Source organism: Salvia miltiorrhiza, chromosome 1 (assembly GCF_028751815.1).
Source record: "Salvia miltiorrhiza cultivar Shanhuang (shh) chromosome 1, IMPLAD_Smil_shh, whole genome shotgun sequence".
Taxonomy (NCBI): Eukaryota; Viridiplantae; Streptophyta; class Magnoliopsida; order Lamiales; family Lamiaceae; genus Salvia; species Salvia miltiorrhiza.
This window is the reverse complement of record NC_080387.1, coordinates 73,059,217-73,130,448: the sequence shown is the minus strand read 5'-3', so window position 1 is coordinate 73,130,448 and position 71,232 is coordinate 73,059,217. Positions and strand designations below refer to the sequence as shown.

At 33.9% G+C, this 71,232-nt stretch overlaps 8 protein-coding genes across 10 annotated transcripts; 6 read left to right on the top strand and 2 right to left on the bottom strand.

The window, feature by feature from the left end:
- Window positions 1–12,817: 12,817 nt before the first annotated feature.
- On the bottom strand, window positions 12,818–17,446 carry LOC131012870 (pentatricopeptide repeat-containing protein At2g16880). Its single transcript, XM_057940862.1, has 3 exons — window positions 17,431–17,446; window positions 13,778–16,270; window positions 12,818–13,402 (listed from the first exon to the last, which is right to left on the bottom strand). The coding sequence occupies exons 1-2, from the start codon at window positions 17,444–17,446 to the stop codon at window positions 13,833–13,835; spliced, it is 2,454 nt and encodes an 817-aa protein (XP_057796845.1). The 3' UTR covers window positions 12,818–13,402; window positions 13,778–13,832.
- Window positions 17,211–20,654, top strand: LOC131005925 (uncharacterized). The gene is made up of 5 exons (XM_057933046.1): window positions 17,211–17,545; window positions 18,139–18,211; window positions 18,421–18,574; window positions 19,164–19,211; window positions 19,316–20,654. Exons 1-5 carry the CDS (start codon window positions 17,463–17,465, stop codon window positions 20,194–20,196), a joined length of 1,239 nt encoding a protein of 412 aa, XP_057789029.1. The 5' UTR covers window positions 17,211–17,462; the 3' UTR covers window positions 20,197–20,654.
- A 628-nt stretch (window positions 20,655–21,282) lies between these two features.
- Window positions 21,283–25,318, top strand: LOC131005918 (plant UBX domain-containing protein 10). Its single transcript, XM_057933039.1, has 4 exons — window positions 21,283–22,344; window positions 23,843–24,013; window positions 24,106–24,309; window positions 24,755–25,318. Exons 1-4 carry the CDS (start codon window positions 21,556–21,558, stop codon window positions 24,980–24,982), a joined length of 1,392 nt encoding a protein of 463 aa, XP_057789022.1. The 5' UTR covers window positions 21,283–21,555; the 3' UTR covers window positions 24,983–25,318.
- Window positions 25,319–33,455: 8,137 nt separating this feature from the next.
- LOC131012860 (protein LEAD-SENSITIVE 1-like) lies at window positions 33,456–33,893 on the top strand. The gene has a single exon (XM_057940853.1). The coding sequence runs from the start codon at window positions 33,456–33,458 to the stop codon at window positions 33,891–33,893; it is 438 nt and encodes a 145-aa protein (XP_057796836.1).
- A 9,452-nt stretch (window positions 33,894–43,345) lies between these two features.
- On the top strand, window positions 43,346–44,213 carry LOC131005996 (protein LEAD-SENSITIVE 1-like). Its single transcript, XM_057933148.1, has 2 exons — window positions 43,346–43,469; window positions 43,552–44,213. The coding sequence occupies exons 1-2, from the start codon at window positions 43,376–43,378 to the stop codon at window positions 44,025–44,027; spliced, it is 570 nt and encodes a 189-aa protein (XP_057789131.1). The 5' UTR covers window positions 43,346–43,375; the 3' UTR covers window positions 44,028–44,213.
- Window positions 44,214–51,857: 7,644 nt separating this feature from the next.
- Window positions 51,858–55,589, top strand: LOC131005882 (uncharacterized). Of its 2 annotated transcripts, XM_057932993.1 has the most exons (9): window positions 51,860–51,973; window positions 52,215–52,726; window positions 53,392–53,502; window positions 53,581–53,679; window positions 53,753–53,863; window positions 54,070–54,358; window positions 54,482–54,621; window positions 54,707–54,907; window positions 55,036–55,175. In XM_057932993.1, exons 1-9 carry the CDS (start codon window positions 51,865–51,867, stop codon window positions 55,039–55,041), a joined length of 1,578 nt encoding a protein of 525 aa, XP_057788976.1. In that variant the 5' UTR covers window positions 51,860–51,864; the 3' UTR covers window positions 55,042–55,175. The 2 variants fall into 2 exon arrangements, with proteins under 2 accessions (XP_057788975.1, XP_057788976.1); XM_057932992.1 differs by having other exon boundaries at window positions 51,858–51,973; window positions 54,707–55,589.
- Window positions 55,590–56,722: 1,133 nt separating this feature from the next.
- Window positions 56,723–58,163, top strand: LOC131005970 (uncharacterized). The gene is made up of 3 exons (XM_057933105.1): window positions 56,723–57,222; window positions 57,411–57,550; window positions 57,623–58,163. The coding sequence occupies exons 1-3, from the start codon at window positions 57,039–57,041 to the stop codon at window positions 58,124–58,126; spliced, it is 828 nt and encodes a 275-aa protein (XP_057789088.1). The 5' UTR covers window positions 56,723–57,038; the 3' UTR covers window positions 58,127–58,163.
- Window positions 58,164–68,643: 10,480 nt separating this feature from the next.
- Window positions 68,644–69,988, bottom strand: LOC131005965 (uncharacterized). Of its 2 annotated transcripts, none has more exons than XM_057933096.1 (3): window positions 69,708–69,988; window positions 69,177–69,584; window positions 68,644–69,008 (listed from the first exon to the last, which is right to left on the bottom strand). In XM_057933096.1, exons 1-3 carry the CDS (start codon window positions 69,811–69,813, stop codon window positions 68,650–68,652), a joined length of 873 nt encoding a protein of 290 aa, XP_057789079.1. In that variant the 5' UTR covers window positions 69,814–69,988; the 3' UTR covers window positions 68,644–68,649. The 2 variants fall into 2 exon arrangements, with proteins under 2 accessions (XP_057789079.1, XP_057789080.1); XM_057933097.1 differs by having other exon boundaries at window positions 69,871–69,972.
- Between the last annotated feature and the right edge of the window lie 1,244 nt (window positions 69,989–71,232).

Sequence of the window (71,232 nt, the reverse complement as noted above, 5' to 3'; positions counted from 1 at the left end):
GATTTTTGCTTGAGGACAAGCAAAAGGCTAAGTGTGGGGGGGGTGATTTATGCCTTATTGTTATGATTTTCGGGGATTTATAGTTATATATTGGAATCATATTTTATTGATTTTATTAGTAGTTTGTGATGGTGATGTAATGTTTTGCAGGGAGGTTTTAAAAAGGAAAAAATGTTAAACTCAGACGAATCTGGAGCAAAAAGGTGTCGAGCCCTGCTCACACCCGTCGTTGGGATGCCCAAGACTCTCGCCCGAGTGCGCATGGCCCGCGCGCCCATCGCCGGGCGCCTGATCCCCACATCGCCGAGGCAGCCCCCTGGCCTCCCCGGCAACGGCGCCAAAATTTGACTCAACTCAAACACTAGTGAATTGACTCGCAATCGTACGAGGTCAATTGCAGTGAGCAAGCTAACCCAAGTCGTCTCTCAAGGAAGATTCAACAGGGCACCTAATCGTGTCACACACAAAAAGCAATAAATCCTAAACACTCTAATCGGTTTCACGCTGGCACACTCTTAAACTAAAACAGAAATTAAATAAGCTCTGTAAATTTACCTAGGCATGAAATAAATAAAGCATGTAAATTTATCTAATGCAGAATTTATAGAAGGCATGTAAATTATCTAGGCACAGATTAAACGGCGTAAGATTATCTAAGGTTTTAAACTAAGAGCATTAATTCAAACATAAACCATTTCAGTAAACATTAATTATCTAGACAATGAATTAAATGATTAAGCACAATAAATTTATCTAGAGCGTGAATGAAAATAATGAATACTGTGAAATCAATAAGCGAGAAATTATCTAGGCAAGAATAAAAACACTTAAAGTAAAGCCGATCCTGAAAATAAATCTCTAGCTACGAATTATCTAGGCGTAAGGATAAATTCTCAACGCAAAATAACCCTAACTAAGAAAACAAGAAACCCTAACTATGAACTGCGTCTAGGAATGGAACTGCCGCTTTTTGGAGAGCGGAAGAATGATTGAGGATAACCCTAGAATTGAGAAGTCTGCCTTTTATACTCCGGAATGTGAAATACGCTTTTTTCTCTCCACTACTGGATTGGGACACGTGGCATATTCTGATTGGAGCAAAAGAACTCGAGCGTTTGGAGAGAGGGCCTCGGCCGTTGGGATTTGAGGCTCGGGCGAGGATGGCTCGGCCGAAGGATTGAAGTGCGCGGGCGATGGGAGAAAGGCCTCGGCGAGGGGGAAGCTTGCTCGGCCGAGGGAGGAGGCGAGGAGAACTGCAGCTCGGTGCTGGAAGTGCTGGATCGGCGAGGGGGTGCTGCTGAAGCTCGGCGATGGGAGTGCTGAGCTCGGCGAGCAGTTGGGCGAGGAGCGGCTGCAGCTCGGCGAAGGGAATGCTGCAGCTCGGCGAAGGAGGCTGCAGTACGCGGGCGAGGAGCGGGCGAGGACTGCAGCTCGGCGCTGGCTGGGCGAGCTCGGCGATGGAATGGAGAGCAGGCTCGGCGATGGAGTGAAGACCTTCGGCGCTGGCAGGGCTGGATCGGCGAGGGGAGCTGCTGAAGCTCGGCGCGGAGTGAAGACCTCGGCGATGGGAGAGCAGTCTCGGCGAGGGGGCTGGGCGAGGAGGATGTTGGATCGGCGAGGAGTTGCTGAACTCGACGAGCAGTTGGGCGAGGCCAGGGGGCTGCCTCGGCGATGTGGGGATCAGGCGCCCGGCGATGGGCGCGCGGGCCATGCGCACTCGGGCGAGAGTCTTGGGCATCCCAACGACGGGTGTGAGCACGCCTCGACACCTTTTTGCTCCAGATTCGTCTGAGTTTAACATTTTTTCCTTTTTAAAACCTCCCTGCAAAACATTACATCACCATCACAAACTACTAATAAAATCAATAAAATATGATTCCAATATATAACTATAAATCCCCGAAAATCATAACAATAAGGCATAAATCACTCCCTTCTTCCCATTTATAACGACACAGTTTTTCTGAGCACGGAGACTAGGGAAAAAAATATTTATAATGTAAATCAAATGTGGACCACTAGTAAGAATGATGTGTAACGTAAATTTATGGTATAAAGTAGGCGAAGACCGGTTGTTAAAGACGAAAAATAAGTTGGGCACGAGAAATTAAAGAGAGTTAAGTCTGATTATTTTTTATTTTTAGAAAACATCGTTATAAATGAGGTAAATTAAAAATAAAATTGTATCTTTCTAAACGAAGATACTCCGTTCGTCCACGAAAAAGAGTCTGAATTAATTTGTATATTTAATTTATTGGAAAAGTGATGGGAAGATGATGGGGAATGTGAGTTTGGTGATTGAAAAACTCCTGAAAATTGGATGGGGATAGAGTATAGGTGGTGAAAAAATAGGGCTCGATTTCCGATGTAAATAAATTTGTATGGTTACGCAAATGACCTTTCTGTCCTGATTCCCTCAGGTTTTGACCTATCAGGACCACTTTGACCTCTGATAAAGTCCCCACTTTGACAGTGTCATTTTCGGCATCTTACCATTTACTTTTTCTCTTTTCTTTTCCCATTTCTTTCCATTACATTAATCATTAATGAAAACAAAAAATTTATCCATTTTAAAATGAAAAGGATTTAATTAAATTTAAAAATGTTACCAAAAAACAAAATAGCTACAATGTTGATAAGATTGTAAAATCAGCTGTTGACCGCGTTCCAATTTAATAAGCCACAAGGATTGGTGACATGGATTTTAAATAAAAGTTAATGATATATTTAATGAGTGGAGAATATGTCGCACAAGAAGTGAAGGTAGTTAGATTAATCACTTATTTACTTTGATGGATTGAAACTTTGAGATATCTCAAGACCGTTGATTATTTCTATCATTTAAATTAGATTAGCTTGATTCTTATCCTATCGAAATGGTGAAAGTGGAGCAATTGGAGAAATATTACTCTTGTAGATAAAAATACTCAATTGGAAATTTTATCAATCATGCATCCTTAGGGTAATAGTTAGTGGAGTTGATTCCAAAAATATGTTAGGGAGATGGTTCGGGGACAGACCAAAATAGAAAGAAATGAAGACGTTTGAGGGACGGATGATATAGTTTATAATAAAACAGGAGAAGGAAAATAACTTTTTGTGATTATAAAAGAAATGAAAATAATATTTTTAAATAAAAAATAATAATTATGAGTGAGCTACAATAGTCTATGGTGTAAATAATGAGTAGTGAGAGGATATTTATTATATTTTGATTTTTTTAAGAAAGTGACGTGTTTAAATGAACATTCAAATAAAAAAATGTGATCTACTAAATTGAGAGGGGAAGATTACTTCTTTTCTATTTTGGATCGAAAATTTTATATAAATTGAGTCTTTTCGTATTTAATTTATCAACGCTCTAGCATGTTTTGCTAGCTGACAAGAATGGGACAGTTAAAACATTCATGATCTTTTTTTTAAAAATTCTTGACTATGATCATGTTCAATTTTTTATTTTTTATTTTAGTTCCTATAACTACGGATTACCCTTATAATTAACCTTCATTTCACTAAAATGAGCATTCTCTTGATTATCTCATGTTTTCTAAGATGGAAAATATAGTTTATCATATCACTACATTAAGAAAAATATTATCACATCAATGATTAATAATAACATTATTATGAAATGGAATGAAAAAGGAGAAAAAAGACTGTTTGATTTTTTTTTTATTTTATCCGAGAAAAATTATCCTTCGTGCAAAATATATAAAAATAATGTAAAAAGAGTGAAAATATTTTTTTTCCCACCATTTTCCTTCTTAGGAACGGATCCTAACTAATCTAGTTTTTTTTTTTTTTTTGGTACCTAAAGTTCTAAACTAGTGGGTGACGAGATAAAAAATCAAGTTGGATCACTAAGAATCTTTTTCAAAAAAAAAAAAAAATAGAAATGACTAAACGACCGAAGGGGTATTTTTATTTATTTATTTATCAACCATCATAAATTCAAATTCCACCAATATCATATATATCGAATTTATGACACCATAACACATTTTCTCTTATGCATGATTTGCAAGCTAGTATGCACAAGTCGAAAACATTCACACCCAACTCTACCTAAGCAAATTATATGAACATTCGTATCTAGATACATACATAAATACTCCCTCCCTTCACCAGAAAAATTTCTAGGAGGAACTGACACGAATTTTAAGAAAAAAACTTGTTAAATATATTGAGAGTGGAGAAAATATTGTTGAATGTATTGAAAGTAGTGAAAATATGTTTTAGTTAGTATTGAGAGTGATGAAAGTTACAAGTTAAGTTAAATAAAATATTTATAAGTGGTGGGGTATAGTTCAACAATAGACAGAGGAAGTATTTATTATTTTATTCCTATTCCTTTTTTTTTTTTCTTTGTTTGTGCGCGAATATAAACTTACAATCAACATCTATAATATCAAATAAATAAGGTGAAAAACCATTTAAGTCTACTTCTCACCAAGAAAATAAGTGTTAACTAGTCTAATTTTATACTAAGTGATTTGAGATTTATTTCAGTTTTGAGCAAACCTTAACTGCATGTATTCTTACTTCCTTACCAATTTTCACCAACATATCAAAAATATATTTTAATTTCTATAGCTGACACCATGTCAACATTTTAGATACACAACAAGAAGTTCCTAATATTTCCTACATCTCTTCCTCATGTATTTTTATTTATTTTTATTTTTATTTAAATCTGGATTTACGAATGGTACAGAAAAAATTGAATTAAAAACCACAAATGTCTTTATTATTCGGGCCCAACAATAGCTGAAGTAAACAAATGGTACTATTAAATTTTGATTCATCAAAAAGGAAGATGAATGTGACAACATTAAAACTTTATTTTCTTGACACTCCTCCCTATATTTCTTCTACCAAATTTTTATAACTTAGGGTGTGTTTACTTTGATGGAAAAAGAGAGAAAGAGTTTGTTTTCACTCATTTTTCACTATTTTCACATATTATTATTTACTATGATAGAATTTTTTTTTCCGAGCAGCAGGGTGGAATATTTTCTCGGACAGCTCATTTTCACTTATTTTCGGGTGTGAAAATATTTTCCAACATATTCTCATATTTTCATCTTTTGTAAACATAGGATAAGAAAAAAATAATATTTCTCATCTGTTTTTTTTATCATCATTTTCCAATACCTCTAAAGTAAATGCACCCTTGGTGGTAAGTAAATCGAGACCCACATATATAGCTGAAAGTTAGTTTATTTGACATTGGAGCAAACCTCAATAGTCAATATTTATTAATTTATACATAAAAACACTCGTAGCTAATAATATTTGCAGGTTTATTAGAACCTTAGAGAAAACAATTATGATGTTTTCTACATGACATTATTTTGAATAGAGTAGTTATAATGAAAAAATCTATAGTTTTTTTTTTTTTAAATCCAATTATTAATGCTACATCCACCTATCTTCCCGAACTTGCAATGACAGTCTCAACGGGCGTCGGCCCTTCCCCCTCCTAGCTGTTGCAAGCTCATCGGAGATAGGTGGAAGTGACAATGGTTGTGTATGAGAAGAATCTCGCAAATTTTTTAACTTCAATTAATATTATTTTAATTTGATAATCAAAATGACTTCATTTTAAATTATCATCCGCGCGGATGTAATCATATTTATCGATTTCGTTGAGTCAACAAAAATATTTTGTATGTTAAATTATGATTAAAATATTGAAATTATGGGTATTGCATGGGAAAGTATGGATATATAGGATATGAAATTTTAGAGTTTAAGAAGATAGTTTAAATTCGCTTCAAAAAAAAAAAAAAAAAGATAGTTTAAATTTGGAGGCCACATTGATCCATTCACTGAGTTAGCACAAGATTAATATTTCTGTTACTCCAAATCTAGCAAGGCTATATGATTAAATAAAATGAAAGATCGAGTATTATTATTATTATACAAAATGTTAATTTGGAGTATTTTGAATTATTTTCTATATTCTACTTGATAATGTGTATTGTAAAATTTAATAATCACAACACTCTTCCAGTTAAACACGCATAATCTCGGGAAATGATCAACAGAGTGTGAGATTGGCTTATAAAAAAATATATTTAAAAATTGATAAAAATATGTACTCAACTTTCCTTGAAGATATTTTATATTTTACCACACACTAAGTACTTCCTCCGTCACGAATCTTGACACATTTTTAAATAAGGTAATAATTATTACCTGATCTCTCATACTTTATCACATTTATTACATTCTCTCTTTTCATTTATCACTTTTATACTTTATTAACTACATACTTAAAACACTAATCTACAATTTCTTAATTCTCGTGCCGAAATCAAACGTGTCAAGATTCGAGGGACGGAGGGAGTATAATTTTTAAACGGCATAATGGTACTTAGGTCTTATATTAAAATCAATATTGTAACGTGACCATTTGGGCCATATTCGAGGAACTCAATGTGTGTGTATGAGAGAGAGAGAGAGAGAAGCAAGTCTTGTATGATATCATAACTATGAATATTAATGATTGAGAATAAATTTTGTGTGACAAACATAGATGCTATTTATAAGGGCAAATGGTCTTAATAAAAACCAATTGTGCATGTGAAACATGCAAAATGGCGTTCACACCGGACCAACCACGTAATTCTCCAACTTGATGATTAATTGCGTTCGCATCTTTAAATTTAATGTGTCTAAATCCGTTGAATATTAAAACGACGTCAATTTGCAAAATATAGCAAAATGAGTGAGATAGCAACAATTTACACGGCCATTTCAGCACTAAATTTGATCGGAAATGAGTGAGATGGCAACATTTTAATACATATTATAATGTTAATGTGTAAAATAAGAATTAATTTTTTGAAAGTGCAGTAACTTATATGCAGTTAACCCTTAAAAGTATTATTTGAAAGGAAAATATCATTTAAAATTGAAAATTTGGAAAAAAAAAAAAAACTCATTCGAATATTAGAAATACTCATTTAGTCCCACTAAAAGTGACCTGTATTCCATATTGGACCGTCCCACTATAAATGGCAGATTTACTATAAATGAAAAAATTTAACTTTTTAAAAAACGTAGGTCCCACTATTTTTAACCAATTTACACATTTTCCATAATTCTCGTACCAAAATATTTTGAACCACCAGTAATGAGACGGATAAAGTACTATCTATCGTTACAAAAGTCCACACAAGCCAAGATAAACATCAATGAGTATTTACAAAGAGATCAAGAAGTATGAAAGGAAATTCATACAATCCTTTGCTACTTAAAGATTCTATTTTGTGCCTTCAATTCTCTTCTGATATTTTAAATTCATAATTATAATTTCGTCCGTTCATTCTTCAAATTCTATATTCGAATAGCATTGATGTTTTAATGTAATATTATTTTTATACGACCGACATATATAAATAAAATAAACGTGAAAGGAAAGTAAAAAATATTTTGAGGCACCATAATGCATGAAATGAAACTTGTTCATGCATGCACTAGCAACTAGTAGAAGCATTAAAGTTTGTTGGGGACAAAATAAATATTTCCCTAATTTACTTAGCAAAACCGATGCCAAATACATTGAATATTGCTTTTAATTGCATAAATCATACGTATGTGTTCATGTATGCCCACACTAAAATTTAGCAGCTATTTTCTGAAGGGACCATTATTTTGGCAACACATTACTTTTTGTCAATTTGTCTTGTAATTTTTTTTTTCATTTTGTCTCGAAATTCTACTTATTCAAACATTTGATCTTATCCCATCTATTCATATATTTTACTTAAATTTCACTATCTCAATAATTTTAACTAAGAAAATTGACAAATTATTAAAGCCAGTGTTATCAATCATGTCTACTCTAGTTATCAATCCACCGAGGGGGGCCAAAAATTATAGCACTGGTCCAAAATTAATTGGATTGATTTTTAAGATAGAATCCATACAAAATCTGATTGATTTTAAGATAGAATCCATATCAAAAACTAAAGTTCAGATTTATCATGTTTTTGAAAATCCACTCCTTTTGGACCTACCAACTCAATTAAAAAATCTATTTTATTTATTTCTATTATGCAATATATTTTAATAGAAAAAGTTGGTCTAATCAATACAATATTTACATTAAAAAAAAAAGTTTGACTTCTAAAAGATTAAGTGACAAATAATGGGGATAAATAGGAAATCGTTGTTAATTCTCTTTAAAATGAAAACAAATTAAAATTTAAAATCCTATCTACTCTCTTCGTCTTTGGATAATTAAGTGTCCCTATTTGGATACGAATTTTGTCCCTAAAGAAGTGTGCAATTTCCGAATGGAATAATGGTAAAATGACGCCAAACTTCTCATTTTGTTCTTATCAGTTATCAATTTATCATCAATGCAAATTCTTTACATTTTCATTTATTTTTGGTTAGAAATAATAAGGGTTTGTTTATTTTTAAGAATTGACCTGAACAAATAAAATAGGATTGACTAATTCAATGTTTATGAATCTTTTTGAAATATCCTTAGGCCTCTTAATAACATACTCTCACCGTCCACGATGTCATTTCTAATTTTACCATTTTGGTGTGTCCACGATATCATTTCCTCTTTCATGTATTGTAGGAATCCACAAACTTTCACTCACAATAATAGTGAGATCCAAACCCCACTCACAACAATATCACTATCATCAATTATTATCCACTACTTTTTAAAACACGTGTCGTCTACAAAAGTGAAAACGATAGCAGGGATAGAGGGAGTATAGTTTTCCAGCTAAATTGCTTGACCAATATCTCATTAAAAAACAATAGAATTGAAATAACTATATTAGTAAATATAAAAATACTCAATAATATATCTTATCAATAATGAAAAGTAATCACTCAATTAGAGCTTGTTTGCTATGCCTGATAAGGGTGTGATAATTATATATAACACCTAGTATGCTGTTCGTTTTAAAAATCAAAATTCTTTTACTATAAATTAATAACCCGTCATTTAATATTCATATCTTTTTAATTTTGTGTCACACGTGAGAAGTGTGATAGTTTTATTTCAAAAAGTGCAACGACACAAAATGAGTTGGTTCCATTATCTACTACCCATTTCAAATTTATAATTTTTCATTAAACTAAAGCCTAATCTACTTCGATGAGACACACTTCTTCCAAAAATATACACACACATTTTTTTATTTTTTTTTCATTTTTCGAAAGTGCAACGAAACCAAATGAGTTGTTCCATTAAGGCAGCGATTGGTCAACGGTCACATCGGAAAGTCAAGTGTGCAAGAAACATGATGATAATCAATCACGCTCACCGTGATGGGATAAGGTAAACCAAACGGGCCCAAACGGGCCGTACTATATTAGCTCACATGGGCGCCCTAATCCCAAATGGGCCCATTTTCACATGCTCACGGGCCCCCGCTTCAACGCTTCCCTTCTTTTTATTTTATTTTTTATTTATTTTGAATCACCTAATCAGACGAAATGTCACTTTCTTATATACAACCCACGCTCGAACTAATAAATTCCACACTTTTTTTTCGATTTATTTTTTACTAGGAATCTGGGTTTTAATTTTTAAGGAATGAATTATTGCTAATTATATTTTTTCAATTATTTGGAGGGGAGAAATTTGGTGTTCTGCATTATTATAGGGTTTTAATTTTAGGATAACTTGATGGGCCCGGGTTTCATTAAAGCCCGCATTTGAATAATTAAAGGTGGGGCCCAATTATATCTCGGAGTTTAATGAGACAAAGCATTTATAATCTCATCTAATTTAGTAAAATTTTGTGATTGCTACTCTTTTTTCTTTGTGTTTAAGGACTTTTAGGAAAACCTTTTTTGAAGGAAATTATTGTTTCATTTATACGCTTAAACGGTGGAAGTTGGGTAATCTATAATTAGATTTAATTTTGAATAATTATAATTTGAATTTATATTAATTAGCAAAAAGTCGTTGGTTGTGACTGTGACAATCTTTGTATTTATATTACGCGAACTAATTTAGTATATTTTGTGATTACTACTTATATTCGGAAAAAATTATTTTCCTATTAACCTTGTGTTGAAGGGAGTTTTTAGTAGAATTTGATGGATCTTCTATGTGAAAAAAAAAAATATACAAAAATTATGCAATTATGTAATCATATTTTTTTCCAACTTTGAAAAGAAAAAAAAAATAGTTGTATCCAGCCTTTCTCATTAATTGGGTTCGGTTTATGAACTTGTATGATAAGATTTAAATTTGAATAACTATAATTTGAATTCAAATATATAGTACTCCCTCTGTTCCAATCTAATAGGCTCGTTTTTTTTTTTTTTGGACATCCAATTAGAATAAGCTCATTTTATATTTTGAGTAAAAAAAATGTACTAATTAATTGATGTAGATCATGCTAGCTTATTAGAATGAGATGGAGGAAGTATATTGAAAGTGGTTGTTTGCTTAGCTTTTTTTATACTTATTTTAAAATTAATTGTTTATTGTTGTAAACGTACTATAAATGCCAGTAATTTAGAATATGATTAACCTAATTTAATAATCGCAATTGTTATGTAAGTTGGTATTGGCCTAAGCGATAAGGATCATTTAGAATATAATCAAGTTTGAAGCCTCCCATCAACCAAATCTAATCAGATTAATAGTGTTTCTAAATAAGAAGATATTTAATACTACCACTAATAACAACAACAGCGTGATATATCATTTATGTGTTTAATTACCTATTTCAACTTGATAACTAAGAGGATCCGCAATTACTTGATAGGGGGGATCACATTGAGTAAATAGTGCTGCATTGGGTTACTTGATAGTCTACTTGATATTTTTAGTTTTTAAAGAGGAGAGAGATTTTTAAAGAGAAAAGAATTAAAAAAAAAATTAAATTACTCGTGCATACTCGAATGATCGAGTAGGCCTCGAGTAAGACCCCCCTGCAACGCCTTACTCGAGTGCAACGCTCTACTCGAGTAGGCGCTCGAGTAGATGCGTTGCAGATGCTCTAACGACATTGATGGGATGGGAAAAATTAAGGGTTAATAGTGTTTTATGTCCCGAACTTTCAGCGTTTTTCATAAAATGTCACGAACTTTCATTTTCTTCTAAAAAGTCCCGAATGTTCAACTTTTTCTATAAAATGTTCCGTTATACAAAATTTGGTGACGAAAAGATGACCAAAAACTCCAAACTTTCAACATTTTCCACCAACGGTGGTTCCTTATATGGGTTTTCAACAATAGAGGTTATCATATTTCCGTAACCAAATTTTGTATAGCGGGACGTTTTATAGAAAAAGTTGAAAGTTCGGGACCTTTTAGGAGAAAATGAAAGTTCGAAACATTTTATGAAAAACGCCGAAAGTTCTGGACATAAAACACTATTAACCCAAAAATTAATTATTTTCAATACTGCCTTATGCTCGAGGAATTATATGGGGAGATACATTGGATTTGGCAGAACTAAATACTTAATTACGTATTCGTGAAAATCTTTGATTTTGTTTTTTGTGCTTAATTAAGATATATGAGAATATATTAAGGTATAATAATTCGCAAGGAATATTATGTTAGTTGTGTGCTTGACTAATCTTTGGACTCATTTGCCTAATTTCTCCCTCTCAAGTTCACATAAATTATAGATAACGAACAATACATTTTGGGGAATATCTCAAATTGATATTTACATAAATAGATATAGTTTCCTGCTACCATATGATATAACTCGGTACCTTGGTTTAAAAAAGCGCGAAGCGCACCGAAGCGCAAACTGCCCCGGGCCCTAAAGCGCGGGCTTTTGGTGAAAGCGCGGGCTTTTCGTAGGCGAAACGCGCTAAAACCTAAAAAATTCTAATATATTTACCTACAATATATTTTATAGCAAAAAACACAAATACTTAAAACCACAAATACTTAAACACACAAATACTTAATTTAAAAGTTAAAACACACAAATACTTAAGTTTAAAGTAAGCAAGTCTAAAAGTTCGATCAAATCTCAAGCAACTAATCAAAAATCATCATCATTAAGTGCATCATCCCCATCTCCTGCATCATCTTTGTCTTCACCAATGTCCTCTTCCATCTCCTCCCCACCCTCATCCTCATCCTCATCCTCATCTAAGAAAAAATGGAAACTTTACCTTTGGACGACGACCGGCGGCGGCGGCGGACAGCTGGCAACGACGGCGGCCGGCTGGAGGCGCCGGACGGTGGGCAGAACAGGTTAGGGTCGCGAGAGGGATGGCAGAAGAGGGGAGGCATGCATTTGTTGTAATGAAATAAAACCTAGTTTTTTTAAAATTTAAAAACCTAACCGTAACATACTAAAAGCCCGCGCTTCAGCGCTTCTCGCCTAGGCGCGCTTTTGTGCGCTTCTCCGCGCTTCCTGTAGGTAAGTGCGCTTCGCTCAGAGAAAAGCCCAGACGTGCGCTTTTTTGCGCTTAAACGCGCTTTTTAAAACCAAGCTCGGTACATAAATATCCAATTGAATTAATTTCACCTCGAAATTGAATTAATTTTTAATTAATCGTATCAATTTTATCTATCACAATCATCAAACCAAACAGACCTTTAACTTTACTAATAATTGAATAAATATAACCTTTTTGATTCTAATAAAAAGTATTGGCATTTTCTTTGAATTGTTAATTTTAAAAATCGGGACGATGATGGACTCAAACAGTGAAACTTGACAATTTTTTTTCTTCATCCTAAAAATGCCCTACATCTCAAGTAATAACAGATTAATTAATCAATTTTGTTACCAAATCAAATGCTCAAAGGAAATAGTATTAGTTTTACAGATGCTCAAAAGAAAACCAAAAGAGACAAGAAACGATAAATAATAGATAATCAAACAAGTATTTTTGGACAAAGAAAATCTACACAACTTCTAATAGATAATCAAACAAGTATTTTTGGACAAAGAAAATCTACATGTTACTTCTTACAAAATGTATTGTGTGGCCTACTCAACTCAACTAATTGGGTATATCCCTCTTCTTCTTCTTCTTTTTCCGGCAGCGGCATGGCGGCCGAGGCACTAAATATCCTTTTTCCGGCGACAGCAAGGCAGCCGAGGCACAAATATCCGGCATGCTCCCAACAAAATTGTGGTAATTTCCCGGTCAGAGAGCTCCGGAACTTCCCCTAACCCTAACCCCCTAAATCTGCTATCGGTGCATTGGATCCAGACGAGCATTTGCTGCTCTATTCATCGTGTGTGCCGTAGATTCCATCCCATCGGCCGGCTCGTCAACTTCTTTTTTCTCAGTGGAAACTCGAGACAAACGCCGTTCTCCTGTGACGTGGAATTCTCAAATTTTCCACGTCATTATTATTCAGGCACAAATTCCACACAAGCTTCAGTTGGCCCATTGGAATTTGTCAGTGCCAGAAAAATCAGCTCATCCTAGATTTAAAAACAAAATTGATTATTTAGATATCAATCCGTCATCATAAATGCATATATTTGGAATTGAAGATTGATATTTTAACCTAGTTTTAACAACCAACTCTTCTTTCAAGTTGCAAAGTTTAGTGAACTTTGCTTGATAGCAACTTTTTCTGATCTACTGATTAATTTTTCATGCATAATGTTTAATTCCAAATAGCTACAGGCTGTTAAAAACATATAAAATTCTTCAAAATTACTATAGGATTTATATATTATACACATGTTATTCAAATTCAAAACTTTTACAAGCAATTTATCTAGTAAATTCAAAAGGCAACAAAGGAGAAACTCAAGAAAGAAAATGCAATGAGAAGAGAGCTATATACACACCTGATAATGCAGCATATACATTGCTCGCAAATCGCCACGATCAAGCGGAAGAAAATTACGAATCTGACTTCATGATCCCCTTTCTCCTCTTGATGAGTCCATTCATCAAAGAAAGATAAGAGAATTTATTTAGAGTGACACCCTTCTCAGTCTGTTCCAAAAATATACTCATTGCATCTTTGTATCTCCCTTCAGCGCATAGCTCATCGATCTGTTCTGAATAAACTATCGAACTCGAATCTGCTCCACCCGAAGCTTCTCTATGAACCACATTTTGTCCCTCATCGCCCTGCTTCGAACGAGGCATTAGTTTATACTTCTCTGACATTTTCAACAACAGTTCTTGAGCTTCTTCGGTTTTTCCAGCATCATGAAGAGCACCAACAATGGCGTTGATAGTATAACTATCCGGTCCCAGTTTCTTCTCTTCCATTTCAGGAACAAGATCCAAAGCATCGCCAAGTCTCCCTTCCTTGCATAAGGCTGCGATTATTGTATTGTAGCTAACAGCATCGAGGCTTTTCCCTTTCTCAATCCATGTATGAAAGAGCTTGATAGCTTTCTCAAGCATCCCTTCCTTGCATAGCCCGTGAAGAAGAATGTTGCAAGTATAGATATCGGGTTTAAATGCTTTCTCTTCAACCATCTTGTTGTGAAATTGAAACGCTTGCAACACATTTCCCTCCCAACAGTAGCCGTGTATGATGGTATTGTAGGTCGTCTCATCAGGGACAAATCCGTTCTCCAATAGCTCGTTGAGTTTACTTATTCCAAGCTCCGTTTTTCCCACCTGGCAAAGCCCCCCAATCACCGAATTGTAAGTGATGATGCTGGGAATTATACCCTTTTCCTTCATTTCATCCCAAACCTGAATAGCTCTCTCTACGTTTTCTTCCTTAAAGTATCCGACTATAAGAGTGCCATAGCTCACTTCATCTACGATATAGCCCCTCTTGTTTGCAGAACTCAGCAACTCGTATGCATCTTGAAGCTTCCTCTCCCGGCATAGATTGTGTAGAGCTGTATTAAGGGTCACTGTGTCCATCTTCAAACCTTTCCCATTCATCCGATTCATCATCTTAAAAGCCTCTGCCAGTTCACCGGACTTACAAAATCCGCTAATCAAAGTATTGTAGGTGACACAATCCGGTGAAAATCCAGCCTCTTCCATCTTAGCAACCATCTCACTAGCCTCCTTCATCCGACCTTCCTTAACATACCACTTGATCATGATATTATGAGTCACCTCATTCGGCTGCACTCCCTTCCCCTTCATCTCATCCACCAGTTTCAGAGCCATGGAGCTGTTCTTCTCTTCAAAACACGCATTAATCAGCGTGTTGTAAGTGATCACATCGGGCAGCAGCTTCAACCCTTCCATCTCATCCCTGAGCCTAAACGCGTCATCTATCTTCTTAGAGCTGCACAGCCCGTTGATCAGCGTGTTGTAGGTCCAAACATCGGGCAAAAGATTATCCCGAGACATCAATTCAAGAATTGCGGTTGCATCCTTCAACCACCCCATCTTGCAGTATCCATACACCAAGATGTTATACGTTCTCTTATTCGGGAAAAGCCCCTTGCTCTTCATTTCCAACAGCAAATCGCGCATATCGTGTAATTTCCCCTTCTTAGACAACGCATCTAAAACAGTGTTATAGCTAGCATTATCTGGCATTACCTTAAAATCATGCTCCATTTTCCTCAACAAATGAATTGCATCGTTAAACTTATATTCTAAACAGTAGCCATTAATCAAGATGTTGAAAGTAACCACACTGGGGGAAACCCCCAATTTCACAGCATCATCAAACAACTCTTTACAAAAATGCGTAGAGCGAGAGGAAAGATCTTTCTTTACCAGTGAATTCAGCAAGGTGTTGAGAGTGAGCAAATTAGGGCGGATTTTGAGGCGCTTCATCTTTTTGAAGAGCTGCGCGGCGAGGTGGGGCCAGCCGGAGCGGCAGTAGGCGAAGATGCAGGTGTTGAGGAGGGTTGCGGACGGCGGAGGAAGGGGGCGGGCGGGGTGGAGGAGGTGGCGGTGGAGGTGGTGGTGTGGGTGCTCGGAGACGATTTGGGATTGGAGTAGGGCTTTGGCGTCGTCGAATTTGTTGTGGGAAATGAGGGAGGAGAGGAGAGAGAGGAGAGGGGGGAGGGGGAGTGGGGTGAGAGGGGCGGCGGATTGGGCCCAATTGAAGAAGGAGAGGAGGGCGGAAGGGTGGCGGTGGAGGGCGGAGGAGGAGAGGATGGAGTGCAAGACGTCGGGAGTTAGTTGGGGGAGGTAGGGAGATAGGGCGGCGTTGAGGGTGGCTGTGGCGGGGTTGGAATTCTTCAGGAAGGTGATGATGGTGGAGATTAATTCTGTGTGGGTTAGTAGCGGCGGCGGCGGCGGCGATTCGGCGGTGGTGGACATTGCTTGGTTGGGTTTAGATTTTTGAAGGCGGAGGGGGAGAGGGGTTTTACATAGGCACTTATTGAAAAAAAAAAAAAAAACTATAAATTTTGCTCAAATTTTTTTTGAGACGATACATTTTGTTCAATTAATTCAAGTTCCTCCATCCCATAAAATTAGTCACTTGTTCTAATTTAGGTTGTCCCAAAAAAGTATACATTTTGCTCAATTAGCCCAATTTTTTTACTAAATTAACATTATTTAATGTTTCACTTAAATGTGAAAATGATGTGTGAAAATAAATAAGGGTAAAAATAACATAAAAATTAGTATTTTTTAAAAGAAATTAAATGCATTAAATTAGTGAGACGGAGGGAGTAATATTTTTCGGACCACGATTTATAAACTCTTTTTTCTCTTTTTATATCTTTATCTTCTTATTTTTTGTTTTTTTTTTCTTTTTAAAATTGTTAAATTCGATTAATTATAAAATATTTAATATGCATATCAAATAGAAGGATCATGATAAAAATTTTAATTTATGTAAATATTTGATTTAAAATATAAAAGTTATACTTATTTAAAGATTAAATTTACAAAAAAAATCTCGTTCCTCTCTTTTTTTTTTGAATAACTCTATGTTTTTTTTTTTCAATTTTCATTTTTTGAATAGTACCAATTTTTATTATTGTGAATTCTTTTTTATTTTTTTATTTTTTCAATACTCAACTTAAATATATTCAGTTAAAATTATTATTTTTTATTATATTTATAAATATAATTGAGTTAGTATCAATTTTGTAAAAATACTTTTTCGTCCATTGCACCGGATGCCAATATTAGTATATTTAAATTTATATATGCAGTCTATATTGGTCAATAAATTTTCTAAGGGACAGTATACAATTGACCAAAAGTTCTAAGTGTGGCCAAATTTCTGTCCAGCCCAAAGAAATATGTATCCAATAGAATGGGCTTTTAATTTGGTGATCCAGCCCAAATAAATATTTATCCAATATAATGGGCTTTATCAATAAACATGGCCTTCCATTAAAAAAAATCAATCAAACATTCGCTGTTGTTTTCATCTTCTCTCCGACGCCTCGCCGCCGTTCGCTTGCTGCCGGCGCCGCCTCCGCCCTCCGGTCTTCACGCTAATATAGATATAGATTAATTCAAAACTCCGGCGTATTTCTCCGGCCGTCGTCGTATCTTCCGCCGTAGCGTCGGGCTCGGGAATCGTTGTAACTGAAAACTAAACGGAGAATTCGCATCATTTTGCAGGAGTCTGATATGTCGTCGGACGCTGTGATAAACTCAGAGGCATCTTCTGGAACTTCGAATTTCAACTCCAACTCACGCATAATCTGCCGCGTGTGAGTTCAGCTAGTTTTCTGCTTGTCGAATTCAGTTTTTATTTTTCGCTGTAGATTTGTTTCGCCAATTAGTTTGTCTTGTTGTCTAGAATTAGATTCTTAGCTGTTACCTTCGTCTACATTTTTTAATCTGATTTTTAGGTTTAATTTGTTCAAGCATGGTAGATATCTTCTCCCTGTAGTAGAACTGTAGGGTGTTAGTGCGCCTCTTGAGTATGCATCACTCATCTTTGTTATTGAAATTGAAAGCCAGAACAAATTGAGATGTTGGAAATGGTTACTGTTAGCTCGATTATGTATAATTCCTACTGCTTTTGTTACTCTAGAACAGAACTTTATTCCAACTGATATCACTAGTCCAAGAGGGATATGCCACATTTGCGTTGTATGCTGTATGGATGATGTAAACTGTAGTGTTATTTCATAGATTACATGCAAGTAATACTTCAATTGTTTTGTTCTTTACCACTTTCAAATACTGTTTTGTATATATTGGGGTATTAAAGCCGTATAAAGTATTTTTCTAGATCTGAATTTCTCATAGGCTTAGTGATAGTTGTTAAAATGACCTTGGTTTATGTGTATTTTTGCAGATGTGAAAAGCAATTTTCCCAGTATACATGTCCTCGATGCAACATTCGTTATTGTTCTCTGCCTTGTTACAAGGTACTTATTCTTTAGGATTTATAATTGATATATGTAATTCATTTATTTGGATTCTGCAACTTTATGCCTAACATTAGATTTTCTAAATGATTCTTCTACTCTTCACCTTGTCTAGCGAGTTTTACAATGTGTCAAAATATGGCCACACGTAAAAATTAATTGCACATTTACGTTTTTGGATCTTCACTGTTTGTATTTTGTATCCCCAGTCTCATAGTCTACGTTGTACTGAGTCTTTTATGAGAGAGAATGTAATGGGAGGACTGCAACAAATGCAACCTGATGAGGAAAGTAAAGCTAAAATGCTGGATATACTTAAGCGACTCCATGAGGAAGAGGAGACAGATGGCTTCCAAGAAGACGGTATGTTGGTCCCACTCTTCATCATCTCTTCCAGTAGTTTTGCCTCCTTAAAGTTGTGTATGTCTTGGAAACAAATTATTATGCTGTATATATTATCCTCATCCAGAATATTCAACTTTAGCTTGTCTACTCCTTTAATCTTGAAGGTAAATTTACTGCATAAAGCGCTAATCCAAGAGGGTTATGACAGCTGATTTTGAGTCAGGGAGTTTGGAAGATGACTTTACTAATCTTGTGTGGTTTAATTATATTTCACCATAAGTTTCATGAAATTTTTTTATCTGAGATTGCATAGTTTTTGTTTTCTTCCATATACCACTATTATATCTCCATAACTGGTTTTAAGTGGTTCATGCTTGCATTTGTATTAATTGAAACCATGTGCATTGATAAAAGTATCATGTTCAACACTTTAAGATGTTGAACCGATCAATCTAAATGATTTTTTCCCATCATTCTGATTATCTAGTGCATGAAGCGTTTTGCATTGGTTCCACATTCTTTATGTTGTACGTTCGATTATTTGAATGTCATTAATCTTCCCCCCAGTCAGTTTCTCTAATTGTTTACTAAATTTCATTTGTGTCAGAGTTGAATTCATCCTTGTCAGAAGAGACTATTCAGAAGATTATTTCCGGTATGTATATACGATACTAAGTTTCTCAGCAAAGATGCCAAACCCAAGAAGTTGAACTGATACTAATGTTTCTTTTTGAAAAAATATTGCTATTGTTCGTGCAGGTGGTACGATAAGTTTAAATGATCTATCTCTTGAAGAAAGGAAACGTTTTGAGAGGGCTATTGCCTCAGGAGAGCTCAGTAAATTGATTGAACCATGGGATCCATGGTGGTCAAGGCCATCTGCCCAGTACATATCACTCAGTTCAAATGGAACACAACTAGTTCAACCGTTCGTGAAAGAGGAATCGCGGGAGCATGATAACGATGCAAGCACTGATGAATTGGAGGAATTCCCACCGGGACCCGAGACTCCTCTGCCACCAGTTAGTAAACTGACTGCATCTGAACCTTCACCTCTGTTAGCTATCCACCTCGTTGATATCATATATTCTTATTGCTTCACCCTCCGTCTTTACAATGGAGACTGGAAAGCTGATCCCTTGGAATCAGCGACAGTGGTGCTGAGTGTATCTTCTGTTTTGGATCAAAGCAAGCAGCCTGTAACTGTATCGGAAGTGTTATCTCATTGCTTGGAAGAAACATGCTCTCCAGCATACAAGCACATGGGTGGTTTACAATTCGGGTTGAGGCTTATAGACGATGTGATTCATCTACTTCATCTCGGACGTAATGCTTTGATCTGCTCGCTATGCGATATGCAGAGGCTGATCCAGACTGCAGAGAGAGAGCTCAAGTCAGAGAAACTGCTCAAGACGAAAAAGGCAGAACTAAAGGGCAAGCTTAAGTCTGCTGACCGGAAAATCTACTTCATCATGTGCTGGGTGAACGAGCAGCCATCTGAAGCGTGGACTACACTGGAAGCCGTTTTGAACACGGAGAAATCCTCTGCCATGGAATACGCACAGAGCAAAAGAAGTGCTCCAAGAATGGAGGAGGTAACAGAAAGAGGAGGTAAGCCTTTGATTAAGGAGGTTCAGTGAGCTGTCTCTGCCGGATTAGTCCACGGAGTTTCTCTGCCGGTAAATGGAGCAGGACTGCGACAAGGCCTCGTTTCTTAAATGTAACAACAGTTGGGATTTCGCCATAGAGGATTGAAAATGAAACGCGAATTTTGGAACAGAGGATCGTCTTGGCGTCCACGGCCGAGTGAGAAGCCATTTTGTGGAGTTGGAACTTGGAAGTAAAGAAAGCATGTTTGAAAGTGATAAATCATGAAGAGCTTAGTAAGAACTTCTCTAATCTTGACTTAACTCTTTTGCAACATAGATAGTGTGATGATATATTATGATATCATGATACAGTTTAGCAAGTTTGTGGCTGTATTCTGTTGGCTTTGTGTAAGGGTTTATTATGAGAAACTGAATTAGATAGTTGTTTGTATTGTGTAGGTAATATTTACAAAAAGAAGTTGAAATTGCACATTTCTTTTATTTTCCCTGCTAGGTTTATTATTCTATTGAGTATATAATATTAAACGATTGCGTTGTTATTATGAATTTCGAATAAAATATTATGAATTTGCCATAATAAAAAATCATGAATTTATTTAATAGAATAATAAATTAAATTTAGATTTTTATGATTTCAAGCTTGAAAATAAATTTTATTTTATATAATTACATATCTAAATTTATTTAATATATCAAGTTTTATTCCTAGCAGGCTTGCAGCCTAGGAAATGAGAGAGTTAAAAAATACTCTCCATCCCACGAAATATGAATTGTATTTTTTTTACACCGTTCCACGAAATTTATTACTTTTATTTATATAGTAATTTTTTTCTTTATTTATTATTTTACTTTTTCACTTATTAAACCTAACATATTAAATATTACAGTATTTCTTTTAATTTTGTAGCCGAAAGAAATGAATCATATTTCGCGGCACGACAGAAATGAGTAAATGAAAAGTAAATTTGCCGTTTTACTATCGTTTTGGGACTAGAGCCTGCCCATAATGTTAAATGCTCATTTTCCCAAGAGAAGCAATTTGCAAACTGCAAATTGCAATCATACATGAATTATTTATTTACTACTAGTATAATAATTTTATTTATTTAATAACCACCTCCCCTCTCTCCAGTCTCCAACATGGCAATGGCAGTTTCGTAATTTCTTCCCTCGCCGCCGACATTACCGTCATTTAGCCATCCCTCACTCTCTCCGTCGCCCATAATCAAAACCCCTTCTCCCCATCTCCTCCTCCAACTCTTCAAACCTCCAAATTCTTCGATCCCAAATCTCAAATTCCCCTTTTTCGAGCTCCCACCTCCCCCAATCACCCCACTTCCTCCCACTCTTGGCATAAACCGCACTGACAGACACTGCTGCATCGCAGAAATGGGAGACGTGGCTGACAAATTGGCGTATTTTCAAGCAATCACGGGTTTAGAAGACGCCGATTTGTGCACCGAGATTCTCTCCGCTCACAATTGGGACCTCGAATTGGCCATCTCGTCTATTACAGCCCCCGATGGCGGCCGCCCGTCCTCCTCCGACGCCTCCGCCGCCCCCACCACCGCCGCGCGCCCTAATCGAGAGCCTCTCGATGATGGTCTCGTTCTTGCCCCGAACGGCAGTAATCAGCCCCCTGGATTAGCGTGGAAATTAGTCACGCTCCCGTTTTCCATAATCACCGGCAGCCTAGGGTTAATTTCTGGTGCAATTGGGCTCGGTATGTGGGCTGCCGGCGGCGTTTTGTCTTACTCCCTTGGGATGGTTGGACTGGCTGGTGCGTCGCGGGCCGGAACGACGCCGCTGGTGACGGTGTCGCCGTCGGTTTCCGAGGCCATGGATTTTGTAGCTAGCTTTGAGCGGGATTATGGGAGGGTGAGGCCGCATTTTGTCACTGAGGGCTTCATGGACGCGCTGCAGAGGTCTCGACACGAATATAAGCTGCTGTTTGTTTACTTGCACTCGCCGGAGCATCCCGATACGCCGGCTTTCTGTGAAGGCACTCTGTGTAATGAGATGTTGGCGGCGTTTTTGAATGAGAATTTTGTGTCGTGGGGTGGGAGTGTGAAGGCTAGTGAAGGGTTCAAGATGAGTAATAGTTTGAAGGCGTCGAGATACCCTTTCTGTGCTGTTGTTATGGCCGCTACGAACCAGAGGATTGCATTGCTGCAACCGGTATTATTCTTCTCTCTTGTTCATTGTCTCTACTTGAAAATTGATCATTTTCATGATTGTCGATTAGTATTGAAATGTGTCTGAAGTGATTTCTGTTTTTCTGGGTGCTTGAATGGGAAACCAGACATTTCCTGGATTTGATTGGGTAAAATATATTAACAATTTATTGGACGTTTGTGTTTGGTATTCATTGAAATGCAACATGTAACTGAATAGCAGGCAAAGGAATGTGACTAGGGGTATTTAATCATCTTTGATTTTGGTACTAAGACTACATTTTTTTTACAAGAGTTGCTATCCTCTAAAATTCTTTTTGTATTATGTGTTACCCGAAGCTGGTCCAGTTATTCGTCTAATTGTTATTCAGATGTGTTCCCTTGGGTTGTGCAAGTATATCACTATTGTATTATTGATATTTTCGACTTATCTGTCTTGAAACTTTGTATTGTATTTGTGATATGCTCTATTGTTGAGGTTATTTTTTTCCCTTCATGATGTTGAGATGGAAAATATGCTAATATCTTTGAAAGGCTTAGATTTAAACTGTGTTATTGTCTCACGTACATGATCAATATTACACTACATCCTTAAATGGAATAGAGGCAACACATCAGAGATGCTTCTTGTGAGGCATCCAATTGAAGGGAAAATAGAGGTTGGCCAAGGGGAATGGTTAAGAGGGGAGTATTTCAGCTTTGACCTCTGGTATGTGAGAAGACATTGTTCTTTTATTGCTTTTAGTTCATTTGGAAACAGGAGCTCTTCTAAGTGTGGTTGTGGATGGGGTTTACTGTGGCGGCAACTCTGCTACTAATTTAATACTCCCTATCCTTTTTCTTGGTGGGCTTTTGTCAGTTGGCAAATCGCAACTAATTTACTGCCCTAAACATTTCCCATAACTGTTTTTACAAAAAGACTCCCAAAACATCTGCCAAATGTCCTTACTGAAATTATCTCGTGTGTGAGAGTTTCAACTGGTAGCATTGCAATCATTTGCTCTTATTTAGATTGTAGGAAAAATCACAGATGAGAAAAAGCCCTTTTGATCACTCTTACAAATGGGGCAGGGCAGCACGTGTGCTATTTTTGAGTGCCTTTTATGAAGTGAAATGCTTTGTTGCCACAAGGCCCACAACCTTTTCTCATCCTTTTTACACAATATAATTTAAATATCCATATCTGCTATCCCTGGAGATTTCTCTAAGTGAAACTTGATTATATATAGTGGGATGTTTGTTCTGAAGCATCTTTTTGGTTGCTTGAATATCTATGTAAGGTTATGTTGTTGGAGGATAAATAGTCTAAATCACGGGAAAAAGTATACCAAACACTTCATATCGTTCTTTTGTTTTATTGATCTTCAAACTTGGTTAGTTGGTTATCACTGTGCTGGTTGTGAACTACCCCATTGCTCACATATTTGTTTCTCCTCTGGTCATTGCATAAGCTGGGTCTCATGTAATATTTTATTCACTTGTACTGTAATTAACTTGTGCAGGTTGAGGGGCCAAAATCTCCTGAAGAATTGTTAACAATATTGCAGAGAGTGCTTGAAGAAAGTGCTCCTGTTCTTGTCTCAGCAAGGGTAGAAGCTGAAGAAAGAAGAACCAATATCCGTCTCAGAGAGGAACAGGATGCTGCTTATCAGGCAGCACTTGAGGCCGATCAAGTATGCTTTTTCCTATAATTTCGTTCTTTTGTTTTAAATGCTGTCTGCTCTTGTGGTCTGTTGTTTATGTACCTGTTAATGCTCTGTTCTAGGCCCGTGAGCGCCAGAGGAAAGAAGAGCAGGAACGACTGGAACGTGAAACTGCTGAAGCTGAGAGGAAAAGAAAGGAAGAGGAAGAGGCTCGTGAAAGAGCAGCACGAGAAGCTGCCCAGAGAGAAGCCGAATTAGCTAAGATACGCGAGGAGAAAGCTTTGGCTCTAGGTCCAGAACCTGAGAAAGGACCTGATGTCACTCAAGTAAGCCCCATATTCTGTATTCTTTCCAGTAAATTTGTACCAAAAAAATACCCATATCTGGATCCAAATCCATATCTGGTGTCATATTTGTAAATTCAGTTGTTTTTTGGTTGTTTGGATTCGGGTATTGGTACACCACCTGACGGGCTCACACAAGACTTTCCCGTTTTGTACTTTGCACTACTGTCTGTGCTTAAGTTAATCATCCATTTTATTTATTTAGTGTATTTGGCAATTGATTAAACAATATGGAAAAAGTTATTTGCATCCTGATTGTTTGAGAGAATCATATCTAATAACGTAATATTGTTCTTCAACGAGCTATATCTGATCTTGCTAGCATCAGTCACCATGTTTATTTTTTAATTTACCGTGTTCAATTTCTCGTCTAGATGCTATGTATTATACTTCGACTGATGGTATTTTGCTATCTTTAACTAATCAGGTATTAGTACGTTTTCCATCTGGAGATCGCAAGGGGAGGAGGTTTCACTGTACAGCAACAATACAATCTTTATACGACTATGTCGACTCTTTAGGCTGCTTGGAAGTCAACGGCTACACCCTGGTCTCCAACTTCCCGCGCACTGTTTATGGCCAAGACAAGTTATCTTCGTCGCTGAAAGAAGCAGGATTGCATCCGCAGGCCAGCCTCTTCGTGGAGATAAACTAACAATCCATCAACTTGTGGTAGGATAATATCTCGTTACATTGACTGGCATTTTGATGATACATTTAGCAAATTTGTGGTTGTGACTATATTGGCATTCACATGGGAAAAAAAAAACTGGATCAAATAAGTGTCCAGTCGTATATAGTGTTTGAAAATAGACGCTGCAGTTTTCTCTCACAAGTTGTTTAGGTGATCAGTTTATGAGATTCTTTCAGACATTCAAAATTCATTTATGTATCCTTCATGTATTTAAGGACATGCATGTTACTTATGCAGCACTTACCTTGTACCCTTTTAATGTTCAATTTTATTGAGTTATTTGGATTTCTTGTAAAATATCCGTTCGAACTCGTTTAGTGAAGTTTGTTGAATAGAAAATTAAAATTTGAAAGTAGTACTACTAGACTTGTCAGCTCATTTATGTTCCTATTATATAGTTAAGAGTTAAATATTCTTTAGGGACTGTCTTTGTTTTTCTTTTCAAGTTGTTCCATCTCAAGTGTCTTAATTCATTTTAAGAAAAAAATAAGCTTATATAAGTAGTGTCTCAAATATCCTAATATTTTTTTGAGTAGTGATTTTCGGACACTGCAGTGTCCGGACACTGCATGAAAAACCGGTTTTTTTAAGGTTTTTTGATTGAGCCGGTTTTTTGCTAATTTATGTTTTTACTAAAATATCCTTTCCATAAATTTCTCAACTACTTTTAATCTTTTCCTAAATATATTTTATTTACATTTTTATTTTCTGTAAATTTTGTTTTTTTTATTGCCATTTTTTTTCGAAAAATATTTTTTATTTTTAAATTATTTTTTTATTTTTTTTATCGTTTTTTTATTTTTCTTTTAAAATATTCTTTCCTTAAATTTCTCAACTACTTTTAATCTTTTCCTAAATATATTTTATTTACATTTTTATTTTCTGTAAATTTCGTTTTTTTTATTGCCATTTTTTTTTCGAAAAATATTTTTTATTTTTAAAATTGTTTTATTATTTTTTATCGTTTTTTTATTTTTCTTTTAAAATATTCTTTCCTTAAATTTCTCAACTACTTTTAAAATTTATATTTTTTCAAAATTAATATTTTAGTTGTTTTAAGAGTAAATTTTTATTTTTTTCCAAAATTATGTTTTACTAATTTGTTTCCAGATTTTTTATTATTATTATTTATTTTTCGAAATAAATATTTTTTTCGAATTTATTTTTTTACGAAATTAATATTTTAATTGTTTTAAGAGTAAATTTGTTTTTTTTTCAAAATTATGTTTTATTAATTTGTTTCCAGATTTTTTTTATTATTATTATTTATTTTTCGAAATTTATTTTTTTCCGAAATTAATATTTTAGTTGTTTTAAGAGTAAATTATTTTTTTTCCAAAATTATGTTTTATTAATTTTTTTCCAAATATTTAGGGATTCTCTTAAAAATAATCATAGATTTGTTTCCAGATATTTTTATTATTATTAATATTTATTTTTCGAAATTACATTTTTTTTTCAAATTTTTTTTTTGAAATTAATATTTTAGTTGTGTTAAGAGTAAATTGTTTTTTTTTTTTCAAAATTATGTTTTATTAATTTGTTTCCACATATTTGGAGATTATACTAAAATAATCCTAGATTTCATTCCACTAATTTAGAGATTTTCATTCTCCAAAGATTAATCCTATATTTGATTCCAGTAATTTAGATATTCTCCTAAAATAATCCTATATTATTTCCAAATATAATTTATTTTGCGAATGTTATGTTAATTTTTTTATTTTTACTAATTTAGAGATTCCTTTCAAAATAATTCTAAATTTGTTTAGATTTATATATTTTATTCGAATATTTTTTTAAAAATAACATATTGAAGATGATTTAAAAAAAAACGAAATACAATAACAAAAAAATAAAATTGGAAGAATTTTTTTTTTAAATCGAAATAAAAGCAAAAGTTGCGAAATTTATGTTAATTATTTTTATTATTACTAATTTTAAAGACTCCCTTCAAAATAATCCTATATTTGTTTTCATTATATATTGTTTTTTATTTTTTAAAAAAAAAGAACATATGGAAGATTATTTTTTTAAAAAACGAAATATAATAAAAAAAAGAACATTTGGAAGAAGATTTAAAAAAAAAAACCGAAATAAAAAGAAACAGGTGTGTTTGCGGGATTTTAACCTGAGACCTCAATAATATGTGAGTAATACTTTGTCACCTTGTCCAGTAGTGACAAACGCATTAGTTATGCGTTAGAAATAAACATAAAATGAATCATACTATGGGGCATCGATTGAAAAATTAAATAATATATATTTAGATTAAATATATTATAATAATTGGAATAATACGAATAAAGTTTACTTAATTAATTGAAATAAATTAATGAACTTGAAAAAAAGAAATTGTGAATACGTTGGGATATTGGTCGGAAAAGTATATAACATATCATTGAAGATAATGCATTGTAATATACTAGTATTGATGTCGATTTGATAATAAGATAATGAACTACTATAGTGTAAATAATGATGTCAAAGTAATTATACTAAATGAAATAATGTTGAACTAATTGATTGAATGAAATTAGTGAAGTCAATAACTATATGACATATATATATGAAGACAATGTATTATATTTTAGTATTAAACGCGATATAATTATAAGAAATAATTATACTCAACGTTCATCAATTTGAATTTATTAATTCAAATAAATTAGTGAAGTTGATAAAAATAAAAACTAAAACAATTAATCATACGATGGGATTTTGATCGGAAAAGTATGTAACATATACTTTATTTGATTATATTATAATAAAGTATTGTAATAGATATCACAATAACTAAATAAATCACTATTGTGTGATTAATGAAGTCGAAATAAGTGTATTCAATGAAATAAAGTTGAATTATTTAGTGAATTTGAAAACAAAATGAAATAAATTGAATTGTATAAGATATATATGTAATGAAGGAAATTTTATTAAAAATGAAAGAATATATTGTAGTGGACAAAATTCGTAATAGTCCAATTAGTAAAAATTGTAAGGCCCAACGGGCTAGCTCGATAAAACGGTTCATATCACGCTCATAGCACAAGGCCCAAAGCCTAACCTATATTCGGGAGGTACGTGAATCCGCAAGGGAAAACCCTAAACATGGCAGTTACTTGGTGGTCAAGTCAGACGAGAGTCGCGGGAGAACGTTTCCTAAGAAGTCGGAACTGCTAGGGTTGTAACGGGTATTCTAGCAAAACCCTAACCCTAGCCGCCTCCCTGCACGTCCGCAACATATATATCTACCAACTCACTAATGAGAAGGCGGGGACAATCACTCATATCCACTCTTGCACTCGCACACGATCTCTCATTCCCGATCTCTCCGCTCTTCCGTTCCGCCTCCACGCTTACAACTTCCTAGGGTTCCGATCGTCCGACTGGCCCCGCTAGCCCGAACGTCCGTCGCCCCTTGATACGCCGTCACTGAGATTGATACTCATACTTACGACCTTTCACTCTGTTGATCTCCCGCTCTCCCCGCTCTTCCGTTACGCCTCCACGCTCTCAACACTCGAGGGTTCCGATCGTCCGACTAGTCCCGCTAGCTCCGACGCCCGTCGCCCCTTGATCCATATTGCTCATTAGCTCTGCCTCCGACTACTGGATCATCCCGATCATCCGGAGAACTCCCTTATTACTATCTTTTCTCTATCTCTTCTCCATCGTTTAATTATTGTCATTACGTTACTTACGTTATTACTTATATCAATTCACTGACTTGAGCGTCGGAGGCCCTTCCATCGACACCCCCACCGGTGCTCTTCGGAGGGCTCTAACGTTACTTGTGGTCTCAGGTTGCTAGTGCCCGTCGATCCTGACGTGACTGACGTCACTTCCGTAATTGTCGGATTCACCCCCTACATATATATGTTGGCCAATTAAATGAAGACATATATAATATTAAATATATTATAAATGAAGGAATACGTATGTGGGCAATATAAATGATGAAAATTATAAAATTAAATATTATATAAATGAAGGAATATTTATATTGTATAAACAATTGAAGTTGTTTTGCCAAAAATAAAATTGCCTATAATATATTATATTTTAAGTAATGTATATTTTTGTCAAAACAATTGAATATGTTTTAGCCTAAAAAACATAAAATTGCATAAAATATATTATAAATGAATAAATATATTACTCAATGGAATTATGTTGTGCAATTAAAAATCTTACTTAAACAAAATGAATCATACGATGAGACATCGCTCGGGAAACTATATAACACATACTTGAAGAAAATGTATCATAATATAGTATTGATGTCAATCTGATAATAAGAAAATGAACTACTATACTTTAAATAATGATGTCGAAATAATTATACTCAATGAAATAAAGTTGAACTAATTGATTAAACTAAATTAGTTACATTTTTAAAAATAAAATGAATCATATGATGGGAAATAGATCGAAAAAATAAATAACATATACTTTATTAAAGGTGATGTAATAATAAGAAAATGAACTACTACTGTGTGAGTGACGATAAGAAAATTAAAATAAATGAATCAAACGAATGGATTTTGTTTGGAAAACTATATATGAATCAAACTTCATATACTTTGTGAAGTCGAAAAAATTATATTCAATGAAATAAAATTAATAAATTATTTGAAATTAATTATTGAATTTGGAAATAAAATTAACATATAAAACTATTTAACATATACTTGAGGGAAATACAATGCTTTATTGAAAACAATTAAACGTGATATGCCAATAAGACAATGAACTGCTATACTATAGTTTAACGAAGTCGATATAACTATTTGTTATAAAATTATGAGTTATTAATTAATTTAAGTTAAATTTGTGAATATAATATATAAATAAATGAAATAAAGTGAAATGATTCATACAATTGGATTTCGGCCTCGACACTATTTAACATATTTTTGGATGAGAAAGAATGCATTATACGATGGCATTTTGCAATGTATTGAAATTAATTATTGAATTTGGAAAAAATAAAAAAATTTATACGATTGGATTTCGCTTGCAAGACCATTTAACATATACTCCCTCCGTTCCACGAATCTTGACACGTTTTTATTTTTGGGTTGTCTTACGAATCTTGACACGTTTCCTTTTATTTTATCAATTTTATACTTTATTAATTACACACTTAAAACACTAATCAACAATATAGTTAAATTATATTAACAACAAATATTTTTATAATCAACATAAGAATTAAATTGAATGTATGAAAAAGCTAAAATGAGCTAAAATAAACATAAGTACACGACATTAGAAGGTAAGTTAATTTTCAACCATAACTTATTGTGGTTGCCACTGCCGGGCAAGTTGGCAAAGTATCATATACATTAGACGAAGGTCAGAGGTTCGATTCCCCCTTGTTCCTTAGAGGGGGTGATTTTTTTTATGGCAACAAATCGCTAGTTTTTTTTTTTTTTTTTTAAATCGAACAGGCATTTTCACAAACACATGGCGTGCAATCACTTAAAATCTTATACAAAACATAATCAATATTATTTTTTTTCCTTTTTCTTTGCCTCAAATCTGCGTTTTAATATTCTAACTTGTAGCCTATATATAACTTTAATATTTATTTATTTATTTATGGCGACAATAGAAGATAAGTTGATTTCCAACGAAAACCTATTGCGGCTGCCACCGCCGGGTAAGGTGGCAAAGTATCGTTTACATACAATGGACGTTGCACGTTCGAATCTTCTATGCCCCTCAAATGGGTGATCTTTGATATTTTTGATAATAAAAAAAATCTGGAAACAAATTAATAAAACATAATTTTGGAAAAAAAATAAAAATTTACTCCTAAAACAACTAAAATATTAATTTCGAAAAAAATATAAATTTTAAAAGTAGTTGAGAAATTTAAGGAAAGAATATTTTAAAAGAAAAATAAAAAAACGATAAAAAAATAAATAAACAATTTAAAAATAAAAAATATTTTTTGAAAAAAAAAATGGCAAAAAAAAAAATGAAATTTAGGCAAATAAAAATGTAAATAAAATATATTTAGGAAAAGATTAAAAGTAGTTGAGAAATTTAAGGAAAGAATATTTTAAAAAAAAATTAAAAAAATGATAAAAAAATAAAAAAACAATTTAAAAATAAAAAATATTTTTCCAAAAAAAAATGGCAATAAAAAAAACGAAATTTACAGAAAATAAAACATATTTAGGAAAAGATTAAAAGTAGTTGAGAAATTTAAGGAAAGAATATTTTAAAAGAAAAAAAAACGATAAAAAAAATAAAAAAACAATTTAAAAATAAAAAATATTTTCGAAAAAAAATGGCAATAAAAAAAACGAAATTTACAGAAAATAAAAATGTAAATAAAATATATTTAGGAAAAGATTAAAAGTAGTTGAGAAATTGAAGGAAAGAATATTTTAAAAGAAAAATAAAAAAATGATAAAAAAAATAAAAAAACAATTTAAAAATAAAAAACATTTTTCGAAAAAAAAATGGCAATAAAAAAAACGAAATTTACAGAAAATAAAACTGTAAATAAAATATATTTAGGAAAAGATTAAAAGTAGTTGAGAAATTTAAGGAAATGATATTTTAGTAAAACCATAAATTAGCAAAAAACCGGCTCAATAAAAAAACCTAAAAAAACCGGTTTTTCATGCAGTGTCCGGACACTGCAGTGTCCGAAAATCTTTATTGTATTTTTTTTTACCATTATTTTAAAATTCTTGCAATTATTCAATTCAAATATTTTAGGAGATGATGATGAGAGTAATCTGAATTTGCGATTATGGAAGCTATAATCATATCGAACTTAGATGTAGTGCTTTATGTGAGTAAACCGGCGCTTTTTTGTAGTGCTTTATGATACAACACCTCCTCCTTGTTTTATTACAAAAGGCTCCAATTTGATCCTCCACCAAATTTGGTCATCAATTTATGTGTCCGAATATAAATAATAAATTAGATGTCAACAAGAGCATCTAACGAAAAACAATACGTACCAAGACATAGCAACATAGATGCCAACAAGAGCATCTAATGAACCCTGCGTCGTTTCCCTTCAACTAAAAAGAATGAATTGATAGTCAAGTAGATAAAGAATATAGCAGTTAAAATAAATTAAAAGAAAATATACCTGTGTTGTGATCGGCTTCTCAATTGGTTGATTTTTGCATCTTCGGCTATCATGACCTTGTTGAAAACACTTGTGGATTTTTGCATCATTGGATTTCAAAAGGCAAAACAGAGTAAAACTTTTTTGATAATTTATTAATTCTTGAATTCAGAAAAGGCAAAAAAGACAGAAAAGACAGAAAAGACAAAAAAGATAAAGCTTCAGCTTAACATGTCTAATCACTAGCTAAATGGAGCAAAGCTTTTCCATAAATCAAACACAAATAACTTGTGCACATTTTCTAAACATCAACAACCAATCAATCACTAAAAGTAAATTTAAACGAAAACATTGCAAGATATAATTCTTCAAATAGAAACCTATATACTACAATTAAACCATCAAAATTCACCAAAAATCTTAGTCAAATGCTACGAGATGGTGAATGACGAGTCAACAGACGAGTTGATTTCTTGGAGCGATTCCAACAACAACTTTATCATATGGGATGTGTTCAAATTTTGTTTGAATTATAAACATAAGTTATTTTATTAGTTATTCCTAGCCATAAGTCCTCATAACAATCGAATATATTAGAGATACATAATGCTCAGTAATTAGTTATTCGTGGCCATAGCAATCGAGTATGTCATAAACCCTTTTTCTACATTTTAATATATGCACAATACTTCCCCTTTTGACCTTGTTTGTGCAAGGAATAATATCGTTTTAGCAGAGGCGATACGTGACTGGCAATTACTCACGTTTACTCTCCAAAATAATTAAAAGCAACTTCTACCTTAGTAATGGAATTTTTTTCGCACGCGCGGCCTCTTTATCTTTAAATCATTTCTCCGTAAAAAATTGAAATCATCCGTCAAAGGGAATAAATAAAAATTCTCGAATCATTTTTTTCTTGCGTGCTACGGTTCCCACTAATTAATCTTTCCATCTATTATTAAGAAATGATTTTTTGTTTTTCTTAAAGTAGTAGTGCTAGCTTGTCTGGTTGCATAGTTACAACTTGTATGGCCTGTCACGTGACAATGTCGGTCCCTACTCTCTCTCTCCCCCTCTCTGATCTATATATGTATAGAGAGATAGGGCAGGCGATGACATCGAGTGTGAGCTAGAGATGGGGTTTGTATCACATCGAGTGGAGAGACGGTTCTTGAGAGCAGGCGATCACATTTACACTTGGAGAACAGGCTTTGTTTACTCGCACCATGGTATAATATAATTCTCCCAACATTTATTATAATTTCGTTGTTGATGAATACTTACACAAATCATGCCAATGAGTTTAGTTTATGAAAATTGTGAGGTATCTACATGGGTGAAGACCAAGTGGTACACTTCACCTGCGCGTCAGCATCAAGAAGGGGACGAAGCTGCGCAGCTTGTGAGATGTTCGAGTATAGTGATCGCGACAGTGGAGTGATCGCATCTTGTCTCGATTGCTTCCTTAAATCCGGATCGCTGCGCCGTTACAAGTACGGCGTTAGCGAGAGGAGGTACTGGCTGAGACGCCGAGGGACTTGCAACACCGCGGAATCCGGCCCGGTGGAGGTGGTGATGGAGAGGGCTGAGTCTCTGCTTGCAAAGAATGGATTCGGTGACTATGATTTGTTGAAAAATAACTGTGAAGATTTTGCGACCTTCTGCAAAACTGGGCAGGGCTGCAACCGTAATGGGACGGCCCGTCGCTATGGTCAAGCCTCCCTTATCCCACCAGCTTTGGCTTCATCCCGGCGCAACCCTAAACCCTAAACCTTTAGGGTTTGCTTTCACTCACCTTCCACCTTGCTTGCTGTGTAACCTGTAAGAGTCTTTTTTTTTTTTTCTACAGATGAGATTTTAGAGATGGCCTCTCCTATCAAACATATACAGATTTTTATGAACTCAGGATTGTGTAAAAGAACTCAAAAAAGTGATAGAATATTGACCTAACTTGCCTTTAAACATATACAGATTTTTATAAACTCAGATTGTGTGAACGGAATAAGCTTCCTTAATTAATTTATTGTTTTCTTCTTATTCATGTTTACTTAAAATGCACGCAGTCTTTATCTATCGCATTCTTCAAAGTCTCTCCTATATCTTCCACAATAAATCCCTAAATTCTCTCTCACCACCACCGCCTCTCCTTCCTCTCATTCCTCACCTGCTTCGTCCGACAGCTTCGCCTCCGCCTCTTTGCTTGATCGACGAGGAACAGCAACCATCGGGCCACTGCCGCCGCCGATCTCTCTATATTTCCCCCTCTTCCCCGATTGGTTAGCCGCCGATCTCTCTATATTTCCCCCTTTTATAGATATTCATGTTTTTGAGTTTGTTGTCTGTTGTTTGTCTTTATATGCTCTTTTTGCTCTCTCTCACACACATGCACACTCATTTATGGCGTCAGTCAGCACATCATGGATAAAGTTGATTGGTCAAGAACATAAAACATGAGATAAAATTAGGATATAAAATGATCAGTTGTAGTTAAAGGAGCAAAGAGTTTTTATTGGTGGTATTTGCTAAATGAGTGTCTGCTTGCATATTGCACTTATTAATCTCTCTCTAAGGGTAATGTGTTTTGGAGCTTTAAATGTCTATTGCTTTGGTATCAAGATTATTCCAATTTCTAGGTTCATAGATATCAATATGAGGAATAGTCTCTTTTTTTTAGTAGGAGTAATAATTTCTTCTTCTTCTTCAATATTAGACACATTTGGCACAAAATTATGGTCAATAGAATCATCAATTTTATTTTCCTCATTGTCTAAATTCCCATTTGATCGATTCAAATTATCATGAGAAGAAGAACCATCATTTTTCAAAACAAATTTATCAAGAGCTCCTTGTTGTGATTTCCTTAGATCATCATCTCTTTTTTTTTTTTTTCACTTTCTGATAAATGTTTTCTTGGCAACATATTATAATTGATATCAAATAATATAACACTATAGGAGTTAAAAGGAACAATGACACCTAGAAAATAAAAGAAAATAAACGTGCGAATCTGGAAAGAAGTTTAATTGGAAATGGAGATTAGGCTAGTTCTAATGCAATTCTTTTTATAATTGGAGGTCCAATACATATCTGAAAATATTTTATTATTATATAATAATTAAAAAAAATTAGGGGCCCTATTTTGCCCTGGGCCCTATCCGCACCCCTCGCCTAGGCCCAGGGCTGGCCCTGGCTACATATGCACCAAGCAATGCAAATTTTTTTACCAACATCATTATGAAGAATCAGCTTGATTCTTATTGATGGGAATTGAAGTGAGTGCAGCCCCCTCTACTTTTCTTCATTGTTTTGCTTTTTTGTGATGAATGGATTAATCTACATTTGTAAAGATGGATGCTGATAGTTTTGCAACTTTATAATCTGTTTCTACTGCATTTTATTTCATGGAATGGATATGATGGGGGCTATGATTGCAGTCGTGGTTACCATGGGTAGGGAACAAGAAGACGATTATTAAGTAAACTCCCATTATTAATTAAACTCCCTTTTATAAAAATATTGAAAACTATGTTTTTTCTTGCGACAAGAATTAAGTCTAGGTAATATATATGTTTTTTCTTGTGATATCATATTAATTAAATGATTGCATTAAATTTATTTATGATTATTTTAAATAGAGATTATCTTCAATAGATTATTTAGATTATATTTACAATAGTAAGAATTTGGAGAAATTTTTTAGACAATAGATCATATGAATAATTCTCAGACAATAACTATTAGATTGAAATATTGCTTTAACATGTTAGTGACTCTAAATTTGAACTCAAAATTCTCTCAAATGTTAAATTGGCATGGCAACTGAAATCTTTGTTTGATGGAATTACATTTATTGCAGTTCCAACGGAGGAACCAACTCTATAATGATGAGTTGTATTTATGTGTTATTGGATGTTCAATACAAAGGAAACACCCAACATCTTTAAATTGATATATTAAGCTTAATTCAAACATTTTTTTATACCATATATGATATATTTGTATAAGAGAATAGTTGTTATTAAATGTGCTTAATTGAAGTCATTAAGTTGTTTTGAATTCTTTGACATGTCTAATATAAAAGGATGGAAATAAAAATAGAAAAGTAAGTCATTATTCATAAAAGTATAAGATAACTGTTGAGAATTACTATTAATATTTATCATCAAATTATCTCTCATCACCCAAATTACCTACACCAATCTCAACAATTCTGTCTCTTATATTCTCACAGTTTCGATCTTTCTTTTTCTTCTATGTCTTTGTATGGATCACATTTTTTTTTGGACTTGGGGGAGTTAGGGAGGAGGAGCAGTGGGGTTTGAACCCGAGACCTCACCGTTCACACACAGAAAGGTCGCACCACTTGGTGTCCTGGATCTTTTTCTTAATTTTATATTTTAAATGAAATGTGTAATATGTATTTTTAATGGATGATATATAATGAATAAACAAACAACAAACAAATAAATTATGATTTATTAGAATTCAACATTTTTGTTTGAATAATTCTTTTCTAACTGTTTTTTTTTTTTTTTTTTTTTTGCCTTAAAAGTGTGCCAATGAGATATATAGTTGAATTTCCTTTATTTTTAACACACACACACACACAACTATCAATAATGATCTTAACTTTTGAATTGCAATTATAAGTCATTTGTTTTTAAAATAACATCTGTACAATATCTAAAGATGACAAAGTTTTACACACTTTTTCAAACACATAGCTTTTCTGAAAAAGGATCAAAAGATGAGATTAATAAGCAATATATATTTTCAACTTAGATTTAACTTCTGAAAAAGGATCAAAAGATGCGTTAATCTCTGCTCCTTATTTTATTAGCAATATTTTAAACTTAGCTTTAACTTCTGAAAAAAGGATCAAAAGATGCTAACCGATGTCAACAATTACATAAACAAATTCATAAGACAAAATTCTTCGGAGACAATACTGATCTCCAAATGCAATAAATGCTCAGATTTTTTTGATAGCAAAGTGGAACCAACCTGTAATTAGGATTCGGTAGATTTATGTATGTTTGAAATTTTTAGTAATTAATTAAGTACTTACATCATAACTAGTCTTGCCAAATTAAATCATATTATTTGTTGCATAGACAAATAAAATTGGAAATTGGTAAGTACTAGTCTTGTGAGTTCATTTAATTATATTCCCGTGTTAATCTTTGTGGATTGACTTTTGGATCGAGTTGTAAGAATAGTAGCTAGTATGACTTTTGAAATATTTAGAAAAATCTCTATAAGTAGTACACCTATTTAGTATTTATTCTAAAATACATATTTAAAAACCTTGCTTATTATATGATTAAACTTTGTTGATCAATGAGTGTAATTAGCTTGAGTTTGATGACATTAATAGTCAACTTGATTTGAATTGATTACAATCCTAAATATCCTAAATCCTAATCTTCCTTGTCTCATTACAAAAGCTCCAATTTGTTCCTCACCAAATTTAATTTGGTCATAAACTTATTGGAATGTCTAAATATAAATAATAAATTATAGTATATGAATAATATTGCTTATATTGAATTTTTATTTTAGAAAATAATCTATTGAAATATGATATCTAAATAAGGAAAAATGATATAATAAAAAAGGAATTTTATTCGCACCTACCCATTTTTATCTTTAGAATTGAAATCATAAGTCAATCACTCCACTTCTTTTTATTTTTTATATACCATCACATAACTTTTCATCAAAATTGAAATAACCACAATATTTATTCCATGTGGGCACCAATGGTAAATTTGCTAGATCTGGTTACGTACGTAATTTGTTTTTGATTTGAATTATTCATTAAAACTTAGTACAGAAAAACATGTAAAGAATATATTAACTGTACAATAATTACAAACATATATACATTTTTCTTAAAAAAATGGAAGAAATAAGAATGTTCGAAAAATATTAGAACTATTACTGTGTCATTTTTTTTTCTTTTTTCTTTTTTATGTTTCTATGAAAAAAAAAACATACATACAAAAAGGAAAGATGGGAAAAGTCATGGACCTATGGTGTACGGTTTCCACTAATCTTTCATAGTGTATTCTTTTTTTAACAATTTAATGAAAAACATAGGAAAACTCAATATCAACTCATCATCAGGTCTTTGGTTAATTAACAAACTGTCTAAATCAATGGCAAGTCCATGCATCGACTCACTACTTTTTTCCATAACCTTTTTTTTACTTTTTTTGCCTCTCTTCTTCTCTCACATCACATTTTAATTTTCTGTATACCATCACATAATTTGCCATTGCAATGAACCACAACATTCATTCCATGGGTGTACAAATGTTAAATTGTCTTAGATTTGGTTATATAAGGAAAATAATATGTACTACTAATATATATATAGAGGGAGGATTCCCTGAGAAAGGAGAACCAATCACAGTCGTTGATTTGGGCAAATCCAACTATTGTCCAACAGTAAGATGTGAACATCGCTGTTCATGTGCTTTTGTTCATGATTCGCAATGAACATCGTTGTTCATTTTTTTTTTGTTCATGTATTTTATGTATTTGTTCATGATTTTCCGTTCTCACAAAAAGATGAGTTCTCACATGATCCTAACTCTATATAATATTCATTCAGTTTTATATTCATAAATATTTGATTATATAGAGAAATGATCAAGTGAGAATGACCAAATACAATGAGGAATGAGAATGAATTTGGAACGTTAGATATTCAAATTATGTGGCTGATATTTATTCAAATTTAATGGGTAAAATAAAAATAAGTGTTAAGCAGATCTCGAGCAAATGAGAATGGCTAAATATAATGAAAAATGAGAATAAATCTGAAAAGTTAGATATTTAAGTTATATGACTGATATTTATTCAAATTTAACGAGTAAAATAAAAATAAGTGTTAAACAGATCTCGAACAAGAACGATATTTAACCGATCTATGAACTCACACCGCGTAGGTACTACCCTTTCTCACATAGTCACATGTATATATATATATATATATATATATATATATATATATATATATATAGGGGAAGGCTAAAATAAAAATTAAAGTTAGACTATAAAATATGAACCATTTTCAGCCATTGGATCATCAAGATCTACGGTTAATTCATCACCTTGTTGGAATAATTCATGGTCCTGAGTTCGAATCCCATAGGTAGTGTCTCTCTCAACCCTTTACAGAGTGTGCATAGATGATATTTTTTTTTTTTTTGAGGCGGTGTGCATAGATGAATTGTTAAGTAATAACTGCTCTCGAAATTTCTCTTTCCAAAAAAAAAAAAAGCTCTCGAAATGAACTTATATATGTGTATATAGCACCAAGCTGGCTTGAACTTGCCTTGGGACTTATGCAATATTATCAAAATGTGAAGAAAATTTGCTTACTTTCGAAAAATAAAGATGACGAAAACCATATTTTCTTACTTTTTATATAAGCAATTTCAATGCAACCCCTGCTCTCAACTCAATAAAAGGTGAAGAAAATTTCCAACCATTTTGATGACACCTATATTGTGACAGCCCGCACTCAATTTATTTATTTAAATTTGTTTATCTTTGAATTATTTAAATTTTAATTGTTATGAAGTCATTGAAAATTTTATTATACTCAGTTTATGAATTTTCTAGTCGCGCTCCTAGTTGGATATAAGACTTTGAATTATAGATTAATGTCTATAAATATAGAAATTTATATCCTTACTTTTCTTTTAAATTTGGGCCTAATAATCCATTATGTTAGGCATTTTTTTACATTGGGCCTGATAGTACACATTGGGCCTCTTTATATTTTTTTGGCCAAGAGTTCGTATATATTTAACCAGCCTAGAACCTCAGTTGGTAATTTTATTTTCAAACATTTCTCTTTTTGATTGTGTATTGTGCAGAAACACAACAGACCTTCCCGAATAATTGTTATTCCTGAATCAAATTCAGCATACACATGCTTTTAACCAAACAATTTTCCTAAATCATTCATCTAATTCATGAGAAAACATATAGGATAAAATTCTACTACTTTTCCAGAAAGGAAATTAGAAAACTGGAATAGAAAATAGAAGAAGTTGAAGAGGATTTGGGGCATAGGGTTTAGAAGAGGAAGAGAGAGCGTCTGGTGGCTGCTGCGGTGCTGCTGTCCCAGCGGCGCTACAGCTGCGCTGTTGACGGCGGGAGTAGAGGCGGCAACAGCTGGCTTCTCGCCGGAGCAGGGGGGAGCGGCATCGGACGGTCGTCGGGCTGAGAGGGGCAGAGGGGGGCGAGAGATGAGGAAGAGGGAGAGAAGTCGTCGGAGAGAAAGAGAGGGAGGCTGGGAGAGAGAGGGGAGACGCAGGGCGGCGCCGCTGTCGGGCGGCGGCGGCAGAATGCGAGGGAGAAGGAGAGGGTGCGTATGAGGTGGGGTGTGTTTGAGACTTTGAGGTGTGAGTGTGTGTTTGGGTGTTGGTGTGTGTGCAGAATGCGAGGGAGAAGAGGGTGAGATGTATATTTAAGGAAGCAAAAAGAATGGGATTTGGGCAATTCTTGGGCTTAGGCTAATAAAAAGTTGGGCTAGGCTTTTATTTAATTAAATGGGCTAGTTTGAGCCAAAAATTTGATTTTTTTACTCATATTAAGTAATTTGGCCTCAGATTTTATTATATATATTGAACCCAATATTTATAATAAAGGATATCTTATAAAAGGATTTTATTGGTCTTCTAAAATAAATTCTTAATACTTATATTATTTCTAAATTTCAATTAGGCCCTTATATTGGTTATTTGAATTTTTCTGACTAGGTGCAGCGCGACTAGGACTTGGACTGTGATTTTGAATTACTGAAGTTAATTTTCAAGTCAAGCTAAGGTGTGGGATTATTTAAATGCATGATGTGGTGATTCTTGTCCATTTTAATATTATGTGTTTACCATATGTGAGTTAAATTATATATCGCTAGGGGCCCGTTGAATGGGTCCAGAATGGAAAGATCCTTGGTATGCCACAATGCGATATAAATGTAAAAGTTAAGGTTGCAACCATTTAATTATCGCCAGGGGCCCGTTGAATGGGTCCAGGACGGAAAGGTCCTTGGTATGCCACCGTGCGAGCAAATGTGATGAATGTTATGATCATATGTGTTACCATTTTATTAACGTAGACAATTATTGCATGTTCCCACACTAAGTATACTTTGTATGCTTATCCCTTATTTAATATTTTCAGGTAACTGATGTTGGAGATGCGTGGAGGGTCGAATGGGCGCGTCGAATCTTTTTGAGTCAAAAGAAATTATCTTCTTTTGAACTTTGTACAGTATCAAATACTTTTGTTTTAGTAATAGCTTTGGATTTTCAAACTATTTTCCAGGTCATGTTTGACTTAGTACGTTATAATGTTGTTATGTTATGTATATATCAGGGTTTGATACTTTTAAACTCAAATATTATTTGAGTAATATATATATATAATGGTTATCTCTTTTTGAACGTGATTTATTTTTGAAATTTATCAAAAATTATATATTTATTATATGATGTTATGCGTTAAATAGTTTCTTTAATTTATATTTTATTCTTTAGTTGGATTTGGGTGTCAAATATATATATCAATTTCATAAGAATAAAAGGAGTTCATATTATTTAGGATATGTATTTTTTGAATGGATTATTTAGAAATACATCATTTAGAGTTCAGCGGCACAATAATTTAACTGAGATTTATGATAAATATATAATTATATTATTACTAGAGTCAAATTAGGAATAAATTGTAGTAATTTTAGAACACACACCTTTTATATTGTGAACGAATAAGCTTCCTTAATGAATCATCATCTATTATCAGTTTGAATTGAAATCAGTATGTAATGTATGTATACAAAAAAATAAATTTGACTTTCTTAATTTGTCAACCTTCAAATTTGTATATGGGGTAAGCAAGATCATAAACCATGAATTCTCTTTAAATTATAGGGAAAAAAGAAAAAGAAAAAAAAACATTCATCAAACATTCAAACTTAATTATTAGAGTTGGAACATTCCAAGATGGGGAATAAAGGGAGCCGCAATTGCGTATCTTGATTTCCATAACCAAAGAAAAACATAGCCTAAAAATAAATTTGACTTTCTTTGTCAATCTTCAAATTTGTATATGGGGTATAAAATGGGGTTAGATTATAGTAAACTCCTTTCAAAGCAAGATCATAAACCATGAATTCTCTTTAAATTATAGGGATATAGAGTACTATTTTTAAGTTCAAATTTAAAAATTAACCGTTATATTTTCTCTCTAAAATTAATAGGAAAAGAATAATTATGTAAAATTATTTGGACACTCGATAAAATTATTAATTAATTTATTGTTTTCTTCTTATTCATGTTTACTTAAAATCCACGTGTGTTTGTAGTTAATTTAATTTATTTATTTTACCTGAGAATGTCTGAGTTGGAGTTGGGGGTCCCACATGGAATCTGAGGATCAAGTGGCTGGGCCAATGAAGGTCACCATACATACATTTATATTAAATCAAATCACTTAGCTTTAATTTCTGGTGAGTAGTCATTTTTATCAACGCAGTCAATATTTTGGACTTCAAAAGAAATTAAAAATGATAATTGTGTTTCCGTGGACAGCTGGCACTAAGAAGAAAGGATTCCTTCTAGTCGGAAGAGGCCGCGTCGGAGCCATAAAGTTTCATAAATCAAATCATTTCAATATAGTTATAAATTAATTTTTATTAATAATAATTATAGAAATTGACATTAATCCATTCACAAATTATACTCCTTCCGCCCCATCAAAAGTGACAGATTATTTTATTACACGTAAAAAAAAGGTGTAAAAATAGTTAAAAGTTATGAATAAGTCTATAATTTTGATGAATAAATCAATATATCTTATGAATTAGATTTTGGCCCGGGTTCAAATCCTGAGAGGTGCGAGATTTTATATATATATTTTTACTGAATACACATATTCATTAGTTATGCTGAAATATTCGTTAAATTTATAGATTTATTCGTTATTCTCTATTCTCTACTTATTTGTAGTTCTTTATGGAACCAAAAAGAACAAAACAAAACAAAATTAGAGAGGACGCCATTGGGAAGAGGGCAATAGTGTAATTTTAGCAAGGTGAGGCTTCTAGTTGCCGTAGAAAGAGGGCAAATGGGTAATTTTGCAAGGGAAGACTCCATTATAAATGAAGTGATCTATGGTGGTTTCAACGGCAAAATCACGGGAAAAAAAAATTTCAGAGAGAGCTTAGAGCAATGGGTTTAATCTCAAACAAGGTGCCGAGGCGCTTCCTCAAGCCTGGTGATCACATCTACAGCTGGAGGTTTGGTTTGGTCTACTCCCATCACGGTAATATACATTATACGATCCCATTAATTAATTAAATCTGATAATTAATTAGTTTACTTACAAATTAATTAATTCTGTGCAGGGGTGTTCAGGGGCGAGGGGCAGGTGATACACTTCACGAGCGCGTCATCGTCTTCGGCGGGCCCACGGCGGAGGGGGAGCTGCTCGGCCTGCGAGCTTTTGGAACACAGCGACCGTCACAGCGGGGTGACGGTATCATGCCTCGACTGCTTCCTCAGGTCCGGGTGGCTCTGCAGGTACGAGTACGGGGTGAGCAATGCGGCCCACGCGCTGCGGCGGCGCGGGACCTGCAACACGGCGGAGTCGGGCCCCGTCGAGGTGGTGCTGGAGAGGGCCGAGGCGCTGCTGGCGCAGAATAGCTTCGGCGAGTATCACTTGCTGGAGAACAACTGCGAGGATTTCGCCACCTTCTGCAAGACCGGGCAGCGGTGCAACCGCAACGGGACCTCGCGGCGGTACGGCCAAGCCTCGGTTTTCACTCTGCCTTCGCGCCGTCGCCGTAGCACCAAAATCGCTGCGCGCGACGAAGGGAAATAGGAACGTGCATGTAAATTTGATCAGCTTCATTAATTTCAACTGTGATGTTCTTGTTTTCGTTGTATATAGACGGGTACTCTTTTTCCTCATTTCGAGGTTTTTTAATGAGGCCCGGCCTTGGTCTTCTCTTTGGGTTTTTTAGGTTTCTTTTTCCTCTGTAATAAACTTTTAATTCAAAATTTTCAACATTTTGTAAAACTTATATGCATGATTGAAATGAGTTGAGCTATATATATACTTGGTTCTCTGCTAGACCCATTTGAATGATCCCATTGGGGATTGGTAGCCTCATGGTATGGATTCTTCTCGTATTCTTGCCATCCAAGGAAGTAACTGGAGAGAGATGATGATGATGAGAGACGGTGATAGTTTAAAAAAATAAATATCGAAAAGAAGAAGGAACTTTATTCGCGTCAAGATTAGTGATAATTGGTTTATGACTTGAAACTCACATCTGATTAGTCATTAGCTCATATGTGGTGGCCAATAAGAAGAAAGTAAAATAATTATGATGATGACGAAGATGACTTTGGGCGAAAATCGGAATTAATATTTAATAGCTGCTCTACTCCTAAAATATTTGAATTGAATAATTGCTAGAATTTTAGACACTATGCTTTATATCCTACTTCTTTTCGTGGTCAGAGTATAAGATTAGGATTATAATCAATTCGAATCAATTTGACTATTAATGCCATCAAACTGAAGCTTAACACACTCAATTATCAACAAAGTTTAATCATATAAACAAGGTTTTAAAATCTATATTTGACAATAATTAAACACTCAATATTTTGATTTCTCTAAATATCTCAAAATATGAATGGATCAGAGTTGTTAAGTAAGAGTCTGACATTAAATATGAGTGTAGTGTTGAGCTTGAGTTTTGATGGCATTAACTTAATTTGAATTTATTACAACAATCCTAATCTTATACTAATCATGAAAAGAACTATCACCCTAGGCCTATAGTTTATATAAACTCATGATGAGTAGTGTCTCAAATTACACACACACACACACATATATGTAGTGATGGTCATTAATATTGGGATTTTCTATTTATGTATCTTCATGTAATCAAGGACATGTATGTTCCCTCACTAACACCCTACTAATCATATCAATTTTGTAGTAGTACTAATTACATTGGCCAATCACCTACTCCTCCTTTCCAAAAATATAAAACGCTTTAAGCTTTTACGCAAAAAAACATTTAATTAACATCTAAGTTTGAGAACTCGTTCTCTTTTCTCACGTTTTAATAAACTTAAATGAAGATTTTATAGTAATTTCCTTTTAAAAGAGTATTTTGGAAGATGAAAGATAAATAAATTTAATTAATATCTTAATTGAAGAAACCAAAATCAAAAACTTAAAATATCTTATTTACAAAATAAGATTATCACATCCACCAATTAAATGAGAGAGGCAAGAAATAAATTTGCTCAAAGTCAATTAAGATGGGTTGGAATTCACATTATCACATAGGAATTTGGCGGATCAAGTGGGGCCCAAAGTATTAAGCCCTCTTTTTTCTTTAACTAATTTGATCTTTTTGCCGCAAAAGCGTGGTTGTGTTGTTGCCTTGTTGGGGTATCTTCATCTCATGGTGGGGAAGAAGAATTAATAAAATAAAATAAAATAATTATGATGAAGACGACTTTGGACGAAATTATTAATGCTCTAATCCTAAAATGGAGTTTAATTTGTCATGATTTAGGACTAGAATTAAATTGGTTTGTGCACGTGGTATATGTTATGCATTAGTCCAAGTCTTGTTGTTTCATCTATGTTCTACTCTACTAAAAGAAGACATAATATTATTACTAGTATTATTTTTTTGAAAATTTAAGGACATCCAAAGTCCAAAACACAAAGTAATTAAATAATTTAACAGCAACCCACCCACCCACACCTACACACACCCACACACACACCATTCTTTTGAGTCTTTCTTTTCCCATTCACATTTCTCTCTTTTTGATTCTTTCTTTGAATAAAATATTGGAATTAATTATGGTGATGACGAATAATTGCTGGAATTTTAAAATGATGGTAAATAATATTAGGATATTTTAGACACTATTCTTACAAGCTTATATATATCCGCACCTGGTCAGAGTATAAGATCAGGATAGTAATCAATTCAAATGAATTAAGTTGACTATTAATTAATGTCATCAAACTCAAGCTTAACACATTTATCGACGAAGTTTAATCATATAAGCAAGGTTTTTAAATCTATATTTGAGAATAAACATTCAATATTACTTATAGATGATTTCTCTAAATATTTCAAAAGTCATACTACATTCACACAACTCGATCCAAAAGTCTGCCCACAAAGAATGATCTTATCTTATATCATAGGAATATTATAAATGAATTGCCAAGAGTCCAAGACTAGTACTTACTAATTTCAAATTTTATTGACTATGCAACAAATAATATAATTTAATTTGGCAAGATATTATTCAAGTAATTATTTGAAAATGTTATGATTAAGTTTTGCTGCGTTCGACTATTTGAAAATGTTATGATTTGAAAAGTATGAAAATATTTGATCAAATTCGTTTAGTGAAGTTTTTGGGATAGACAAAGAAACTTTGAAATTAGTACTACTGGACTTGTTCTCTCACGTAAATCCTTAGGGCTTGTATACTATGTGACTGTAATATTCATTAATTTATTAAATATCGGTATTATATATATTTGATAAGATATATAAAAAAAGGTGTTACGATATCACACTTCTCAAATGTGATAAAATTGGATACTCAATTTTAAAATCCTCAATTTGATGTGATAAAATTGGAATTTAAATTCATCTAATTGGGGATTCAATTCAAATTATCATCTTATACATTAGTATTATATAATTTTGCAACTTTATATTAATTGTGACACATACACTAATACTATTTACTTATTGAATGTCGTATGGTGCCACATTTTAATATCATACTCCATTCGTCCCACTAAGAGTGATCACTTATTTTTGAACATGATTATTAAGAAGAAGAGAGATTAAAAGGGAACAAATGGAGTAATTTTGATTTACTTACATAAGCATGTTGTCTCGGGTTAATATTATGGAGTGTTATTAACAAACATAATATATTTTCCTTTTCCTTTTTTAAATTAAGAGTATTTCATTATTTGGATTAATCAATAATCAATGGGAAAAATCAATCGATATTTTAGTTAATCAAATTTTCAAGTGGCCGACGGATCTACTAAATGGGCTTTTAGGTTTGATTTTATTCGGACCATTATTTTCTTATATTATTTGAGTTTCAGCACGCTTGTGTTTATTGGGCCGAGCCTATTTAAACATCTATTGGGGTGTATACTTTGATTGTAAAAACTTTATTGAAAAATAATAGATAAGAAAAGATGAAAAAATATTACTATCATTTTCTCCCCCTTTTTTTATCATATGTTTACGAGAGATAAAAAGATGAAAAAATGAAAAAATTATTTTCACACTCCTACCTTAGGATAATATTATTCAACATTGAAGAAAAAATAAGTGAAAAATGGGCTGTCCGAAAAAATATTTCATCCTGCCTGAAAAAAAAAAAAAAAAATCATCATCATAATAAACATATGAAAATAGTGAAAAATGGGTTAAAAGATATATTTTCTCTCATTTTCCATCAAAATAAACACACCCTTAAATTATACCGAGCCTCTTTTTGTCACGAATAAAATCCTAACATGCAATTGGGTTTGTACAACATCCTACGCTCCAACGTATTGCATTCTAACACCCTAATCTTAAACAACTACAACTTTAATTCATAACCAGCATAACACGATTAAGCAAAACTTATTGGAGCTCTTTAATGAGCACCACCGGTCCCGTCATTTTCGAGGCCCTAGATGAAAATGAAAAAAAATTCGTTGAAAAATAATAGATAAGAAAAAATTAGAAAATATTAGTATTATTTTTTTATTTTTTTTATAATATATTTACTAGAGATGAGAAGATGAGAATATGTTGAAAAATATTTCCACACCTAATATTATTCAACATTGAAGAGAAAATGAGTGAAAAGGGATTGTCCGAGAAAATATTCCACTTGCTCGATTTTTTTTCCATCATAATAAACATGTGATAATGGTGAAAAATGAGTGAAAATATATTTTTCTCTCATTTTCCATCAATGTAAACGCACCCTCAAAAAATTAAAAAAATGAATGGTGCAACCATCCCAAGTCAAGGAAGCAATCGAGACAAGATACGTTTTTTGTTTTTGTTTTTGAGGAAATGATCACTTCACTGTTACGATCACGATACTCTAATTTTTGACGATGACGACAACAACAACTACAACAACGACAACGACGATGACGCGCCTGTGAAGTGCACCACTTTGTCACCCATGTAGATACCTGAGTATTTTTCTAATTTTATAAAGTAATACTACTAATATATTCTTAACATTAACAGTCAAATATAAATGTTGAAAAAAAAAAGATAAATAAGTAGACGTATAATAATAAGTTGTAGGTGATTTTATGTGTGATGGGTCTACTATGTCTCACTCTTATAAGTTATAACTAGGAGTATTTTCATAAAAATAAAATTTATTAGTATAATAGTATGATTTGTACTTAATTTTTATTTAAAAAAAATTAAAATTTTAAAAAATTATACTATATGATAAAAAAAAATAGTAACTTTGGAGGATTATTCTTGATAGATAAAAATAATAAGACTAGTCCCTGTTTACTTTAACGGATTGCAACTTTGTGATATCCCTATGCCCTTGATTATTATTTCAATCATTTGAGCTAGTTTTGCTTGATTTATCCCATTAGAAGGGTGAGATAAGAGAAATCATAACCTTAAGGATAAAAATACTCAATCATCCATCTTATACATCAAGCAAAGTAAACGCCTCCTAATTAGATGAAATAAAAACCCTAGTTAATATCATAGTAAAGCATACAAAGTTCAAATCAGAGAAAAAATATAGTATAAGAAAATAAAACATAAATGAGATATCAAATATGATATACTGGATCTCAATCCAAATACTAGAGTGAAGAAGTGGGTTTTTTTTTTTGCAAATGGAGAGTTGGAAGTTTGAATCCCGATTCAATGGTTGGACTGAAGCGTCTCCTATATTTTTTCCACCAAAAATATCATATAGTATTAAAATATAGTATGATGTCTCTCATATAGAATTAACAATTCCAAAACAATGTTCCCAAAAAAAAAAAAAAACAAATTCCAAAACAAAAAGAATAGTATGCAATTTACGAATATGTTTTTTTTTTGTTTTGTTAAAATATAGAATGTTATTTTTCTTTGAGAAGAAATGCAACTTTTCTTTGTTTAGTTTGCTTCATTATTTTGTAATGTGATACGCACAGCCCCGTTATTGGCCCTGGCCCAATTACTAATCCAGCCCAAATGAGTGCAACCCATATGAGAAGCCCAATTAATTCATCACTAATCATTTCATTAGGTTTAAGAAATGCATAGTTGATAGCTAAGTAGTAACCATAAAATATTTGTGGTTTCATTTCTCTTTTCTAGTAAATAAAAGAAAAGGAAATAATTAGAATTTGAAAGTAGTAAACTACTAGACTTCTCAGCTAAATTATGTCCCTATTATAGAGTTGTAAAATATTTACTTTAAATTTTCACTAAGAGCATTTACATCGGTCGACTCATTCGAGAGGACTCGAGTCTATTTGTGGATGAGTCGACCGATGCAAGGGAAGGGCGACTCGAGCTCGACTCATATGGATGAGTCAGGCTCATCCGCTATTTTATGAATTCGCGTGTAACGCCACTTTAAAAAAAATAATAAAAACCTAATGGATATGAGTCACTTAATTGGATAAGTCTCCAAATGCAGGGTATTGACTCATAATCGACTCATCTATGAATGAGCCTTCAAGCTGGCTTGAACATGTCTTGGGACTTATGTAATACTCTCTCTGTCCCGGCCAAGACGCTACATTTGCTTTTCGGCACGGGATTTAAGGAGTTGTAGATTAATGTTTTAAGTGTGTAATAATAAAGTAATAAAGTAGGAGAGAGAAAGTAATAAAGTGATAAAGTAAGAAAGAGAAGGTAATAAAGTGATAAAGTAAAAGAGAGAAGATAATGAAGAAATACTTAGTTAGTGTTAATTAAGTGTTTAAAATTTCTTATTTATGCCAAATATAGAAATGTAGCATCTTCGTTGGGACGGCCCAAAAAGGAATATATAGCATCTAGGGCGGGACGGAGGGAGTATCAAATTAGGATTTTGTTTTCCTTGTACCACTCAAGTGGATATAAAAATGTCCATATTTATAACTTGTAATTAAAAATATATGTTCTTTAAAAAAAATTGCATATATGTCCAAATTAAAGTGATTGATCTAAAATTGTCATTGGATATTGATTTCTTTACATTATTTTTTGTGTAAAGTCTTACACTTTTCTTACACAAGTACAATTGTATAAGAAAAGTGTGAGAAATTTATGCAATTATTGACTAACAAAAAGAATTAATATGTTCTATAAGAATGTGTGTGTTAATGAATAAAAAAGCCCATTTTTATAGCTAAAAAAAATTTAAATTAATATGTTCTATTAAAACGTGTGTAATTTGGCAGTAGCGTAATTTGGTAAGATATACCCAGATAAATTGATAATCATAACTATCTCCTCATCTTTAGTTTTCGAAAACAATATTTTCTCAAGTAAAAAAAAAACAAAACAAAAAAAAAAAAACAATATTTTCTTACTTTTTATATATGCAATTTCAATTTTCAACCCCTCCTCGTCTTTTAACTTGGGTGATTCGATATATCTTTACTTGAGCAGCCTAAACTCAATAAAAGCTGAAGATAATTTCCAACCATTTTGATGACACATATGCTATTTTATGCATTAATTATGTGCATCAATTTCATAAGAATAACAGGAGTTCGTATATTATTTAAAACATACAATTTTTGAATGGTTTATTTAGGATACATCATTTAGAGTTCAGCGGCATAATAATTTAACTGTGATTTATGATAAAATACATAATTATATTATTACTAGAGTCAAATTAGGAATAAATTGTAATATAAACACACCTTTTATATTGTGAACAATAAGCTTCCTTAATGGATCATTAAAACTATGTTATATATGTTGAATGATTAAAATGGAGGGAAAAACTCTGTTTTTTATTTTTTTTATTTTTTTATATATATATAGATTATATAGATAACTTTAGAACATGTACACATTAGAGATTTAAATCATTTCAATTTTCTAATTACATTTGCCAACCATAAATAATTGCATGTCAAAATTTGTATAATATGTATATATGTTTGAATTTTTTTAGTAATTAAGAGCTTAAATCATAATTAGTCTTGCCAATTTTTTTTCTCGAGGCGAAAAAAACAATCATATATTACGATAAATCGTTATGAACAACATCTCTAAGTCAACTAGAGAAATCATGAGTCCAACAAACGGACTCCAAACAATCGCTCCTGAATTGAGCAAGCCTATGTGCTGCCATATTGGCTTCCCTATATACATGATAAGCTCCAACAAGGAAATTCTTTCTGGCAACGTTTAAAATCTCTCGCAAGTCACTCGGAAGACATCTTGCATCATCCTAATAAAAATATACTAGTGTTAATCGGGCTATAATTTTTATCGGGTTAAAATTTTTCAGCCCTATCCCTTTTGGATTGGTGTGTTAATATAATCGGGCCAGCCCACGAATTTCGGACTGGATTGACATCCCTAATCGCTACAATGGGCGTCTATATATATAAGAATTGCTCCCGTCTAAAAGAGTGCGTGTGAGAGAGAGAGATGGATATGGGATTGGGATTTCTTCTCTCAAATCTAGTGCTAGTGGAGAGACGCCACTTGTATCGAGGCGATCATATATACACCCGCGCAGGTTTTTGTGCGTACCATGGTACAATTCTGCTTAGCTAATCTTTTTTTTTTTATCATCAACATCTTAATTTTGTGTGTCTTACTATTGATCGATGCATATGTTGTGATGACTGATGAATCAACATCTTAATTTTGTGGGTCTTACTATTGATCGATGCATGGTTATGTTGTGATGACTGATGAGCAAACAAGTGTGATGTACGTGGAATGTGTAGTTTTATTTATTAGTCAATTCAACTTCAAAATTATAAATTACTCAGGTATATACAAGGGTGAAGACCAAGTGGTGCACTTCATCAGTGCTCCACAAAGAAGAAGGGGACGCTGCTCAGCTTGTGACTTGTTAGATTATATTGATCGTAACAGTGGAGTCGTCGTATCGTGTCTCGATTGCTTCCTTAACTCGGGAGAGTTATACCGTTATGAGTACGGCGTTAGCCCGATAGCCCTTTTTTTGTACGGTCCCATTTTCAATACTATTGCAGAATCCGGTCCGGTGGAGGTGGTGATGGAGAGGGCTGAGAAGCTGCTTAGAGATAATGATTTTTTCACTAATAACTGCGAAAATTTTGCAATTTACTGCAAAACTGGGCGCTCTTGGAATAGGGCTCAAGTCTTCGTCGGCCGTGTAGGAAATACAAATTTTCCGACGCCGGCAATCACGTCGAAGTCGCCCACAAACATTCATGCATGCGTCGAGTCTGGATCTCTCACTGGCCTGAAGAAGCTACTCGCTCAAAATCCTTCTTCTCTTAACGAGAGGAGCAATGTTGTAAGATTTCATTTTCTATTAATCTCCATTTTAATTGATACTTTCATTTTCGTAATTATTAATATAGGTTACTGTTCTATGTGTATTGTTGGATCGGCAAATGTGGAGCTTCATTGATCTATTGATTACAGACAGTGAGGATAATTGTGAATCCAACAAGTTATAAATATAAGGGGTGTTGGCCTATAAATACTCGAACTTTTATCATTTTATGGTTTTGCATCTCAACTTTAAAATTTGTTTATAAATACCCGAACTTTGTATTCTTTCTAACATGGCAGCCAGATTGAGAGGGAAGCTTGAAGTTCATAATGAAGCAGATAACGATTTGTGGGTAAAAATTCACTGGGTGCAAAATAAAAAAGAATACAAAGTTCGCAGATTTTAAAGTTGGGGTGTAAAACTAGAAAAATGAGAGAAGTTCGAGTATTTAGAGGCCAATACCCCTAAATATAATGACGGAATTGTACTACATTTTTTAAAGTTTAAAGTACAATTTGATATTTCATTTTCATATATTCTATTTTTATGAAAAAGACTTAATTAATACATTGGGCATGTTCTTAGCTAGAACATTAATTACACCAATATCTTGTGATAATATAGATTAATGAAAACATAGAATTGATGGAGCAAGTATATGAATGGAATTTGTTTGGATGCAGTTGAGACAGACGCCATTACATATTGCTGCTAGTCAGAACAAAGTTGATGTAATGAAATATTTGTTGGAGTGGAGTGGAGCAGTGAAGGTGGAGTTGGAAGCCAACAACGTCGTACGTTCCTCTCATCCTTCTTGTCTTAATTAAATTAAACACATACATACAATAGAGATGATGTGCATTTGCACGCAGTATGGTGAGACCCCTTTGCACGAGGCAATTAAGAATGGATGCAACGGCGCCGTTAGGATGCTTCTTCAGCACGGTGCCAACGTCGAAGCCAGAACCAATGTAGTACATCATTTCTTGCTACCTCAAACTATGCCTAACTAAAATGTATTAATTTGTTGGAATCTTGTCTCAGAAGTCGAAGACTCCGTTGCATCTCGCCGTTGGTTACGCGCTGAGGTCCGGAGACAACTCGGTTGTCAAGATGTTGTCTGAACACAATGTTGATTTCTCAGCACAAGATGATGTATGTTTGTTACGTATCTGTTTTGTTCTCAGGCTGATAGAATGGGTGAAAAAACATACTCCCTCCGTCTCACAAAAATAAGAACATTTGCAAATCTAAGTATATTATAAATGGAAAAGGTAAAACGGCAAAATGTTCATGTTTCTGTGAGATGGAGTATACTTGATTCATCTTTTGAGTGAATGAGGTAGAGTTTTGGTGGGCAGGAAGGCAAGATTCCATTCAATTATATTCCATCAGGAGTCGCCGAGAACGATGAACTGATGCGCCTCTGCCAAAATATGGAAGAGCCAATGAAGCACAACGGTGGGGTGAAGGGGAAGATGGATGAATTTGAGTTGGAGCTATCGAAGATAGTAGGACTACACGAGCTCAAGTTGCAGCTTCGAAGATGGGCCAAGGGCATGCTCTTGGACGAGAAGCGCCGTGCCACGGGCCTAGACCTCGGCCCCAGGAAACCGCCTCACATGGCCTTCCTTGGAAACCCCGGGACAGGTACCATGCCCCGGCCCTTGCTTAAATGTTTTATTAGAACATAAAAACTCCTGTGAAATCAGCTTCACAATTACACTACTTCAACGTACAAATGACACCAATATTACATATATATTCTTGCAGGAAAGACTACAATTGCAAGAATCCTAGGAAAGCTACTCTGTTGCGTTGGTGTTCTGTCTTCTGATAAGGTAACGGAGGTGCAACGAACGGATTTGGTCGGGGAATATATCGGCCAAACTGGTCCAAAGACTAGGAAAAAGGTATTTCTTGTGCCTCACATCCACTTGACAAAGAAGCTGCTGTCAATATAAAAGTTGGATAAAGCATTTAGTTTTATCTTTGTAGATTGAAGAGGCAATGGGTGGGATTTTGTTTGTGGACGAAGCATACCGTCTAACACCTGAAGACGAGATAACAGACTACGGTGTGGAAGCACTGGAAGAGATCATGTCAGTGTTGGAGGATGGCCATCTCCTTGTGATCTTCGCGGGCTACAAGGAGCCCATGAAGTGTGTCTTCTCTTGCAACGAAGGCTTCTGCAGACGGGTAACTCACTTCTTCCAGTTCGATGATTTCAGCTGCAGGGAGCTCGCGGAGATGCTGCTGCTGAAGATGAGCAAGCAGGATAAGAAGAGGAGCCACTTGTACGGGTTTAAGCTCGATTCTTGCTGCAGTCTTGATGCTGTGGAGTCGGTTATAGAGAGGAAGTCGAGCAAGAAGCTTAGGAGTAAGATGAATGGAGGTTTGGTGGATCATTTGCTCAACAATGCCAGAGAGAATCTTGATTCTAGGGTCAGCTTTGAGGCCGATGGCGATGAGCTGTTGACCATCACGTTGAGCGATTTGGAGGCAGGCCTCGAGCAGCTGGTGCGTCGGTCGTCTTACTGAGGAAGAGAAGATTAAGGTTGTTGATGGAGGAAATTGAGAGAAGGTGAAAGTCAGCAGCCATTGGGGAATTGAGTTCATGGATGCTATGGCTCTTGAATATATGTTGAATTATGAATTGAGTTCATGGATGCTATGGCTCTTGAATATATGTTGAATTAGAATGTATGTGCTTGATTTTGAATGCTAGTATATATTCGATTGGGTTAGTATTCAAATAATAATACAAAATCACGATATTCAACTAATCAAATAAGGTTTGTATATATAGCTGTTCCGAGACATTGTTTTAGATCAAATCTTTTAAATTGGGATTGCAGTATCGCATATTTGTTCATAACTATTCAATTTTGTTGAATATTTGACAAGGTTGTGATTTCAAAAGTAGCCAGCTAATTAGAAGTTTGCTGCTTAGGCAAATAAAATTTAAAAGTAGTAAACTACTAGACTTCTCAGCTCAATTATTGTCAACCTTTTTTAAAACCATTTAAACTGATACCCCCTCCGTGATATATATTGTTTTTTATTTTTTCCTTTTCATTCATTTGTTTTGCTTTGTAATAAAAGGTTAAACGCTAATTTCAAGATGCATCAATTATAGTATGCTGGATCTCTAGCGTACAGTTTCCTTATTATACCAAAAAATAAAAAAATAGATTTAGCAACACAACTTTCTTTTAAAATGTCATTTTATACAAATTCAGTGACGGAAAGATGAGCCACCTTGCCAGATTCTTAAAAAATCTTCTCAATTGAATGGAAAAAAGATCGAGCCATGTCTCAGTTGAAGTCTTTAATTGTTCAGTTGGTCTTGCATGCGACCACCGCATACTATGTATTAAAGTGTCCCACATTGGATTGGAGATAGTGGCATGAGCCACTTTATATGGTGAGACAATCATCTCCCTTACAAGGCCTTTTAAGAGATGAATGAGCCCAATATCCATTTCTAATACTATGCAACATGTTACTTGCTAATTGGACGCATATTATGCGATCGGTCGCACCCAATAATTTGCGTTAATTGTTTTGTCATTTTTAATTTGTCATTGCAATTTCTTCGTCTTCTTCTTCTTCTTCTTTTGCCATGCTCATTTTGCAGCTTTTAGAGTTTCTTGAAATCACTCATGCAAGGTAAAAACAAGTTGAATTCCAATTGAATTGAACAAGCGTGAAAATTATTTTTTATTTTCAATCTTTTCCATTCTCTACATAATGTTAAGATTTTTAATGTACATTACTAATACTTAGGGAAAATTGCATGTAAATACACAAACTTTGCTCAAAATTCATCTTTGCCGATGCCAGCGACTTCGTCGGTCACAAATCCGATGCCGGCGACTTTGTCGGTCGCAAACATTCATGTATGCGTCGAGTCTGGAGATCTCACTGCACTCGCTCAAAATCCTTCTTCTCTTAACGAAAGGAGAAATGCTGTAAGATTTCTTCTCTATAAGTATCATATTCAGATTCGTTTTATTTTTACAGATTTCGTTAATGACATGGCATGGCAGCCAGATTGAAAGGGAAGTTAGGAGTTCATAATGAAGCAGATAAGTTTGTTGTCAATTTGAGATATAGAACATGTAATTGTAGATTTGGGATGTTAATCCGGCTGCCTTGTCAGTAACGATTTGGGGTGCAAAACCAGAAAATGAGAATTGTACTACATTTTTTAAACTTTAAAGTGCAATTTGATATTTCATTTTCATGTATTCTATTTTTATGAAAAAGACTTAATTACTATATTGGGCGTGAGCTTAGGTAGAACAATATTAAGTACAACGGTGGGATGAAGGGGAAGATGGATGAATTAGAGTTGGAGCTATCGAAGATAGTAGGACTACACGAGCTGAAGCTGCAGCTTCGAAAATGGGCCAAGGGCATGCTCTTGGACGAGAAGCGCCGTGCCACGGGCGTAGACCTCGGCCCCAGGAAACCGCCTCACATGGCCTTCCTTGGAAACCCCGGGACAGGTACCATGCCCCCGGCCCTTGCTTAAATCAGGTTCACAATGACACTACTTCAACATACAAATGACACTTTATTATAAAGTGTCATTTGTATGTTGAAGTAGTGTCATTATGAAAGCCATGAAATCGGTTTCACAGGAGACCACTTATTATCAGAATTACCAATATTACATATATATATATTCTTGCAGGCAAGACTACAGTTGCAAGAATCCTAGGAAAGCTACTCTGTTGTGTTGGTGTTCTGTCTTCTGATAAGGTAACGGAGGTGCAACGAACGGATTTAGTCGGGGAATATATCGGCGAAACTGGTCCAAAGACTAGGGAAAAGGTATTTCTTGTGTTTCAAAGAATCTGCTGTCAATATAAAAGTTGGATAAAGCATTTAGTTGTATCTTTGTAGATTGAAGAAGCAATGGGTGGGATTTTGTTTGTGGACGAAGCATATCGTCTAGCTTCAGACATAAATTATGACTTCGGCAAGGAAGCACTGGAAGAGATCATGTCAATGTTGGAGGATGGCCATCTACTTGTGATCTTCGCGGGCTACACGAACCCCATGAAGGGCGTCTTCTCTTGCAACGAAGGCTTCTGCAGGCGGGTAACTCACTTCTTCCAGTTCGATGATTTCAGCTGTAGGGAGCTCGCGGAGATGCTGCTGCTGAAGATGAGCAAGCAGGATAAGAAGAGCCGGTTGTGCGGGTTTAAGCTCGATTCCTGCTGCAGTCTTGATGCTGTGGAGTCGGTTATAGAGAGGAAGTCGAGCGAGGTGGATCATATGCTCAACAATGCCAGAGAGAATCTTAATTCTAGGGTCAGCTTTGAGGCCGAAGGCGACGAGCTGTTGACCATCACGTTGAGCGATTTGGAGGCCGGCCTCGAGCAGCTGGTGCGGCGGTTGTGTTGATGAGGAATAGAAGATTAAGGTTGTTGATGGAGGAAGTTGAGAGAAGGTGAAGAATGTTCCTGGTTTACAGCAGGCATTGGTGAATTGAGTTCATGGATGTTATGGCTCTTGAATATATGTGGAATTAGAATGTATGTGTTTGATTTTGAATGCTAGCAATGCCAGAGAGAATCTTGATTCTAGGGTCAGCTTTGAGGCCGAAGGCGACGAGCTGTTGACCATCACGTTGAGCGATTTGGAGGCCGGCCTCGAGCAGCTGGTGCGGCGGTTGTGTTGATGAGGAAGAGAAGATTAAGGTTGTTGATGGAGGAAGTTGAGAGAAGGTGAAGATTGTTCCTGGTTTACAGCAGGCATTGGTGAATTGAGTTCATGGATGTTATGGCTCTTGAATATATGTGGAATTAGAATGTATGTGTTTGATTTTGAATGCTAGTATATATTCGATTGGGTTACAGCAATGCCAGAGAGAATCTTGATTCTAGGGTCAGCTTTGAGGCCGAAGGCGACGAGCTGTTGACCATCACGTTGAGCGATTTGGAGGCCGGCCTCGAGCAGCTGGTGCGGCGGTTGTGTTGATGAGGAAGAGAAGATTAAGGTTGTTGATGGAGGAAGTTGAGAGAAGGTGAAGGTTGTTCCTGGTTTACAGCAGGCATTGGTGAATTGAGTTCATGGATGTTATGGCTCTTGAATATATGTGGAATTAGAATGTATGTGTTTGATTTTGAATGCTAGTATATATTCGATTGGGTACTGGGATGTCAATCGGGCCAACCCATTCGGTTTCGGGTTATTTTCGGTCCGGGCTAGTCGGTTTTTTTATTTTTCGGGCTAAAATTTTTCGACCCTAACCCTAACCCACTCGGTTTCGGGCTAGCCCGTACGGGCCCACAAATTTACGATTTTTTTATATGCATAATTTTTTATATGGATAATCATATTATTGTAATAAAAATATGTCGTGCTTTTTAAATCAAAATATTTCGCCTTATTTTAGATACAAAAATTAGTGTTATTTTAATGCAAATTTACATAATATCTAATTTTAACTTTGTTTCCAATAAAAATTGTATATAGATATAACATAAATTACTATCTTTCTTTGACTTTTATATCATAAATATTTATTATTAATCGTTAGAAAAAATCAAAACATATTATACAAGCATCAAAATGTTATTATCAAATTAAAAAGTAAAGTATTAAAGTTTAGAAATCAATTATTAAGAAAGTGTTCGGTTAATCGGGCCAACCCACTCGGTTTTCGGGCCAACCCTATCGGGCTCGGGCTATTTTCGGTTCGGGCCATTCGGGCTCAATTTTTTTCGGGCTAAAAATTTTCAGCCCTAACCCACCTTTTTTATCGGTCTATTCGGGTCGACCCGTCGGTTTCGGGCTTTTTTGACATCTCTATCAACAATGCCAGAGAGAATCTTGATTCTAGGGTCAGCTTTGAGGCCGAAGGCGACGAGCTGTTGACCATCACGTTGAGCGATTTGGAGGCCGGCCTCGAGCAGCTGGTGCGGCGGTTGTGTTGATGAGGAAGAGAATATTAAGGTTGTTGATGGAGGAAGTTGAGAGAAGGTGAAGGTTGTTCCTGATTTACAGCAGGCATTGGTGAATTGAGTTCATGGATGTTATGGCTCTTGAATATATGTGGAATTAGAATGTATGTGTTTGATTTTGAATGCTAGTATATATTCGATTGGGTTAGTATTCAAATAATAATACAAAATCACGATATTCAACTAATCAAATAAGGTTTGTATATATAGCTGTTCCGAGACATTGTTTTAGATCAAATCTTTTAAATTGGATTGCAGTATCGCATATTTGTATTGTCTTTGTCTGAGAATAGGTTTGTTCATGATGTTTGTTCATAACTATTTAATTTTGTTGAATATTTGACAAGGTTGTGATTTCAAAAGTAGCCAGCTATTTAGACTCAATCTATCGAGTTTAAAATTATTTAAGGCCATTATTTTAGGGCTATTTGCAAAAATAGGCCACTATTTTTCGGACTTGCAAAAATAGGCCAATTATTTTAGTTTTTGGCATTTTTAGGCCACATTTGAGCTCAATTAAGCATTTATAAGCCATTTTTGGGGTCAAAATGTGGCTCAAAATAGCCTGATTGGGTACACATGTGGCCTAAAAATACAAAAAACTAAAATAATTGGCCTATTTTTGCAAGTCCGAAAAATAGTGGCCTATTTTATCAAATAGCCCTAAGATAATGGCCTTAAATAAATTTAAACTCAATCTATCGAGTTTAAAATTATTTAAGGCCATTATTTTAGGGCTATTTGCAAAAAAAAGGCCACTATTTTTCGGACTTGCAGAAATAGGCCAATTATTTTAGTTTTTGGCATTTTTAGGCCACATTTGAGCTCAATTCAGCATTTATAGGCCATTTTTTGGGGTCAAAATGTGGCCCTAAATAGCCTGATTGGGTACACATGTGGGCCTGTGGCCTAAAAATATCAAAAACTAAAATAATTGGCCTATTTTTGCAAGTCCGAAAAATAGTGGCCTATTTTTGCAAATAGCCCTAAGATAATGGTCTTAAATAAATTTAAACTCAAATCTATCTATACCTATTATAAAAGAGCCTTATTTTACAAAATTTGATCTGCCTATTATCTCCCCCCATATATACTTAATTTAAGGTCAATTGTGTAATTTAAGGAGTAGTATATTATACATATAATAAATCTAAAAATATATTATAATTTATAGGGTTAATACCGTAAAAAATCATGAACTTTGGTGCGATTTCAAAACTTTCCATGAACTATTTTTTTTATCCAATTTCCCATGAACTTAAACGCCTGAACAATTTTTCCACGAATTTTTCCTTCGATGAAGCAACAGGTTGACATGACAATTTTTAGGCAATACGAGCTGATATGGCGCTTATGTGGACCAAAAATTGCCACATGGAAAATAATATATAAAAAAAAAACAAAAAAAAACTAATTCTTCTTCTTCCTCACCCTTCTCTCTCTCTCTACGTTCCCTCTCTTCTCTCTTGTCTCTCTCTCGCTCTCCTCCGGCGGACGTCGCCGGTTTTCGGCGCCTCCGGCGTCACGAGGCCGGCGCCTTTTCTTCTCCCTCTTTCTTTCCTCTATTTTCTCCCAAATTCTCAAACTACAAACTACCTAGGGTTTTTAAATTTTCCCATTTCAGATCTGCTCTTCCGGCAAGTCGGTGGAAATTTTCCCATTTCAGATCTGCAAGTCGGTGGAGGATTGGGAGGACGAAAGCTGCAAGTCGGTGGAGGATTGGGATTGGAGGATTGTGACGAAAATTTCAGATCTGCAAGTCGGTGAAGTTGCAGAGAAAATGGGAGTTGCAGATGAGCAGCACATAGTGATGCTGCCGTTCATGGCGCAAGGCCATCTCATCCCATTCTTAGCCTTAGCCAATCAAATCGCCCAACGATTTCCCTTCACAATCACCATCGCCACCACCCCACTCAACGTCCGCTACCTCAGAGCCGCCTCCACATCCAATTCCAACCCCCAAATCCATTTCTCCGACCTCCTCTTCTCCGCCGCCGATCACAGCCTCCCTCCGGACACAGAGAACTCGGAGGCCGTACCCCTCCACCTCCTCGCCACCCTCTTCCGCGCCTCCACCTCCCTCCAACCCCCCTTCCGCGCCCTAATCCGCGATATAACCGCAAGAGACGGCGCCCCGCCGCTCTGCATAATCTCCGACTTCTTCATGGGCTGGGCTAACGAGGTCGCCGAATCCTCCGGCACCGTCAACGTCGCCTTCAACGCCAGCAGCGCCTACGGCTGCGCCGCCTACCTGTCCATGTGGAATTTAAGGTAAAAACGACGTCGTTTTACCCCCAATGAAACGACGTCGTTTTGGTTCTCGTCCGGCGGTGCCATGTCAGCACTCAATTTGGGGATTTTTGAAAATCGTGGAAAGATTGTTCAACCCCTTAAGTTCATGAAAAATTGGATAAAAAAAATAGTTTATGGAAAGTTTTGAAATCGCACCAAAGTTCATGGTTTTTCACGGTATTAACCCTAATTTATATTTTATATTTTAATAGTTATTTAAGTAGTAGTATGTATCCATTAGAACTCTTCATCTACATAAGTTACTATTTTTTATTCTGTAAATTTAATAATTTAGAATTACAATACAAATTATTTATTTATTAGTTTTATTAGAGCACCCGCAACGCGGGTACTCGAGTGGGTACTCGAGGAGAGGGAGCCGGTCGAGGAGCGCGATGCGGGGGGGAGCTCCTCGAGGAGTTCTCGAGTTATCGGGTATGCTTGAAGGGGGGAATGGATGGCGCGTGCAATGCACGCGCCCAATTAAAAAAAGGAAAAAAAAAAAAGGAAAAATTGGAAAATTCGAATTTTATTCGAATTTTTATGTATTTTTTTAGGTGTTTTTAAATTTTTATGTATTTTTTTTATGTTTTAAGTAATTTTAAATTTTATGTTTAATCCAGTATTTAACTATTACAAAAATATGCTATTTAAATTATGCAATAAAATTTAAATGAAAAACATAAAATCAAAACTAATATTATCAAGTAGGCTATCAAGAAACCCCAATGCAGCACTACCTACTCAATAACACACCCACTATCAAGTAGGCTATCAAGGAACCCCATTGCGGATGCTCTTAGAAGTTTAATTTTGTACTAGAATATGTGGAATTAAAAATTAATTATGTAACGATGAGAATTTCATATCAATCTTCTTTTTTTTTCTCCGTCTTTTTTTTATATTCTTCTAGTGATGGCAAAATTAGGTGATTCTTAATTAATTAATTTTTTTTTTAAGTTTAGATGTTTTTTTTTTCAATTTTATGAGTTTTATCATATTACAATTTTCAAAGATTATATGAATAAAAAACTATATTAAAATGATAAATAATACTATAAAATGGAAATAAATATAAATTTAATTTCATATAAAAATGTATTTATTATAAATAACCCTTTTTACGTGCGAATGCACATCATCTGTGCTAGTAAAATTTAAAAGTAGTAAACTACTAGACTTCTCAGCTCAATTATTGTCAAACTTTTTTAAAACCATTTAAACTGATACCCCCTCCGTGATATATATTGTTTTTTATTTTTTCCTTTTCATTCATTTGTTTTGCTTTGTAATAAAAGGTTAAACGGCTAATTTCAATTAATGTAATTTTAATTATTATTTATAATTATAAAGTCAATTAAATTTATCATGTAGATAATTAAAAATAAAACCAAAATATATAATTATTATATTAATTAATAATGCAAATAAAATTATTATATATGATCATACTCAAAGTCAACATGTTACCATCGACTTTAAGCCAATAAGAGATGTGACTCTGACACATGAAGATGCAGTCAACTAATCTTGGAATATCGCAATTAAAAATGACTCACAAGACCAATTCCTGGGTATTTTAATACCATCAATTTGCATTTTTTTTTATTAAACAGATAGGATCTAATTAGGTTGCATTACCAATTTGAATGTTCCCAGGCAGGCAACCTTTTTATAGACAACATATCTTTTGTTGGACTCCTTGTTGCTGCAAAACAAAAACTAATTACTCCCTCCGTCCCATGAAGCAAGATTAAGTTTCATTTTTTGTCTGTCCCACGAAATAAGACCAATTTTTAAAAGTAGCAAAAAATTTACTCTTTATCCATCTTTTTACTTTTTCACCTACCACACCTAACACATAAAATACCAATTTTTTAATTCTTGTGCCGAAAAGAACTTGGTCTTGCTTCATGGGACGGATGTATTATATAAGAGTGGTTGTGGGATATGACATGCAACTTGCATAGAGGAAGACAGAAAAGAAGATCGAAACGTACCTTTTTTTTTTCTATGAAAGTTGGATTAAAAAATATTGGTCGATGGTCACCAATTAGCTAAGTATTTCCATCATTCAATTTGTATAAAAATGACATTTTTTTTAAAAATGCTGAAAATTTGAAAACAATAACCCTTTTAATTATATGCCAATATATAGTGAATTCAAATTTTTATACTATAATTCACAACTCAAAATACACTTAATTGTGAATTTTAGATTTTATTCTATAATTCACAATATGAAATATTATTGATTGTGAATATAATAGCATTAACAATATAAAAGCTTACCTCAAAACAAAAAAAACAATATAAACAGATTTGGACTTAATTTTTTTTTTGCAATATCCTCCAATGTTATTTCTTCTTGACAATCAATGTTCTTTTCTTCATGATTAAATATTGAGAAAAACTTCTTGTAGCTCTCGACTCATCAACAACTCAACGTACGCATCAAAACAACAAAGTGCAACTCAGTTGGTAAGATCCATTGCCCGACTCGACGTCAAGCCGCCATAGGGACAGCAGAGCCATTACGGTTGCAGCCTTGCCCAATTTTGCAGATGGTTTTGCAGCCGAGGACGCCCTCCTAGAACATCTTTCGTTTTTTTTCTGTGAGGAGAGCAATACGTCAAAATCTTGTTGGGAGAGAAGAGATTTATGCAATGATTTTTTATTTAGAATAATGCTAAACAAGCACATTGTGGCCACCCATAATTTACCTAAATAAAAAATAATTTAATTTATTTAACTTATTTTTTAAAATAAAAATAAGATTTAGTTATTTTATCATATTCTCTACATTGTAATTATTTTTTTGTAATTTTTTGGTAACTTTTTTATTTTTATTAAAAAAATGCAATTTTTTTTTAAAAAAAATAAGTACAATGTAGAGAATATAGTAAAATAACTAAATCTTATTTTTATTTTAAAAAATAAATTAAATAAATCAAGATTTTCCTTATTATATTAGTGTGTGCATAGATTTATTGTTTTATTTATACTAAGGCATTTGCAATCCTAAGAAGTCTATCAATAATAGAATCATTAAAAGTCGATGGAATTTTCCATATCACTAGATTCGAATGAAATCTTAAAAGTCCTAATTGAATACCACAAGATTTTTAAGAATTTCTAAGAATCTGAATTGAATACACCCGCAAACAGCTCCACATCAATTTTGGTCCCTCAACCTACACAAGTGAATGACATTACAAGTTTAAGATCCATGGCCTGCCTGGCTCGGCGTCAAGCTGTAGTGACGACGGAGGCTTGACCATAGCCACGCGCCGTCTCATTACGGTCGCAGCCTTGCCCAGTTTTACAGAAGGTTGCAAAATCGTCACAGTTATTTTTCAACACATTAAGGTTGGTGATGGAGGAAGTGGAGAGAAGGTGAAGGTTGTTCCTGGTTTACTACATGCATTGGTGAATTGAGTTCATGATGTTATGGCTCTTGAATATATATATATATATATATATATATATATATATATATATATATATATAGGGTTAGGTTATATTGAGAAGCTCAAATGTGTTGAGAAGTTGAGAAGCAATCTAATAGATGAACATGCCAATTAGTTTTTATGAACACGAGTTTGATCTGGGGTTCGATCCTTGGCGATGACGTATTTTTTAACAAATTAAATAGATTCGTATGGTCGTCAGTTATATTTGGTATGTTCAAAGAATTTATTGATCTAGGGTCTAATTACCATGTTCATCAAAATGTACTAACATGTTCATCTATTACATTGCTTCTCAACTTCTCAACACATTTGAGTTTCTCAATTGAACCACTCCCTATATATAGGTATATATATATATAGGTATATATATAGGGTGCGGTTATAGTGAGAACCACACTTATCGTGAGAACATAAGAACCATTAAAATCAATGCATCTACTATATAAATTAATGCATTCGCTATTAAATTTAATGCATCCGAAAATAATAAATTTTTTGCTCCCTTCAGGATTCGAACCCAGGATCTGCATTCATCCACCAAGATGATGCATCCACCGTAGATCTTGATGATCGAATGGTTTAAAATGGTTCTCTGTTCTAATTTTATTTAGTGGTTCTTATTTGAACCTCTCCCTATATATATATATATATATATATATATATATATATAGGAATTGGTTCAATTGAGATTTATATATATTTTGAGATTTTGAGATAAATGAACATATAAGTACATTTTGATGAACTTGTCAATTAATTTTTATGAACGCGGGTTGGTCTAGGGTTCAATCCCTACAAGTGGCGTGTTTTTTAAATAAATTAAATAGATTCATATGTTCATCAGTTATATTGGTTATGTTCAAAGAATTTATTGATATGTTCATTTATCTCAAAATCTCAAAATATTTAAAATCTCAATATAAGCTAACCCTATATATATATATATATATATATATATATATATATATATATATATATTGAATTAGAATGTATGTGTTTGAAGTAGGATTGTAAATGAATCAAATACTTTTTCTCGATTCGGTATTCAATTCGAAATTTTGGTATTCGTATTTGAAAGTATTCGATTCCATTCGATATTCGTATAAATACCTTATTAAATATTTAAATAATTGTATCACACCAGACCCAATCCAGACCAGTTATATTTCCCTTCAAAAAAGAAAAAAAGAAAAAGAGTCTGTTATATATTTATATATGGACTTGGTCCGCATAATGTAGTAGTTGTTTGATCGAGGCATTTATATATTATTGACAACTTGTAGAGTTGCAGAGTTGTTTTTTATCCTTCAGTGGACTTATTGACGGATTCTTCGTTTTGAGTCAATGTATAGTTTATATTTTAGTATAGTGTTAGCATCATAATTTCCTAAGTCTTAACTCCCTTGAAAATGTGGTTTGGATATTTTCATAGTAAATAAATAAAAATTGAGATTGTTGATGATGTGAGAGGTTTGAGTAGGGGTGATAGTAATTGAATCGGAATTTTGGTTAATCGATAACTGAAATTTGCCGGTTCGATTCAGTTGTCGGTTATTAGGTTTTAAATATATCGGTTATTCGGTTTAACCGGTAATCAATCGGCTAAATCGAATAATCAATTAATTAACCGGTTAAATATTACTCCCTTTGTCCCGGCTTTTAGTATCCATTTAAGAATGATACAGGTTTTAATAATGTGATTGGATATGTTGTGAGTGAAATAAAGATCTCATCTTTTATGTGAGTGTTAAAATAATTAAAGTGGAGCAAGGGTCCCATCTAATTAAATTTTATAATAAGGAAACTCTCTTTTTAATATAGTATAGATTTAACTTTCAATATATTTGTAATTTATGTTGTAATTCTACTTTTTTGAATCTTAAAATTGTAAATAAAATTATAATTAATTTGCAGTATTAAATAATCATAATAAGTATTTCAAAATATTACTTATGATGACACATAGTCCACTTAAATATGTGTGGTAGAAATTGTGTGAACGGGGAGAAACCACAAGAAACTCGGAATTTCTAGAAAAAAGGGGGAATAAAAATTTACGCCCGTTAGATTGTAAAAGAGATTTTTATGATAGTTATCCTTTTTCGCGGGATCTATGACTTTAGATAGGGGTGAGCAAAAAATCCGAAATCGAATAACCAAACCGATCCAAACCGAAATTTTAAAATATGGTTCGGTTTTTTCGGTTTTTCGGTTCGGTTCGGTTCGGTTTTTTTTTCCATAAAATTTCGGTTTTTCGGTTCGGTTCGGTTCGGTTCGGATTTTTTAAAATCGAACAAAACCGAAAAACCGAATTATATTTATAATATATATATAAAAATATATATATATATATAATATTTTAATTATAATTTTATAATATCTAACTTCTAATATTTTTTTAATTTTATAATTTTTTTTTGGAATTTTCGATTTTTTTTTCAAAAATTTCGGTTTTTTCGGTTTTTTTTCGAAAATTTCGGTTTTCTTCGGATTAATTCGGTTTTTCGGTTCGGTTCGGTTTTAATTATAAAAATTTTGGTTAATTCGGTTCGGTTTGTTCGGTTAATTCGGTTCGGTTCGGTTTTTTTTATAAACCGAACTAAAATATGGTTTGGTTTGGTTTTAGCAAAAACCGAATCATATAACCGAATGCTCACCCCTAACTTTAGATGTGGGGACGCACTTGGCGACGGACTAATAATAAAAAAGGTTTTGAGTACAATTAGGTTGTACTTTCACTTGCATTCTTATTTCCAACTTGATTCGAATTCATATCTTGGCTCAAACGGTATAAATAATACTCCCTCCATTCACGAAAGAACTTCTTATCTTTCATTTTTGAGACGTCCAAAAAAAAAACTTCATACCTATTATTGGACTATACCCACCACTTATAATTACTTACTTTTCACTTTTTCACAACTCTCAATAATAATTGTAACACATTTTCATCACTTTCAATGCATTCAACAACTTAAAACTCGTGCCACTCCATTCTAGGAAGTTCTTTCATGGACGGAGAGAGTTCTATTTTGGATGCGAGTCAATTCGGTTGTACCCAAGTTTTTATGAAAAAAAAAACCCTAGAAAATCTTAAAAACACACAAACGCAAACTAAGAGCAGAACTTCATAAAAACATTTTTGGAAAAAACTCAGTGAAAAAACCCTTGAGTTGGAAAAAAGACTAACCGGTTATTACGGTCGTGGAGGCGGATGCCCAGTTTCGCAGTAGATTACAAAATGTTCATCGTTATTAGTAATTTCATCATATTCACCGAATCCATTCTCAAAAAGCTTACTAAAAGCCCTCTCCACCACCGCGGGACTGGATTCATGTGCTGCATTGTTCACATGGCGTCTATAAAATTGCAATGAATTGTAAAAATAGGTGCCCGGTCCCGAGTGAAGGAAACATTTGAGACAAGATACGATGACTCCACTGTTACGAATACTATACGCAGTTGAGCTACGACAAGATGAGCAGGCTTCCCTTTCTCGAGCGCCAGTGAAGTACACCACTCGGTGCACACCGAGGTGTTTACCCGTGTAGATACCTGAGAATTTTGTAGTACTAATTAATTTTATTTTACGCACTAACAATATATTCTTAGCGCGTTTTAGAGCTTAATTAATTAATAATTCAAATTACTCAAAGTTTGTTTGCTCATCAGTCAATTAAAATGAAATATAAATGTCGATAAAAAGGATTAGCAGAATTGTACCATGCCGATTTCTCCAACTGCGTATATGATCGCCTGGTTGCAACTCGCCTCGTTGTCGTAAATAATCATACCATGGTCCTGAGTATCCTTCAGTTTTGCAGAAGAATGCAAATTTTTCACTACTGTTCCTAATCAATGCATCATATTCCCCGAATTCATTATTATAATTTGCAAGCAGAGACTGATCAGCCCTCTCCAGCACCAACTCTACCGGATCGGATTCTGCGATGCCCTCCGTGCTAACGCCGTATTCACGACGGCCCAGCAATCCCGAGTCTATGAAACAATCGAGACAAGATACGATGACTCCCCTGTCACGATCACCATGCTCTAGCATCTCACAAGCTGGGCAGGAACGTTCCTTTCTTCTAGTGAAGTGCACCACTCGGTCATCACCCATGTAGATACCTGAGTATTTTATAGTACTATCATCAGGTTATTAAGAAACCAGAATAAGCATAAATGCATCAACATTAACAGTCGATTAAGATGAAATATAAATGTCGATAAAAAGGATTAGCAGAATTGTACCATGATGTTTCTTAGGAAATATTCCTCCTGCTCTCCACCTGTTTATATGATCGCCTGGTCGCAATTGGTGTCTCTCTATCTCTGTCTTCAGATCCCTCCACAACATTAACAGACGATTAAGATGAAATATAAATGTCGATAAAAAGGATTAGCAGAATTGTACCATGATGATTCTCATGAAATAATCCTTCTGCAATCCAGCTGTATACGTCTGGTCGCCATTGGTGTCTCTCTATCTCTCTCTCTTCAGGTCTCTCCATCTCTCTCTTACGCACTCTTTTAGACAGGAGCTATGTATATATAGACGCCCCGTTGGCCTTACTGTGTATTTACAACATTGTCCAACACTTTGTTGTTACATTGACTCAAAACGTGTACGGTGTACCAAATTTTATGTTTCATTTTGTGCCCCACTTTTAATTTTGTTTACTTTTTTAATTATTTTTCTTTAATTTCAAATGATATAGTTTAATTTTGTGATTACTAACTAGGGAATTTATTCTATCAAAATTAGGGTATATAATTAATTTTTATCATTTAATTTCACTTTTATTAGTCTCGAAGGAGACACCAAGCAGTGCGAACTCCTGTATGCGAACAGTGAGGTCCAAGGTTCAAACCCCACTGCTCCCCTCCCCCTCCAAAAAAATAGGTTGATAAATTCAAAGTCATGATATATACTTTTTAAAATTAAAAATTAAATATAATTCATAGTATTATAATAAATTTTATTCTTATGAAAAATATTTTTAAAATAATAAATATAAGAATGAAACATAGTGACACATATGAATTATACTTAATTTTTAATTTTATAAAAAATATTTTTATAATAATAAATATAAGAATAAAATATAGTGACACATATAAAATTATGGTACACTGGATCTCATTCCAAAACGAAGAATCCGTCAATAAGTCCACTGAAGGACAAAAAAACAACTCTGCAACTCTACAAGTTGTCAATAATAAATGCCTCTTTCAAACAAGTCTACATTATGCGGACCAAGTCCAATATAGCAGACTCTTTTTTCTTTTTCTTTTTTTATTTGAAGGGAAATATAACAGACTTATTTGTAACTCTCGTTTTTCCCTTCTTATTTTTCTTATTACAATTTCATCATCTTCTTCTTCTTTTATCATACTCATTTTGCAGCTTAAGTATCATTTTATTACAATTTTCACATTGTGAAGTTCAATAAAATATCAATGTGAGGAGGGGGATTGGCTAATGCAGAAATGGATGGTTTTCAGTAGCCCTTCCCTAATCTTTTGTTATATATAATATTTTATTTTATGAAGAAAATTATAAAAAATATCATATTACAAAAGAATGTTTATAAACATTCTTTAAACAATACTTCAGCCATATGTTAGCACCTACGAGGTGCTCGACGAAAATCCTAAATTAATGTGGCTAAATGTAATCTCCTATTTCATTAATTATTAATGGACGAACGATATGTTACAACTATTTTCTATTGAGAGAGGAATTCCAATTGAATTGAACTAGCATGAAAATTAT

Excerpts from the sequence above, each read along its gene's own strand:
- LOC131005925 (XM_057933046.1), top strand. The coding sequence starts at position 17,463 with ATGTCGTCGGACGCTGTGATAAACTCAGAGGCATCTTCTGGAACTTCG. Across the intron at positions 17,546-18,138 it reads TCACGCATAATCTGCCGCGT|ATGTGAAAAGCAATTTTCCC; the intron begins GTGAGTTCAGCT and ends GTATTTTTGCAG. Across the intron at positions 18,212-18,420 it reads GTTCTCTGCCTTGTTACAAG|TCTCATAGTCTACGTTGTAC; the intron begins GTACTTATTCTT and ends TTGTATCCCCAG.
- LOC131005918 (XM_057933039.1), top strand. The coding sequence starts at position 21,556 with ATGGGAGACGTGGCTGACAAATTGGCGTATTTTCAAGCAATCACGGGT. Across the intron at positions 22,345-23,842 it reads GGATTGCATTGCTGCAACCG|GTTGAGGGGCCAAAATCTCC; the intron begins GTATTATTCTTC and ends TAACTTGTGCAG. Across the intron at positions 24,014-24,105 it reads CAGCACTTGAGGCCGATCAA|GCCCGTGAGCGCCAGAGGAA; the intron begins GTATGCTTTTTC and ends GCTCTGTTCTAG.
- LOC131012860 (XM_057940853.1), top strand. The coding sequence starts at position 33,456 with ATGGGTGAAGACCAAGTGGTACACTTCACCTGCGCGTCAGCATCAAGA.
- LOC131005996 (XM_057933148.1), top strand. The coding sequence starts at position 43,376 with ATGGGTTTAATCTCAAACAAGGTGCCGAGGCGCTTCCTCAAGCCTGGT. Across the intron at positions 43,470-43,551 it reads TTTGGTCTACTCCCATCACG|GGGTGTTCAGGGGCGAGGGG; the intron begins GTAATATACATT and ends AATTCTGTGCAG.
- LOC131005882 (XM_057932992.1), top strand. The coding sequence starts at position 51,865 with ATGGATATGGGATTGGGATTTCTTCTCTCAAATCTAGTGCTAGTGGAG. Across the intron at positions 52,727-53,391 it reads TTAACGAGAGGAGCAATGTT|TTGAGACAGACGCCATTACA; the intron begins GTAAGATTTCAT and ends GTTTGGATGCAG. Across the intron at positions 53,503-53,580 it reads AGTTGGAAGCCAACAACGTC|TATGGTGAGACCCCTTTGCA; the intron begins GTACGTTCCTCT and ends ATTTGCACGCAG.
- LOC131005970 (XM_057933105.1), top strand. The coding sequence starts at position 57,039 with ATGAAGGGGAAGATGGATGAATTAGAGTTGGAGCTATCGAAGATAGTA. Across the intron at positions 57,223-57,410 it reads CCTTGGAAACCCCGGGACAG|GCAAGACTACAGTTGCAAGA; the intron begins GTACCATGCCCC and ends ATATTCTTGCAG. Across the intron at positions 57,551-57,622 it reads GTCCAAAGACTAGGGAAAAG|ATTGAAGAAGCAATGGGTGG; the intron begins GTATTTCTTGTG and ends GTATCTTTGTAG.
- LOC131005965 (XM_057933096.1), bottom strand. The coding sequence starts at position 69,813 with ATGTTGTGGAGGGATCTGAAGACAGAGATAGAGAGACACCAATTGCGA. Across the intron at positions 69,585-69,707 it reads ATTTCCTAAGAAACATCATG|GTATCTACATGGGTGATGAC; the intron begins GTACAATTCTGC and ends TAAAATACTCAG. Across the intron at positions 69,009-69,176 it reads CAGTTGGAGAAATCGGCATG|GTATCTACACGGGTAAACAC; the intron begins GTACAATTCTGC and ends CAAAATTCTCAG.